Source organism: Vitis riparia, chromosome 7, assembly GCF_004353265.1.
Source record: "Vitis riparia cultivar Riparia Gloire de Montpellier isolate 1030 chromosome 7, EGFV_Vit.rip_1.0, whole genome shotgun sequence".
Lineage (NCBI taxonomy): Eukaryota > Viridiplantae > Streptophyta > Magnoliopsida > Vitales > Vitaceae > Vitis > Vitis riparia.
Genome location: NC_048437.1, coordinates 19,950,276 through 20,022,364, shown reverse-complemented (window position 1 = coordinate 20,022,364; position 72,089 = coordinate 19,950,276). Strand labels below are relative to the sequence as shown.

General features: G+C 34.4%; 1 protein-coding gene and 1 pseudogene across 1 annotated transcript; both read left to right on the top strand.

Moving 5' to 3' along the window:
- Nucleotides 1–17,439: 17,439 nt before the first annotated feature.
- Nucleotides 17,440–19,814, top strand: LOC117918143 (cytokinin dehydrogenase 3-like). The gene is made up of 5 exons (XM_034834663.1): nt 17,440–18,061; nt 18,299–18,426; nt 18,548–18,802; nt 18,922–19,190; nt 19,306–19,814. The coding sequence occupies exons 1-5, from the start codon at nt 17,440–17,442 to the stop codon at nt 19,598–19,600; spliced, it is 1,569 nt and encodes a 522-aa protein (XP_034690554.1). The 3' UTR covers nt 19,601–19,814.
- Nucleotides 19,815–24,695: 4,881 nt separating this feature from the next.
- Nucleotides 24,696–41,327, top strand: LOC117917485 (annotated as a pseudogene).
- Nucleotides 41,328–72,089: the final 30,762 nt, after the last annotated feature.

The following is a 72,089-nucleotide window of genomic DNA, read 5'->3' as shown; positions in this document are numbered from 1 at the left end:
TAAATAAGGGTTGATGACAATAGAATGTTGTGAATATGATAGGTAAGGCTTGGAATTAAAGACCAAGAAGAAAAAACCTACTAGAAACCTTTTTTCAGCTTGATACCATGTTGAAAAATAAAATCTTCTTCTTCTCCATTTGAAAAATTAGTACACACACACACACACACACACACACACACATATATATATATACAACTTTCAAACTTGTACAATCATTTGAAATAAAATAAGATTGTTGATCTACTCTTAAAATTCTTCCTATAAATCCTCTAAATTACAACTTAACCTAATTTACATAGTCAACTAATTTAAATGTGCAAACAAAATACAAAAAATAAGGAATAAATCAAATAAACTCCATGAAATCAAAAATAATTATTGGATTCCAACAAATGTTTATTCTAGAGAATGACAACCCAAATACTATAAGCCGTAGTGATCCTATCACTATTTTTTCTTGGTTGGTGTTGCTATGTATTTACACATCATTAATTGCAATAGAGATTTAATAGTCAAGAAAGTGGAATCGTTGTCAGGGTTTGATGTTGTTTAGTTGTCTTAAGTAAAAAAATATTTTTTTATTGTTAGATTAGCTTAGGTTTTCATTTTGGTTTTTACATTTTCTTTTATTGGATTTAACCTATTTTTTGTTCAAAGTTTCGTTGAAGTTAGGTTGCTAAAGCTTAAAATTTGAAGATTATAATAGATTTTCGTAGAAATGGCTACTCTGGCTAGCTATGCTATCCAAACTTACATCCTATTACAAGTGAGTGTCTAAACACTAAACCTCATAGGAGTAAAAATCAATGAGAGACTACTTAAGTCCCCCATTGATTCCTCTTCCAAGTCATTATGCTCCATTTATTGGCAATTTCATATCTCATTTTGACTTTACTACTTAATCAAGCTAATAAATTTTTTATCTTAACTCTAGGTATAATTATTTGCATAGGCCCCATTTGTATGGAAATGACTAGTTTATTTTAATCAATTTGAGAATGAAGGAATAGTGTGGGCTTGCATTTTTCACGTGCATCCCTCTCAATGGTGAAACTCATTTTTTAGTGAAATTTTGATTTTTGCAAAAATTAGCATCACCACTTATTTTCATTTATTTTTTAAAATGGAAAATAAAATTAAAAAATAAAACCCTAAAAAAATGATTCTTGTTTTGGAAAAACATGTCTTTGAAAACTTGAGTCTAAGTTCGGGAGTTAGGTCACCTATCAGGAGGGTACCATAAGGTAGCACCCCTTAAAACCCTAAATAAAAGGTGTAGACCCTCCATTTTGTCCTTTTAGCACATGTCTTAGGTTTCTTTCAATACTCTATAGCAGTTCCTTGGTGACCCATTGCTACTTATACAACCTATCTTTTTGAACCACCTTGGAGATTGGTTAAGGGATTTATTTGGCCCCTTATTGTGACCCTTGGCAGCCCTGAATTAGACTTAGGATTTTCCTTCATTTATTTAAGGATAGTTCTTTTAGGTACACATTTAGGATAGCATACTTAGGCATGTTTAGGTCACCTAGACGCTTTCTTGATTGCCATAGGTCACTTAGGCATTGTTCTAATCACCCTAGGTCACTTAGACGCCATTTAGGTTACCTGGTCCATTAGGCACCACCTAGGCCCACTTAGGCTAACCTAGGCCCATTTAGGCACACTTGGCCCATTAGGAATCACCTTAGGCCCATCTAGATTCACCTAGACCCATTTAGGTCACTTAGGCATTGTCCTAATCTTCCAAAGTCACTTAGACGCCTTTTAGGTCCACCTAGGCTCATTTAGACACCCTAGGCCCACTTAGGCTCACCTAGGCCCATTTAGGCACATTTGGCCCATTAGGCACCACCTTAGGCCCATTAGGCACCACCTTAGGCCTATTAGGCACCACCTTAAGCCCATTTAGGTTCACCTAGGCCCATTCAGGTCACTTAGGCACTGTTTTGATCACTCTAAGTCACTTAGATGCCTCTTAGGTCTATCTAGGCTCATTTAGACACCTTAGTGTCACAGGATGCTTCAAATGACCCTCCCCATGGGCTTATATAGGAGGAGGGAAGCTTCTAGAGACTCTTGGAGCCATCTACACTAAGCTATTGGTGGGAAGAGTGTGGAAGGTTCTAAAGATGTCTACACATCTCTACACTATGGTGGAAGGCATGAGAGGAGTCCAAGGCTTTCTAGAAGATTCTAAAGATCTCTTGCATATTCTTGTACATAGGGTTGTACATAGATTAGTGTAGGGAGTTCTAGAATATTCTTGATTTGTAAGGAACCCTCCGAGGTTCCAGAGAGTTCCATTGGTGCCTATAAATAGGCGAGGGCCTCATTTGGCTAAGGCACCACCCAAATCACTTCCTAACCAAACAAGTGAGCATCCAAACACTTGTAAAGGTTTTCTTGAGTTAGTAAAAGATTCCATTCTTTAAAGAGTTGCCTACTAAGCTTCTTAAGCTTTTGAGTCGCGAGTGTCTTAGCCTAGCAAGCTAAGCATTGGAGAGCAAGGCTGACTTGGCAAGATCAAGCGTTTTGACTTGCCTAAGTGCCGCACGAGCTTAGTGAATGACTAAGTCCATGAAAAGTGGTATCAGAGCGCGGTTATGAGGTGGGCATAGCAAAGGAAGCATGTCGGGCTCTAACATGGAGGAGACTAGCGAACAAACCCTTGGGAGGGAGATTGAGCTTACTGCACGGGGCAGGGGCAAGAAGGATAAATCTTGTGATGTAGTTTCCAACATGGAGGCAAGGTTAGCCAAGGTGGAGCTAGCCATGGCAGACACTCGGGAGAGATTGGACTTGATCGAGCAAGGCATGGAGAAGGGCATAGAGGATCTAAGGGAGCAGATCCAAGACCTTCGTGAGAGGGTGCCAGTCTCACAAGTTCAGCCAGTGTCGCCTGAGGAGTTTGTGTCCTTCCAAGGAAAGGTCTTGAGCATGCTTGCTAGCATGGAGGCAAGGATAGAGGCCTTGGCCACTCGAATAGAGCTCCAAGACCAGGAGGTTAGGCAGGAGTTGGCCATCTACAAGGCTGCTGTGTCGGCACGGGTCATGGCCACACATGAGGCCTCTAAGGTGGAGGTGCCAAAGCCACATGGGTTTAGTGGCAAGAGGGATGCCAAGGAATTGGACAACTTCTTATGGCATATGGAGCAATACTTCGAGGCTATCGTATTGACGGATGAGACGGCTAAGGTAAGAACTGCGACCCTCTACCTTACTAGCATAGCTACTCTATGGTGGTGTCGAAGGTTTGCCGATATGGAGAAAGACATTTGCACCATAAAGACGTGGGAGGACTTCAAGAGGGAGATCAAGAGGCAGTTCTACCCCGAGGACGTGGCTTACCTGGCTAGGAAAAACATGAGGCGTCTCAAGCACACAAGCTCAATACGCGACTATGTTAAGGAATTCTCTTCGCTCATGCTTGAGATTCCTAACATGACTGAGGAGGAGTTGTTATTCAACTTCATGGATAACCTGTAAGGGTGGGCCGAGCAGGAATTAAGGTGTCGAGGTGTTCAAGACTTAGCCACTGCCATGGTAGTAGCAGAGTCTTTAACGGATTATAAGAGGGGAGACTCCTCTAAGGATGAGCCTTTGGAGGATAGCCACGCCATGGGTGGGGGAGATGAGGTTCCAAGGGACCACAATGCTCCTAAAAAGGGATCAGGCAAGACGCCTAACGTCCAAGAAGGAAGGGGTAAGGCGAAAAGGAAGGAGTTCACGCTTAAAATCAAATGCTTCCTATGTGACGGTCCACATTGGGCACGAGATTGTCCAAAGAGGAAGGCGCTTAGTGCCATGATCGAGGAGAGGGAGCAGGAGGACGAAGCACATATGGGCTCAATGCAGCTACTAGGTGCCCTCCAATTCAACCCAAAGCCTAGTACGCCTAAGACCTCCTTACTAGCAGGGGTGCAAGTAAAGGAGGAAAAAGAGGAGCGAGTTGAGGTAACTCGCACACACGTGGAAGAGGTCACCAAGGGAAAAGTGAACTCAATGGGTAAGAGGAAACAACACTCTAAGCATCGAAAGTGCACGGGTTTGCATCCATTTGAAGCCTCACGGGATAAAGAGGTGAAGAATATCCTGGCTGAACGGGTCACCAGGAGACAAGGGGTCCCTCATGTGATAGAGTATCTAGTCCAATGGACAGGACTACCTAAGAGGCAGGCAAGCTGGGAAATGCGGATGCCTTGAGAAGGTTCTGGAAACACATCGAGAGGTTTCAGAAAGAGGCAACAACAAGGACGTCGACGACATAAGTGGGGGAGAGTGTCACGGGATGCTTCAAATGACCCTCCCCATGGGCTTATATAGGAGGAGGGAAGCTTCTAGAGACTCCTGGAGCCATCTACACTAAGCCATTGGTGGGAAGAGTGTGGAAGGTTCTAGAGATGTCCACACATCTCTACACTATGGTGGAAGGCATGAGAGGAGTCCAAGGCTTTCTAGAAGATTCTAAAGATCTCTTGCATATTCTTGTACATAGGGTTGTACATAGATTAGTGTAGGGAGTTCTACAATATTCTTGATTTGTAAGGACCCTCCAAGGTTCCAGAGAGTTCCATTGGTGCCTATAAATAGGTGAGGGCCTCATTTGGCCAAGGCACCACCCAAATCACTTCCTAACCAAGCAAGTGAGCATCCAAGCACTTGTAAAGGTTTCCTTGAGTTAGTAAAAGCTTCCATTCTTTAAAGAGTTGCCTACTAAGCTTCTTAAGCTTTTGAGTCGCGAGTGTCTTAGCCTAGCAAGCTAAGCATTGGGGAGCAAGGCTGACTTAGCAAGATCAAGCGTCTTGACTTGCCTAAGTGCCGCATGAGCTTAGTGAACGACTAAGTCCGTGACATTAGGCCCACTTAGGCTCACTTGGGCCCATTTAGGCACACTTGGCCCATTAAGCACCATCTTAGGCTCATGTAGATTCACATAAACCCATTTAGGTCACTTAGGCATTATCCTGATCACCCTAAGTCACTTAGGCAACTTTTAGGTCCACCTAAGCTCATTTAGACACCTTAGCTCACTTAGGCTCATCTAGACCCATTTAGGGAAACTTGGCCTATTAGGCACTACCTTAGGCCCATCTTATGACTATTTAGGCACCCCTAAGCCTTTTTAGGTCACCCGAGCCCCTTTAGGTCACTTAGCCCCACTTATGTACACTTGGCCCATTAGGCATTCTTAGTGTGACTTGTATGACTTGCATGGTTTCATGGCTTGTGTGGCTTAGTTTTTATTTATTTATATTATTATTATCAATCACTTGTTTATTTTTATTTTTTATCTTCCTTTTTATTTTATTTTTCTTATTTTTTAATTAACTTATTTATTTATTATTGTTTTATTGTTTTCTAATTTATTTACTTATTTATTTATTCATTCAATTATTTAATTTAATAAATTTGATGCTTTTGCAAGAAAACTTATCGTTGATAAGGAAAGTGAGACTCTCATTAGAAGACATTTTTGGGGAGTTTGAAATTCTAAGGATTTGTTTTGGTAAGAAAGATATGGAGATGTCATTGGAGTTTAAGGAAGGTGGGACTCTCCTTGGAAGACATTTTAGGGGAGTTTGAAATTTTGAGGATTTGTTTTGGTGAAGAAGATATGGAGATGGCATTGAAGTTTAAGGAAAGTGGGACTCTCCTTGGAAGACGTTTTGGGGGAGTTTAAAATTTTAAGGATTTGTTTTTGTGCGGAAGATATGGAGATGACATGGGTGTTAGATAAATATCTCTAATAATTACAAGTAATAAAATGAAAATCCAAGATCGTATCTCCAGCCATGGCAATCAGATTCACACAAAATAGGGATTAGTTGGCTAGTCCTTACAAGACCTTATGTCCATGCACCGATGGAACTCACAGAATTATTCTTGTAGACCAGAGACCCTTCTTCTCTCTTCTGGAATTAATCTTGTATCTCTCTATTTATTTTCTCTTCTTCCCATCAAAGAAGACTTCGGGTAGTTTTCAACCGAGTAATATGTCCCACGTCTGTAGACATGAGTGGTTACTCCATAAGAGATGTGCCCCCACATTTCATTTATTTTAGGGAAAATAATATTTAAATGGGCCACAATTTAAAACATTTTTTATTTTATTAAGAATACAAAATGGTTTCCAACAATGAGAGCTTAAGGAAAGTGAGACTTTTCTTGGAAGGCATTTTTGGGGAGTTTGAAATTCTAAGGATTTGTTTTGGTAAGGAAGATATGGATATTGGGAGTTTAAGGAGGATTGGACTCCTTGAGAATAATTGAGAGTCCATAACTACATGTATTTTTTAATATAAAAAGGATAATTTGAAATCAAATGAGACTTTGGATGGGAAAATTGGAGAAAAAAGGAAAAATGGGCGACTTTATTTTTAGAGAATGGATTCATGGATGAGGGGAATTCTTTTAGAGATTACATCATTAATGGAATTATGTGGGCTGCCATATAGGGGGGATGACCATTGGAAAGGGGGGATCTGCCACTTAAAATATACACACTAGAAATTCTTGAGGGCATAATAGACACACATCAAAAAAATTTTTTAGGGGAGATACACACCATTTTTTTTTTCCAGAGAAGATACATGCACCAAAAAATCGAGAAGAGGTTGCTACTTTGATACATTAAACACCAAAATTTGAAGGGAATCACACACTCATGGATAGGTAAGTTTTAGATGAAATTTTAATTTTTTTAGTTTGATAAATCTTATGTTATTTAGTTATATTTTGAAATTATGAAATATTAGTCTTGATGAATTTTATTTTAATTTATGTGTCTTAGAAATATTAATTTTCAGTTTGATAGTCTATGTTATTTAGATTTGTTTTGAAATTGTGAAATATTAGTAGTTTTGATTGATCTTTGATGATATTTACTTATTTGATTCTTAGGTTCTTAATGTTATTGATCCCAAGTTGGTATTCTTTAAAAATCCTAAGTGATAGTTTTGATTGATCTTGAAAGTTATATGTATTTATCTTCTTTGATTCTTAGGTTCTTAATGTTATTGATCCCAAGTTAGTAATCTTACAAAACCTCAGATGATATTTTTGATGGGTTAGTATTCTTTTAAATCTTATATGATGATTTCGATTGATCTTGATAATTGATATTTATTTCTTTGATTGTTTAGTTTCTAATGCTATTGATCCCAAGTTGGTACTCTTTAAAAATCTTAGATGACAGTGTTGATTGATCTTGAAAGTTGCCTTTTATCTCTTTGATTCTTTAGTTCTTAATGCTATTGATCCCAAGTTGGTACTCTTTAAAAATCGTAAGTGATAGTTTTGATTGATCTTGAAAATTGTTATTTATCTCTTTGATTCTTTAGTTCTTAATGTTATAGATCCCAAGTTAGTACTCTTTAAAAATCTTAGGTGATAGTTTTGATTGGCCTTGATGATTGTTGTTTATTTCTTTGATACTTTTGTTCTCAATGCTATTGATCCCTAGTTAGTATTTTATTTTATTTTTATAGAAAAAACAACCTTAGATGATAATTTGGATTGGTTTGTATTCATTAAAATCTTAGATGATAATTCTGATTGATCTTGATAGTTGATTTTAATTTCTTTGATTCTTTAGTTCTTAATGTTATTGACCCTAATTTAATATGCTTTCAAAAAACCTTAGATAATAACTTTAATCTTGATTGATTTTATCTTAGTTCATGTGTTCTTTAGAATTCTAATTATGAGTTCTTGATTGATATCATATTAGTTTGTTTGATCTAAAAATCATTAATTTGTTGTTTGGGTAGTCTTTTGTTAAGTTTAATTTTCAGAGGTCATTGAAAAATAATGAAGATTGACCTCTACTCTCACCATATGAGTTTTCTGGGATGTTGAAAATTTTACTTTGTGGTTTTGTTTTGTTTTGTTTTGTTTTGTTTGGTATTTTGTTCTTTTAAAATTAGTTTCTTTTATTTTAAAAGAAAATAATTTTCTCCAAAGATTCATTTGAAACTCTATTTTAAAAATTCATCTAGAATCCTTAGGATCAAAATCTTTATTTATTTATTTATTTTTAAATATGCAACTATATCTCATTCAGTTTGCACCATTTATTTTTTATAAGAATTTGGTTTTGAGTCAAATATGAATCCAACCTTGTAGTCCCAAATAGATGGGAATCCATAGGCTAGATTCCTTTAAAATTAGTTTCTTTCATTTGAAAAGAAAATGCTATTCTATAAAGGCTAGATTCCTTTAGATGGGAGAAAATACTTTTCTCCAAGTATTTTCATTCTAAAATGAAAATGTTTTTCATTTTAAAATTAGTTTCCGTTTTAAAATTAGTTTATTTCATTTTAAAAGAAGATGTTTTTCTCCAAAGATTGCTTTGAAAATCTATTTTAAAATTCATCTAGAATCCTTAGGATCAAAATCTTATTTTGTTTTTCCAAAAATATGCAACTATATCTCATTTAGTTTGCACCCTTTTATTTTTGATAAAAAATTGGTTTTGAGTCAAACATGAATCCAAGCTTGTAGTCCCAAATAGATGGGAATCCATAGGCTAGATTTAGGTATGTCAATTGGGGATTTGGTGGAACCCATCATTTTTCAAAAGCCTTTTATTGTTAACTTGTTCAATTTACTGCATCTCTAAAAAGAAAATTTGGTTTGATCTATTTATGATGTTTGTAAAATTTTCCTAATGATCATATGATAGTGTAGGAATCTTGAACATGAATTTAAAACTTTGTTTGAGTTAAAAAGAAATTTTGAAATGGAAGATATGAATGAGTCTTTTAGGTGGTTTTTTTTTCACCCAATTTTGGACACTTGAAATGTTTTTACGAAAATAAATTATTAGATGACTCTGTAAATTCACGACTTCTTGAAAATGAATTTTGACACCTAAAATATTGAAATATATGATTTATGGAGGGAGATATATTTTTTTAAAGTTGCATCTACTATATATAATTAATTTTTTTTACAGCTAATGAGTTTGAGTGTTTTAAAAATAGTTTTGGCTGCTCCTTGACCCTGGTTTTATTTTTCATGTAATTTAGACACTTTAAGTGACGTGTATGATTTTTTGTATGATTTTAGGAGACATCTGCATTTTTAAAAAATTAAATTTGGTATATGTATGTCATTGTTTTCTACTCAGTTCTGGACCTTTTGGAACTTTTAGGTGTTTTTGTTTAAATTTGTTATTTGAATGATTCCTTGGCCAAGTGGATGATAGACTAGACATGTAGTAGATGTCCTTTCGAATTTTTTTTTTTTTTCTGTGAAAACTCCTATTCTGATAGCATGTTGGAAATTCTGTATAGTGTTTAAATTATATTTTAACCTAATATTGTTTGGCATATTTGGACTTGGTTTTGGATTTTATTCTCTAATTTAGACATAATGAGGATGTTGTTTGATTTTTTTCATGAAAAAAATAATGTTTTTAGATATTTGTTTAGGATTTTTTAAGTGAATGCAACTATTCTGCTCCTTTATTGCATGTTTTTGTCTTAGTTATTGACTTTGATACTTATAGCTATCTAGAACATTATTTTAAATTTAACAATGAGTCTGTATGCACATCCTATGTGACAGTCGTTGTTTCTTTAGACTCATGCCATTTCATTTGAGTTGTATATATGCCATGTATATTAAGGTTTATTGTCCTAGTTATTGGTTATTACTTGTGAGCTAACCCTCTCTAGCCACATGCAAGTGCATTGTAAGTTATGCATGCTATCCAGGTACGTCCCATACACTTTTTATTTTTTTAATTCTGTAAATATGAAAACTTTCTTTGTGAATACTCTCATGTGTCTTGATTGCTTTGATTTATTGCTTGATTATTTAAATGGATTGAATGCATGAGGTATGTTGTATTATATTGTTAAGCTAACTTTGATGTCTTGTGATAGCGCCCAAGAAGCAATCCAGGTACACACCCTAACTCTTCTTTATGATTATGATTAGCTTTCTTGTTTGACACGTTAATTTTGAATCACCTTAGCTTATCTAGGTATCCATAATTAACTGATTAATTGTCATATTTCCCTTGAATTAGTTAGAAGAGACCTCTTTAGGGCTTAAAGGAGTGCTACCTCTTTGAGGTACCTTCCCGATAGGTAACCTGATCCCCAAACTTAGACTTGGGCTTTTCAAAGATATGCTTTTCCAAAACTATGGAGTCACTTTCTTTTTTAAGTTTTTTTTTTCTTGTTTTATTTTCTCTTTTAAAATAAAATAAAATAAGTGGCGACTTCGATTTTACTAAAACTAATTTTTCACCATTAAAAAGTGAGTCTCGCCGACAAGTGGGGGTGCATGAGAAAAATGCGGGTCCACAAAAGGTTTCTACTAATCTATTGAGGAAACTATGATAATTGATCAATAAATTAATGGACACCAAAGAACAAACTAAATAAACTAAGTAAGGGTGATAATCAAATGTAAACATATCAAGAAAATAATCTTACAAGATATGCATATAAATGAAAGCAAACAACTAGGAAGAGAAAGAAACATACCTTTAGCGAGTTAAATGCTTCCATAAAACAATAAGAATTAGTTCATCACATATCATATCATAAGTCCCATAACATACAACATGCACCCCATTCAAATCAAGAATCAAGGAAATAATAAAATGAAAACCATGCAAAGCAAGATAAATTAATCACGAGAATTTTTAAAAGCATGGAAGCAAGTAAGCAAAGAAGAGAAGAATCATACCTTGATAGCATAGAATGCTTTCATTAAAAAAAAAAAAGAGGTTAGTTCAACAAGAAATAGATAATATAAAAGAAAAAGTTAAGACAATAACCAAGCTTGAAGAAAAGTAATTATTATTACACCCTCAAAATGAATTCGAATGAAATATAAAAAAGAAAAATAAGACACAAAAGAAGACTCATTTATCATATATAATATATTTACAATATGAGTTAAGAATTAGAGAGGATCACAAATATTCACAAGGAGGTTGAAATCTTAAACACATGCAAAATATTCAACAACAGGGCAAAATAGGAACGTGTATAAGATAAATCCTAATAAAATATCTAGAAATGATAAAACATCAAAATGAAAAATTCACATCATTCTCAACATGTCTAAAACATAAAAAAATTCACATTCAAATTATTTTACTCGATTTTCAAGAACAAGTTAGAACAAAGGTGTGTACGAAATAATTTCAAGTAAAATAGTCAGGTAAGGTATTTCAAAAAAATAAAAAATCCACATATTCTTCTGTGAGTCTAAAACAAAATCCAATTGTCCAATTACCCAAACCATATCCTAATTAATACCATTAATTCAAAACACATTGGTAGAAAACATAATAGTTTTTTATAGCGCACAAAGGCCGGTTTTATTAACATATTTTGAGGCATGTTAAAATCCTACCAAAATTCACACAACTCATTCAAGATGTCTACTTTACAGGAAAAATAGCAGCATCATTACATTACACAATGAAGAATTTTAAATTGAGCCAAACCACCTCCGATTGCAGAATAGAGCCAATGTAGTAGGTGCATAAATAATTTTTTTTCTCCTACTTCGGTTATTGATTTTTAACAAGCAGGTTTCTAAACTTAACTTCAAGAAGTGTAGATTAAAGGAAAAATATCAATTTAAATTAAAGAAAATAGGAAACAATTTATTTCTGCAAATTTACTTCGGGTGTTTAAAATAGAGCCAGAATGGAACTTGTGTAAATATCAACCTAGTTCTCCTATTTAAAAAATGATTCTTGGTCAAGACAAAATTTAATTGACAAGTTGAAGAAGTTAGGAACATGTTCCAAGTACAATTTTGTTTTTTTTTTTTTTTAATAAAAAACCAAAGTAATTTGTTTCCTATTTTTCAAATCAGGGGTTAGAAATTCATTACACAATGGTATTAAGTTATTGAGAATTGAGGATATGTAGGATCCTCACCAAGTTCCTATTCACTATGCTTGGGTCTTGGAACATTGGACATGTTGAAGTCATGAGAAGGCTTTAACCTATGGGTGAGATCCTAAGGTAGTCTTATATTCCTTGTGAATTAGGTCACTATTGATAGAGGCTTGTGGCAATAGGTATTCTTGATAGAGGCACCACAATATCTCATGGAATTGAAATAGTATATCCCCTTGGGTAATCCTAAGAACTTGTGATCATGAAATCTATAGCACAACAATAATTCCTTTTGTGGAATTTGACATATATTATTCGTAAGTTAAAATATGTCATTTGATAACATCATAGGAGTCTTTATAAATTAAGGATTGGAGAGGTAATCTTAAGAGGTGGATAACACATACTTCATTAAATTACAGACAATAGTTCCTGGAGATCAAGTTTACATGTAGTAGATAGTAGGTTACTAACCTAAGTTCTATTTCAATTAAGATCATAGGATACTATAGTAAGTTGATTCTTTATAGTGGAATGTTGAATCAACTTCATAATTGAATTTTGAGAGATTGAGTGGTCCCATCTCGAATTCATATTCCCAAGTGGCATAGTATTTCAGGGTTTATTAAGCTATTTATTCACATGTGCGCATTAGGGTGTTTTGATAAAAACATAAGGTTGCATAGTAACTTGTGAATGTTATCTCTTGATTGAGCTAATTGATTAAATTGAGTTCAACAAGGCTAATTAATCAATTAGGACCTAAGTGGGTTTGATTAAGTGACTTAAGCCTAAGATGGGCTCAAGTCACTTAAGTTTATTGGAAGCTTATATAAACCCCATTAGGGGTTAGGGCTTTAATCTTCTTCTTCAATTTTTTAAAGAATCCAAAGTGAAGAACCCTGGTCTCCACCCTTCTAAGAGGATTCTACCATTCTTAAGTGCCTAGACCTAGGAAAGAAAGCCATTAGGTGGAAGATCTCTTAGTTTTCGAGATATGTACTAACTTTTTCACTAATTAGAATTGATCTGTGAAAATTTATATCATAGGTATGGTTTTTATAAACCTAGATCTACAGTTTTGATATGATACATGCTTCCATTACATAGATTTAAAGATCTCTAGGATACTTCTGCATATACCTTAACGACCCAAGACTTAGAATGGAGCAATCTAGATCTTCCATCAATATCTCACTCTTAGCCTTGGTTATCATAGTCATTATCACAACACATAAATATATATGATATTGGTCTTGTCCATAAAGAAATATATGCCAAGAGGTTCTAAGCCCCTAAAAATTAGAATGTGCCTTCTTTAAATTAGTAGACTTAGCTTTCTTAATATAATGAGGTAGACTTCTAAGAAATTACACCTCCAAGGTTAATGACATACCTACTAGTGGATTTCAACTATCTAAATCAAGATCCAATTAACATCATTATACCCTTCTAATACATTTGGAAATTCATTATAACATAGACCATAATCATTGGTTCTTCTTAGATACTTAAGTACTTTATAAATAAGATTTTAGTGATCTTAACATTAAGAGTACTGACTCAATCTGCTTATTATGTAAGCAATATTGGGTCTAATATGTTCAATTCGGTAAGTATATTAGGCCACCTATGATCTAAGCATATAACCTGATTAGGTTATACTATGTTTTTATTTTTCTTTAGCAAGAAGTTGGGATCATAAGGAATCAATATTGGTTTACAATCATAATTGTAGGGACCACCCCTAAGCGGACATGTGGCGGCCTCACAAGGCACTCCTCCGTTGGACACGTGGCATGTCCTGCCCTCTATCCGGATGATCACATGGACTGACACGTGGCATGCGATCCCCTATCCAGAAGTCCAGTTTGGACCCAGTAGCTGGCGTTCCAAACAAGATTCCTGACTGCATTTCGCGGGCAATCATTATTCATTTTGCCAAAAGTATACTCAATAGGACCTTCCTGAGTCTCTTCAGGCGACCTACCACGACTTGCCTTGCGCCGCCTGCAGAGTGAAAAGACAAGGGTGATAGTAAATCATCCCCCAGGAATCTCTGTCATTCGTTTACAGGATAATGATGGCTCTACCACCCTCTGAATACCATCATAACTGCAAAAGTCAAAGAGTCTTCCCACCTTTAGAGTGACGAGGCTCCAGGCACTATAAAAGGCCCTCGACGACCCAGTAGAGAGAGAGGTAAGCATTCCTAAGAAAAGGGCCCCAAAAATATCAATATCAATATGCTAGAGAGCAAAACTAACAAAGGCATCGGAGGGTGTGTCCGGACCCCCTATCCGGACGTCTTTTGTAGGGCAAAAGAAGGAAGCATCATCCTGAGTTGAGGAGGCGAGTACATCAAGAAATTGCAGTGACCATGGTAACCTCCGCCACCAACAATAATGTTTGAACTTCCTTATGATTTTCTCAATAGAATGTTCTTGAGAAAGTTTAAACCCACCAATGGGTACTCTAGTTGTTTTGATTCTAGAATCATGCCTCTCCTAGGTCATTTGCAAAAAAGTAAGACAATAGGAATTTTTTAGTCTCACAAACTTCTTGGTTAGTCCTAAAAATTAACATGTCATATATATATAGGGATGGGAGTACTAGTAAAGATAGCGAATTTAGAGGAAAGGTTTACTTGAGATTCCATTAGACAATGGATGAAGTTTGAAAGAAAGCGGCAAGGAAATAGAAATGTAGAACCAAAGTGATGTTGAATAGCTAGAATAGCAAGGAAAACTAGTGTTGGATTAGGAATGTTTTAGAAATTTTGTTTTATTCACACTTTCTTGTGGTTTTAGATAAGAAAAAAGAATTGGAAGGAGGAGGATTCATCTACCTAGCTACCAATGTGAATGATAAGGACTCAATGTCATTCTTAGACTATAAAATCAAATTATAATTAGGTGGCAAAGAGTTTTTCCTCCTATATTCAATATGCTCTTGATTTTTACAACTACTCATTAGTCATAGTATTCAAACTATTCCTTCATTAATCTTGATTATTACTAGCTAGATAACTAGAGGACTTAGAGTGCGTTTTGAAATATTTTTACTTAAAAGTGTTTTTAGTGTAATTCTTTTTTATAAAATGTTTTTAACATAGCCACCTATCAAATATTTCTTTAGAAAATATGAAAGTTATTTTTCAATATTATAAGTAGTTTTTCAAACTTTTAAAAATATTTCTTAAATTTTATCAAACACTTGATATTTTTTCAGAAACACTTTTTTTAATTAAAAATAATATCTAAAATTACTGTCAAATGAACTCTTAACAATAACAACATTCTTTGCCAATCTTGAATCTTTTAGCAATACATGTCAATTCACTTGGGTGTTCTCGTTGTTAGAATATTGAACTAATATATACATAATATTAAGTGGAAAAAAAAAGACAAAAGCATAAAAAATAACCTAGGTCATTGATTCGCACATGTTGGTGCCTATGGAAGTCCGATGAGGCCAAATCATTTTTATGAAGGTCAGAATTCTATTCAGGAAAAAGAAGCAATTTGATGAAATGATTAGAAATATTCTAACCAGTCCTTGCATTACAAATTCCAATTGTAAATAATGGGTTGGAAGGTATAATCCACACCAACGATAGTAATTAATTGAGTTATTTTAGTTCTAATTAATTAATGCTATTATTATTTTTAAATAAGTGACATGAATACTCAAAGGTCTTATCACAATTCCATGAGCTATAATCAAGTGATTAGGCCTAGCTCATTCAGCCACTGAAGGGTCAGAATGGGAATTTTCAACACCAACGCAAACATAACTTACAAATCATAAAATTAATGGGTTACATTAAGGTTGATTAATCTTTTCAGTATTGTTGACCTGCCCAATTCGTTTATTAACTCAAATGCAACATATTCTGATTTCTTTAATTTATTGCATTTGTTGATTTGATTATGGTCATGATTTGATATGAACAGATCCATTTTGCATTATAAATAAGGGATTCCTTACTTCGGACCGAAGAAGTAACGTTACTCCATCGTTATCAAACTGATTGTAATATTTTTACAAATCATATAAAAAAACAAATTAATCATAATATATTTAATTTAAAATTTTGAATGGATTAAATAAGTTATAATTGCATCAAATGGGAAATAATCACGTTTACATATGGGTGGTAATTTAATGATATTCGATCCAATTCAACATATAAATTATATAACTTAAAATTTATCTAATGATGAGTCAAACCAATCACCACCCTTAAACCAGTTGTGACGTCTTTGAAGCAACCCATGGCATGCATGTGGGCCATTTTAGTTGTTGATTTGTAATCACAAATAGTTGATTATTACCCTGAAAATATCTGTTTGATGTTGGACTACAAATATTTGCTTGGTCTGATGGTATTCTTTATTGTTGTATTGAAGGATTAAATTGGAGTGGTTCAACGTTGTTGATGATGACTTTGACTTTTCCATATCCCTTGTTGATTTATTTTTAAACACTTGTTTAATTCAACGTGAAATTATTTTTTTAAATTTGTGAGAAAATTAAGGTTCAAAAACATCTTCATCACTTGTTAGAAAACTTGAGATTTGAGGTGATGGTGACTCTATAAAACAATGTGGGGTTGCTGTGTGATCTTAGATTCCACACTGTTGATTTGCATGTATCTTTGGATGGATACAAACAATCTTTGAACGTAGAAAAATCTTGGTGATGTCTTCCCTCCTCTCAACTCACGTCCACAAACGTATGAATCTGTCATGAAAAAGTCCATATTACAGAATCTTCAAATGAAGAGAAAATCTGAAATTTTGAAAAATGACATCTGATTGAAACCATACATCGTAATGCCTTGATCAATTCTAGAAGAAAATCTCAGCAGATCCTTGTTTACCGTTACTGATTTTGACAACAAATAGAGTGCTAAAATGGAGAGAAGATAGAAGGAAGACAAAGCAAGTTGAATGACGTCGTTTGGGTTGGGCATGCACCACTAGGTTTTTTTTTTAACTTTTTTGGTTCAGTTCAGCAATCTAAATTTAGTCATATACGTCAGCACTTACATAACTAAAATTGGATATGATATTAAAATGTTACCATTGGAATTTCTTAATCAAAGCCGGCTCAAGTTGTGTTAATTTTAATAGAGTCTAATATAAAAAAAGTATTAAACATTAAATAATTATATGTAAATCTAAAATATATGTTAAAATCGGTTTTCACACTTTTCAAACTGAATTCAACTTTACGATAATTAAAATTCGATCGATCATATCGGTTTTTAGTTGGTTGAGATGGACTTTTTGGTTTTTCGGGTTTAGTTACATCCATAATGCGCCACAAGTCATGGTATTTTAATGAATGGGAACGGAATCCCAACGATCGTCATTGCGTATCTTTGAAAAAACATACATGCTAGGCCACGACTTCGTTTTCAAGCCAAATACCAAAGATCTTCTCTGCCAACCAAGATTTCATGCTAGTTTTCATTCAAATTCCTTCTCTATAAATACTACCTTTTCTGCTTCTCCCTCCACCAACTTCTTCTTAACGCCTTTCTAACATGGCTAAGAGTTGTCCAATCTCAACCTCTTTCATTATCATCAGTGTTTTAAGCCATTTTACATCAAGCATAGGGTTAAGACCATGGCCTGATGTGCTCCCATATGAACTCCAGTCCCTCGATATTGCGTCTCGACTCAGGGTGGATCCCGATGCCACTAGAATGGCCTCCAGGGATTTTGGTAGACTTGTTCATCCACCAAATCCAGCTGCAGTTCTTTATCCTTCTTCCATAGAAGATATTGCATCTCTAGTCAAGTTCTCTTATAATCATTCCTCTCCTTTTAGTATAGCCGCCAGGGGCCAAGGCCATTCCCTCCGCGGACAAGCCATGGCTTCTCATGGGGTTGTGGTGGAGATGAGATCGTTAAATAACTGCAGCTGTGGAAGTGGGATCAGGGTTACCAAGAATCCGATATGGGGTTCCTATGCTGATGTCGGGGGTGAGCAGGAATGGATTGATGTACTGCAAGCTACGCTCAAACATGGACTTGCACCAGTGTCGTGGACTGACTATTTGTACCTAACAATTGGTGGTACACTCTCTAATGCCGGAATTAGCGGCCAGACATTCCGCCATGGTCCTCAGATCAGCAACGTCTATGAAATGGATGTTCTTACTGGTATAATATTTACCCTTATCCTCCTTCTCATTCTCATTGTATGGATAGAAGATGTGCCTTAGGTACCATATGCCTTTAAAAATTATCACAAATTTTAATCAAATGGTTGCATGCAATTAGTTTCAAATGTGGGACAAAAATTTTCATTCAAGAGATCTCCTATTAATTACCTGCATGCATCAGATGTTTAGAGTTTGCTTCATTTTCCTGATGAAGTGAGCATTTTGTTTGATTCAGGTAAAGGGGAACTTGTGACTTGTTCCAAAGACACAAACTCCGAGCTGTTTTTTGCGGTTCTAGGAGGTCTCGGGCAGTTTGGGATTATAACAAGAGCAAGGATCGCTCTAGAACCCGCACCAAAAAGAGTAAGTGTGAAGCAAATGAACCCAGTAGATGATATATAACTGTAACAAGGCAAGAGCAGTACTTTGGAAAACCCTTTTACTTGTGTTCCTTACTTAATTAGTATGGCCAATTTGATTGCAGGTAAAATGGATACAGATGCTTTACGATGACTTCTCCACATTTTCTAGAGACCAGGAACATTTGATTTCAATCAATGGACTGGACTATTTGGAAGGTTCACTCTTCATGCAAAATAGTCCTCCTAATAGCTGGAGATCCTCTTTCTCACCCTCTGAATACCCGAGAATATCTTCACTAATATCTAAGAATGGCATCATCTACTGCCTTGAAGTGGTCAAGTATTACGATGAACTCACAAGCCATACAGTTGATGAGGTACATATATAGCTGATGAATTTCTGTTATTCCCATTACCTATACATGTATATTATGTCTGCTAGGTTAAGCATATATATACTAGGCCATACTTGACTTGAGAATTATTGTATTTATAGGAACTCCAGGAGCTGCTTAAAGGCTTGAATTTCCTTCCTGGTTTTGTTTTCACAAAAGATGTCTCCTTAGTAGATTTTCTAAACCGAGTTCATAGCGGAGAGCTAAATCTTCGAGCAAAAGGACTGTGGGATGTTCCTCATCCATGGCTGAATCTCTTTGTTCCGAGATCCAGTATCTCAGACTTCAACTCAGGTGTCTTCAGGGACATTCTCCCCAAAATAAACCAGACCACTGGACCATTCCTCGTCTACCCAATGATCCGGAACAAGTAAAAATTCTGAACCACCAAGTTATCTTGTTTAATGCCGAAATAGATTATTGATTATAACTTTTCTCTCAAATCTGAAAAACATATGTGATTGAAATTTTTATATACATGGCAGGTGGGATGATAGGACGTCTGCAGTTATACCAGATGAAGATATATTCTACACTGTAGGAGTGTTGCATTCAAGTGGGGCTGATGACTGGGAACCCTTGGAGAATCAAAACAAAGAAATACTGAAGTTTTGTGATAAAGCTGGTATCAAGATTAAGCGGTACCTTTCCCGCTACACAACCAAGGAAGATTGGATGAATCATTTCGGCCCGAAATGGAGGACTTTTGAAGACAGGAAAGCTCAGTTTGATCCAAAAATGATATTATCACCTGGACAGCAAATTTTCAATTCCGTTTAAGTTTTAGAACTGGACATTTGGGTTGAGGTTTTGAATAAGAAGAACAGAAGAAAATACAAATAAATATTTCCGTTCATGGAAAACCCAATATTAGTTAATTAGCTAGCACGCATATTTGTTTTTGTACTTTATGTTACAGGGTTGGAAGATCAAAAATGTACTTTAAGGGATTCCTGTATATTTCAAGCATTAATTGTTGTGTTAATTTTCTATACATTAAAAAGTGAATTTTCATTAGCTCAACTCTCATATATTATATGAGGGTTTATGATGAATTCGGTCAGTTGTCTTTTGAACCACTTCTTTTCTCTTTCGTATTGGCATATTCTTTTTGTTTTAAGTGGTGCACAGAGGTTGGCGCATCGCTTTGACTTTAGACCATCAAATTTCTTGCTAGTTTGTTGAAAACGGCTTGATGTGGCTTATTGGGTGCAGTCTGATGAGGTGTAAGCCGTACGTAATTGGCAACATTTGATGCTGGCCGGCCAGGTGGCCTTAATGGCTGGATTTTGTGCGTGAGACCGTCATGCATATGACTTTGATGGTCAGCTTATGTAGCCAGCAGAGGAGTTTGGTGTAGACATGGGTTCGGGGTATTCTTGATAGGGTTATCTAATTGGCCACACATGGCACAATTTTAATCAGTAATGCTAATCCTCACAATAATCAATAACATGGGGATGCATACACGTAACAAATTTGGCAAGGTTATTATGTATACTCTAAATTCAAATTCTTGGCAAGCAAGAGATACCAAAAGAAGCTGTTGTGTGTATATATATATGTATAATATTTTTATTATTATTAGGGCAAAATATACTGGATCCTAAATTATACGCCATTTTCCATCTATTCCACTATCTGTAAACCCTTTGAAAGGTGCTGTGATATGCCCCCCTAAATTTTTAATATCTTGACATTCCCCTTAACTAATCAGTGGCAAACTATTTCTTCATGTCTCTTCAGTTGTCCTCCAAAATCAATAATTACTGTACATCTTCTCTCAACTTCATCATCTTTTTCCCATTTCTTCATGTCTTTTGTTCAACTAAAATGCAAACTATTCATTGTCGCTATAGGAAAATTTGCCAACAGAACACCCTTTGGCCATATGCAAAAGGGAGGCCTGTGTTACAAATTTTACAATTTTCCTATCACACACATAAAAGCTTCTTAATTTTAATGTTGGTGCGCATTTGGGAGGAAAATTGAGTCAATTGTATTATTTGAAAGAAACCCTTACACGCCTCTATTTATATAAAAAGATTCTAAAGCTAATTAAAATAAGAAATTAACTCTTCTTAAAACCAAATTCTTATATTAGTGGGATTCTAACTCTTCTTAAAAACAAACTCCTATATCAGTGGGATTCCCCCAAACTATTATCCCATAATTTTGGGAATGTCAAATTCTGACACTCCTCCTCAGGTGGGCGAGTATACATCTTTCATTCCTAGCTTGGAGATAAGTCCTTAGAATACCGTATTGCTATGTTCTTTTGTGAGCACATCAATAAGTTGATTATTAGTTGAAATGTATGGAGTACAAATTAATCCACTATCCAACTTCTCCTTTATGAAATGTCTATCCACTTTAATGTGCTTCATTCTATTGTATTAAACAAGATTGCGAGCAATGTTATTGGCAGATTTATTGTCATAAAATAATCTCATTGGTCCTTCCCATCTGACCCTTGGGTCTTCCAAAATTATCTTGAGCTATAGTAATTCACACACTCCTTGAGCCATTGCTTGAACTTTGCCTCTACACTCGATCTAGCTACCACATTTTGCTTTTTACTCCTTCAAGTTACAAGTTTGCCTTTAGGGAAAGTACAATAACCTATAGCGGATAACCTATCAATGGGTGAGCCTGCATAATCTACATCACTGTATGCATCAAGAACAGTCTAGTGTTCTTTCTAAACAAAATACCCTTACCAAGATTAGCCTCTAGGTAACATAGTACCCTATAGATTGCTTATAGGTGAACCTCAATTGGGTTGTGTATAAATTGGCTAACCACACTTATGGCATATGCAATATTTGGACTTGTGTGTGCAAGATATATAAGCTTTCCAACCAATCTCTAGTACATTTACCTGTTTACAAGTGGATTGTCATTTCCCTCACTGAGTTTGTGGTTTCAATATTGTGGAAATTGGTTTACATGCTAACTTTCCCATCTCTTGTAGAAGATTGGTTACATATTTTTGCTGAGAAATAAAGATGCCTTCTATAGAATGAGCTACTTTAATTCCCAAAAATTACTTCAATATCCCAAGTTATTTTGTCTTAAATTCTTTAACTAGACATCTTCTCAAGGCTTCTTTCTCCTTCTCACCATTTCTTGTCACAATTATGTCATTGACATATACCAAAAAAGTCGTAACTCCCCCTGCATTTGAATGCTTTATAAAGAGTGTATGATCTCCATGGCTTTGTCTATATCCAATGGCAAACAGTACTTTGGAAAATCTTCTAAACCAAGCCCTTGGTGATTGCTTGAGACCATACAATGTTTTCTTTAATCTGCAAACTTTATTGCCTCTCATATTTCCCTTGAAGCTAGAAGGAATATCCATGTATATCTCCTCCAAATTATCGTGAAGAAAAGCATTTTTTTTTTTACATCAAATTGCTCCAAATACCAATCAAAGTTAGCTGCTAATGACAATAAAACTCTTACCATATTTATTTTAGCTACAAGAACAAATATCTCCTAATTGTCAACACCATAAGTTTGTGTATATCTTTTTCCACGAGTGTGGCCTTGTAACTCTCTAGAGAGCTATTTGACTTGCAGTTCATTGTAAACACCCATTTGCATCCCACAATTTTCTATTGTGGTGGTAAGTCAACAATTTACCACGTTTGATTCTACTCTAGTGCTTGGATCTCTTTTCTCATAGCATATTTCCATTTCTCATTAGATAATGTCTCAGATAATGTATTAGGAATGTGAATGGTGTTTAGACTGACTAGAAAGCTCCTATGTGAGGGAGAGAATGTTTTAAATGATACAAACTTCGCTAATGGGTACAATACCCTTATCTAGTGTTAAGGTCTAGGAGAAAACCATCAAGTAGAAGATTGTGACGTCTTTGAGATCCGCTTCATGAACAAGATTTGATTTGAGAACATTTAGATTAAAGGTAAATTTTTTAAGAACTAGAGTATTTATGTTTTAAATGTTTTTATTGCATTAGATCTACCATCAATCCCTAGGACTATAGGTGCATGTGCCCTTATGTTATTTTTTTTGTTAATTTAATATTATTCAATGCAAATCAACCTATGAATGGTAAGCAAACTATATAAATTAGACTCGATTAATTGTATGATAAATATAACTTAAATTTGACATGATTTGAGTCATGGTTATTAAATATGCTCTTGTTAAATGTGGATAAATAAGACAAAATAAAAATAAAAATAAAATTAAGAGTAAAAATAAGTTAACTATTTTAACTTGATATTTAAAGTAATTTTTAAATTTAAATTGTGATATTAAGTTATTTACCAAATGTCCTCTAAATGTTATACTTTTTTACCGTATGATGGGATTAACATGAGATGACACTAACCAATTACCACTTACAAACCAACTATGCTTTTGAAACACCTTATAATATAGAAAATATGTAACAAGTTGTCTCACAAGAGGGGTTAAGGGCTAAGCAAAGGAGTGGAGCTAGTTGCGCCCCCTTGAAAAATGTTAAGGTTGGGCTATTGGGTCAAAGTCCACATTCTTTATAATTGACAAAATTTATATATGCCTTAAAAGTTGTCACCCAAACTAAACTTCCGGCTCAACCATTGGCCAAGCATATAATAACTTTAGTGGTAGGCAGAAAATTAAACCTAACAATGACCATTTTATAAATGGTACCATTCATGGTGCCAAGGCATGTCAAATATGAGACCGCTAATTTATAAGTTGGAATAAAATATGAATGAATGGTATGCATGCCATCTGAGGCAGGCCCTACCCCTATATATAGCTTGAATATCTTTAGGTCAGATTATATTTTTGAATTGGCATTTAGTTAGTTGTTGATTTGTAATCCCAAATCTTTCATTGTCACCCTGAAAATAGCTGTTTGATCATGGACTACAAATATTTGGTTAGGTCTGATGGTCTTCTGTATTGATGTATTGAAGGACTTATTTGGAGTGGGGTTCAATGGGAATAATATTACTTTATTGAATTTCACGTTGACCATGCTCTTGTGGATTTATTTTAACCAAAATGAAAATAATAATAATAATAATAATAATAATAGAAAAGCATCCATCTTCATTCTTCCTTAACATGGCGAAACGGCCATAAGCTTCAAAACATCTCTACTACTTGTTAGAAAACTTTGAGATTTGAGAAGGTTATTTTAGTAAATTTTTAATCTTAGATTCCACGCTAGATATTTGCGTGTAGCCTTGGATGGATACAAACAAATCTTTGAAGGAAGAAAAATCTGGGTGATGTCTCCCTCCTCCCATCACACGTCCACAAAATTAATGAAGAGTTTTTTTCTATTTTATCAAGACCATCCGCAAAGTGAAAATTAATTAAAATAATTATCCATTTTAGTTTTTTAATACCTAGATTTTATTTTATTTTATTAATTATTTTTCTTATTTGTAGAATGTAAATATGATTATCAAATTACATTAAAATTTAGTGTATTTATGTGGATTACGTTATGTTTATATTTTTGAAAGCATTAATAAAACTTTTAATTAGCTGGCACATGAAAGTTTCTTTTTTGCTTTTTTATTTGTTTTTTTTTTTCTATTTTGATAAGAAGAACCACAAGTCATGAATTTTCCTTTTTGTTTTCTTTTTTCTTTCCTCAATTTTTGGTAACACGACAAAGTCATGATGCTGGAAAGAATGGAAACGGAATCGTCCTTGTGTATCTTTGAAAAAGCACGCTTGTCAGGCGACGACGTCGTTTTCAACCCAGATGCCAAAGATTTTTGCCCTGCCAGCTAATTTTTCATGCATAATGTTTTAAGGCAAATTCCTTCTCCATAAATACACCCCCTTTCTGCCCCCTCCTCTGCCACCAACCTGCTCGTAGCCTCTTTCTTCCATGGCTAAGAGTTGTCCAATCTCAACCTCTTTCATCATCATCAGTGTCTTTATAAGCCATTTTACATCGAGCATAGGGTTAAGCCCTTGGCTTCATAAACTCCCATTTGAACTCCAGAGTCTCGATATTGCGTCTCAAGTCAGGGTGGATCCCGATGCCACTACAATGCCTCTTGGGATATTGGTAATCTTGTTCACCCACAAAATCCAGCTGCAGTGCTTTATCCTTCTTCCATACGAGACTTTGCATCTCTAGTCAATTTCTCCTATAATCGTTCCTCTCCTTTTAGTATAGCCGCTAGGGGCCAAGGCCATTCCCTCCGCGGACAAGCCATGGCTCCTCATGGGGTTGTGGTGGAGATGAGATCGTTAAATAACCACAGCCGTCGAGGTGGAATCAGGGTTACCACGAATCCGACATTGGGTTCCTATGTTGATGTTGGGGATGAGCAGCTGTGGATTGATGTGCTGCAAGCTACGCTCAAACATGAATGGCTTCAGTGTCGTGGACCGATTATTTGTACCTAGCAGTTGGTGGTACACTCTCTAATGCTGGAATTAGCGGCCAGACATTCCCCATGGCCCTCAGATCAGCAATGTCTATGAAATGGATGTTTATAATGTTCATTCTCATTCTCATTCTTATTCTTATGTATTGTCAGTACTACTCTGAACCCCAGAACATGAGCTGTATATTGGAATATAATGTCATAATCAGATATTTAGGGTTTGATTTTCCTACTAAACCTTCATTTTGTTTGATTCAGGTAAAAGGGAACTTGTGGCTTATTCCAAAGACAAACCCCCAGCTGTTTTTCGCGGTTCTAGGAGGTCTCGGTCAGTTTGGGATTATAACAAGAGCGAGGATCGCCCTAGAACCAGTACAAAAAAGAGCAAGTGTGAAGCAAATGAACTCAGTCTAATATATATATGTCACGACCCAAATTCCGGGCGACCCAAAATTTGGCCCATGACCACAGGTCAAAGGTTCGACCTTAAGGGTTCCTCCTTATCCAAGCTATCAGTCAACCAGAACGCTCTGAATTTTTTTTTTCTAAATATAAATCACACTAGAGCTCCATTCAACTAATATTTCAATTTATCAATATACCAACCACTACTCAAGAGCAACAAGATATAATAATTATCATTAAAGTCTAGAAATAAGAGTTCATAGTTGAGCAATTTAATTAGAATAAAGTTACATTACAAATACATATTTTCAAAGTTTGCTAATACGGGTTCCAAAATAAACCAACATAACAAACACACTATAATCCACTAGGCTGCTCCAAAATCTCTTTGGGCATCTTGAAGCCCTCCTTGTCCCATATGTGCATCCTCAGGAGTCACATTTGTATTTAAAAAGATATAAGAAGGAAGGGGTGAGCATTCTACATTGCTCAGTAGGGTGTTTTACACTCAAGAGGTTAATTTAGGATTACTAAGGTTCAAGTGTATACAAAAAACAAACATTCTATCATAATTTAATCGACCCAGACATTTCAGTTTTTATAATCATAACAATTCAACAATTTTCAACAATTAATAAAATGCATGTAGATATTTAACACATAGTCATATAATGCACTGTCGTTCTCAGGATTTCACCGAAGGATATGCGTCCATACCTAAATACACTCCTCGTTCGGAGTCATCTCGGGGTAGATTTTTTGGTCTTTCACCCTAGAGATCTCACTCCCTTTTTAATTCTCCTCACATGGACCTTTAATTTTCATTACTATTGATTACTACTCAAAAAGTGCTATTTCATAGCTAGTAATTAACTCTTATAAACATTTTTGAGTAGTAGTTATCACCTTTTAACCCAATTAACATATTAAGGACCCTTACAATCAATTCTAATAAAATTGTGTTAAGTTTTGGTGTTTTGATAGCTTTTTGATCACCAAAGCAATCTAAGATTGAGGAGAGTTCTTTGGAATCCATGGCAAAGCAATGGAAAGCTTAGAAACATGAAGAACCGAAGCTTTGAAGTCCTTTGCCATAAGCAAATCTAGAATGCAAGGAGTAAAAGATGTCCGGACAGGGCGTTCGGACAGGATGGCGGCGGAAGTTAATGATCCGGACAACATATGCGGATAGGATATGCTATCGTCCGGGTGTGATGTTCACGAGTGTCGTGTGCTTCTCCCTGAGGGAGTCTGGATAGGAGAGCATGCCACATGTCCTCTTGGGGAATCCGGATGGAGTTGCTCCGGATAGCGACGCACGTCATAGCTCATTCCACCCGGGGAGGAATTCTATCCGGCTGACTTTCCACCTTCTCCGGATATTTCATATCCGGAATTCCATGCGCCGACATTTTACATCTGGATATCTCACAGCCGGATGAGAGAGGAGGACACTTCAACTTCTCCGGATAGACATATTTGGACCTTCTGATAACGCTTACCCGCAGAGCTTTTCTCTCGGTATACAGTGCAACGGTGTTCTCCTGAAGCTTCCTGATATTTCCGACCGACATCTTGGGATATTTTGCTTTAGATATTTGTTGTCTAAATCCCCAAACTCTCCTTGTAATCCACCTATCATAGGATTCCTTAGTCTTTAAGTAAGTACAAAGGGTGAATAACCTCATATATATAGTTTGTAATTTTCTTTACAAAGATATCATGTATGTAATCAGTGGAAGGAAGAAATATATTTTAGAGAGTACTTGCTCTGTTTTTCCTTCATATATTTGTTTTCTCGTTAGTTTTCTTTCTAGCCAAACAAGCTCTGAGGAAGTTTCCTCAGAGAATGAGTGGCTAGACTTTTAGTTCCTTGGAGTTAAGGTTGTCGGGAAAGGTTCCAAGTGCATGAATTAGTAGCTTTGTGGTTTCAATCATTAATGAAGAGAAAGTGTGATCCTTTAATGATTTCTATGTTTTTAGTTAACTTAAAACACCTTCAAGTCACTTGAGCCAACACTTGGTAAGGCATGTGATCTCCGTCCATGAAGATGCACTTGTTTATCTCTTGCGAGCTTTTGGGAAGTGACTTGGAGGTAGGATTTTCTAGAATTGCCAACACTTGGTAAGCTTTTGGACTCTAAGGAGACATCCATTAGTTATCTCTTGCGAGCTTGAGAAGGGAAGTCCAAAGTTAAAGATCACCTTGAATGGCAAATGCTAGGTGAGAGGCACGAGTCATTGCAAGTTGCATCAGTGAGAGGGAATTAGAGCTGAAATCCATTTAAAGGTTACATCTATACAACACCGGTTAGAGAATTGACTATATGTTAATTCTCTAATGCGAGGAAATGAACCAAATGACCAGAGTTTTTGTTTTTGCATAAGGAACCTCCCCTGTGAACCTAAACCTCCAAGGAATGTTTTTCTTCATAAGTAATTTCCATTACTTTCTTTTTAGTTAGCTTTAAACAAAACCTTATTTAAACAAAGTTTGTGTTTTATTTCTTAAGCTAACCTTGAAATGAAAAAGCACCAATTTACTTTAGTATTAGTTGTGAGTTGAAAACCCTTCCCAGTGAACGATCATAGAGCCACTATGCTATATTAGCTAAGCTATCCTAATGCATGGTGATATAAGTTATAAATTTTGTTGATTACTCTTTCAATCAAAGAGCACCAGCTGGACATGAATCAGCTGAGACACCAATTTGGGAACGAATCAAATGGCGTCGTTGCTGGGGAAGGTGCCAACTTCATAGTGATATTATGTCAGGTACTTGTGGTTTTCATCACAAGTTTGGTGAGTTTTCTCTCATTTTACTAACTCTTTTAGTTGTTTCTTTTACTTGTTTATATTCTAGCATAGCTTTTAATTTAATTTTAGTTACTCGAACTCTTTTTGGTAGTTTTTTTTTGTTTTCCTCTGTTTTTGTTTTTTTTTCTTTGTTACAGTTGATACTAGTTGTGTATGCCAAAGTGGATACGAGATTTTGGAGGAATGCTTGTTAAACTTGAAACACCTCATAACAAGGAGTTGGAAGTAATCTTGAACATCATGGAAACTACACCTGAGGATCAGCATAGTCACCATGATCATCAGGACAATCCCAATGAATTCAGATCAATGAGGGACTGTATGCATCCACCTCGTATGAGTGCACCATCATGTATAGTGCCCCCTACAGAGCAGCTAGTGATCAGACCCCATATTGTGCCACTTCTGCCAACTTTCCATGGAATGGAAAGTGAGAATCCTTATGCACATATCAAGGAATTTGAAGATGTTTGTAATACATTCCGAGAAGGAGGAGCTTCTATCGACCTGATGAGGCTTAAACTATTTCCTTTTACTTTAAAGGATAAGGCCAAGATTTGGCTTAATTCTTTAAGGCCAAGGAGTATCCGCACTTGGACTGATTTACAAGCTGAATTCCTCAAGAAGTTTTTTCCTACTCATAGAACAAATAGCTTGAAAAGGCAAATTTCTAACTTCTCAGCTAAAGAGAATGAGAAATTCTATGAGTGTTGGGAAAGATACATGGAAGCCATTAATGCTTGTCCTCACCATGGCTTTGATACATGGCTGTTGGTGAGTTATTTCTATGATGGGATGTCTTCCTCAATGAAGCAACTCCTCGAAACAATGTGTGGAGGGGATTTCATGAGTAAGAATCCTGAGGAAGCTATGGATTTCTTGAGTTATGTAGCTGAAGTCTCAGGGGATGGGATGAACCGCACAGAGGAGAAGTGGGAAAGATGAAGTCTCAACCAAATGCTCTTCATGCTAAGGCTGGGATGTACACCTTGAATGAGGATGTTGATATGAAAGCAAAATTTGCAGCTATGACAAGAAGAGTGGAAGAGCTAGAACTGAAAAAGATGCATGAAGTGCAAGCTGTTGCTGAAACACCAGTGCAAGTAAAGCCATGTTCTATTTGTCAATCTTATGAACACTTGGTGGAGGAGTGCCCTTCAATTCTAGTTGCTAGAGAAATGTATGAAGAACAAGCAAATGTCATTGGACAATTCAAGCCCAATAGCAATGCTTCGTATGGCAATACTTATAACTCAAGTTGGAGGAATCATCCAAATTTTTCATGGAAGCCAAGAGCACCTCAGTACCAACAGCCGGCTCAACCATCCCAACAAGCTTCAAGTCTTGAACAAGCAATAGTGAATCTCAGCAAGGTTGTGGGAGATTTTGTTAGAGAACAAAAATCCATCAATTCTCAACTCAGTCAAAGAATTGACAGTGTAGAGAATACTTTGAATAAAATGATTGATGGGCTGCAAAATGACTTATCTCAGAAGATAGACAATCTCCAATACTCAATCTCAAGGCTCACTAATTTGAACACAGTGCAAGAGAAGGGTAGATTTCCTTCTCAACCTCACCAAACCCCAAGGGTATCCACGAAGTGGAAACTCATGAGGGAGAATCTTCACAGGTGAGAGATGTTAAAGCCTGATCACTCTAAGGAGTGGTAAAAAGGTTGAGTCACCAAACCCAAGCCATATGTTGAAGAGAAGGAAGAAGAAGAGACAAAGAAGAGGGAGGAAATGAAAGGAAAGAAGAAAGATATTAGTGAAGGGAAGAAGGACCGTGATTCAACAGTGAATGCAAATCTGGAGAAAGAGCTTATTAAGGAAGAAACACACATCTCCTCCTTTTCCTCAAGCTTTGCATGGGAAAAGGGGATAAAAATGCATCAGAAATCCTTGAAGTATTGAGCCAAGTGAAGGTCAACATTCCATTGCTGGACATGATTAAGCAAGTTCCAACATATGCAAAGTTCCTAAAGGACCTCTGTACTATCAAACGAGGGTTGACTGTGAATAAGAAAGCCTTCTTGACTGAACAAGTAAGTGCCATCATACAATGCAAATCTCCTTTGAATACAAAGATCTGGGATGTCCTACCATTTCAGTTATGATTGGAGGAAAGGTAGTGGAAAAAGCTTTGTTAGATTTGGGAGCAAGTGTGAATTTGCTACCATACTCTGTTTATAAGCAATTGGGACTTGGTCAATTAAAGCCAACATCAATCACCCTGTCTTTAGCTGATAGGTCAGTGAAAATTCCAAGGGGGATAATTGAGGATGTTTTAGTTCAAGTTGATAATTTCTACTATCCAATAGATTTTGTTGTTCTTGATACTGATCCTTTAGTTAAGGAAGCTAATGGTGTTCCTATCATCCTTGGAAGGCCATTTCTTGCTACTTCAAATGCAATCATAAATTGTAGGAATGGACTTATGCAACTCACTTTTGGCAACATGACACTTGAGCTTAATATCTTTCATATGTCAAAGAAGCTGATTACTCCGGAAGAAGAAGAAGGTCCAGAAGAGGTATGCATTATTGACACTCTAGTGGAGGAGCATTGTGATCAGAATATGCAAGACAAGTTGAATGAAAGTCTTGAGGATCTTGAAGAAGGGTTGTCTAAACCCACTGATGTGCTTGCTACTCTACAAGGCTGGAAGAGGAAAGAAGAGATCCTACTTTTACTCAATAAAGAGGAAGGACAAGATGATGTTACAGAAGAATTCCCAAAGCTCAATTTGAAACCTCTGCCCATGGAGTTAAAATATACATACCTGGAAGAAAATAACCAATGTCCTGTTGTTATATCTTCATCTCTTACCGGTCATCAGGAGATTTCTCTACTTGAAGTTCTTAAGAGGTGCAAGAAAGCAATAGGATGGCAAATATCTGACTTGAAAGGAATCAGTCCTTTGGTTTGTACACATCACATATATATGGAGGAAGAAGCTAAACCCATTCGTCAACCTCAAAGAAGATTGAATCCTCATTTACAAGAAGTGGTTCGAACTGAGGTACTGAAGCTACTCCAAGCAGGTATTATTTATCCCATATCTGACAGCCCTTGGGTGAGTCCTACTCAAGTGGTACCAAAGAAGTCAGGTATTACTGTGGTTCAGAATGAAAAAGGTGAAAAAATTGCTACACGCCTCACTTCAGGTTGGAGGGTGTGTATTGACTACAGGAAATTGAATGCAGTGACAAGGAAATATCATTTTCCACTCCTGTTTATTGATCAGGTGCTGGAGAGAGTCTCTGGCCATCCTTTCTATTGTTTCTTGGACGGGTACTCAAGGTATTTCCAAATTGATAGTGATGTTGAAGATCAGGAGAAAACCACTTTCACATGCCCGTTTGGAACATACGCCTACAGAAGAATGCTGTTTGGTTTATGCAATGCACCTGCAACATTCCAAAGATGTATGCTTAGTATCTTTAGTGATATGGTGGAGCGAATTGTGGAGGTTTTCATGGATGATATCACCGTATATGGAGGTACATTTGAAGAATGCTTAGTAAATTTGGAAGCGGTTCTTAAAAGATGCATTGAAAAAGACTTGGTGCTCAACTGGGAGAAATGCCATTTTATGGTACGTCAAGGAATTGTCCTTGGCCATATCATTTCCAAGAAAGGAATTGAAGTTGATAAAGCAAAGGTGGAACTTATTGCCAAATTGCCATCCCCAACCACTGTAAAAGGAGTAAGGCAATTTCTTGGCCATGCAGGGTTCTACAGGAGGTTTATACAAGATTTCTCTAAGCTGTCAAGGCCTCTTTATGAACTTTTAGCTAAGGATGCTAAGTTTGTCTGGGATGAGAGATGTCAAAAGAGTTTTGATCAATTGAAGCAATTTTTGACAACCGCTCCAATAGTAAGGACTCCTAACTGGCAATTACCCTTTGAAGTAATGTGTGATGCCAGTGACTTTGCTATAGGAGCTGTACTTGGCCAAAGAGAAGATGGGAAGCCCTATGTGATCTACTATGCAAGCAAAACATTGAACGAGGCTCAAAGAAACTACACAACTACAGAGAAAGAATTGTTAACTGTGGTGTTTTCTTTAGACAAGTTTCGTGCTTATTTGGTAGGGTCTTTCATCATTGTTTTCACTGACCATTCAGCCTTGAAGTATTTATTGACGAAGCAAGATGCAAAAGCAAGGTTGATTAGATGGATTCTTTTGTTGCAAGAGTTTGATCTCCAAATCAGAGACAAGAAATGGGTGGAGAATGTGGTAGCTGACCACCTTTCAAGGTTGGTTATAGCACATAATTCCCATGTATTACCTATTAATGATGACTTTCCCGAGGAATCACTTATGTTGTTAGAGAAAGCTCCTTGGTATGCTCATATTGCTAACTATTTAGTTACTGGTGAAGTTCCAAGTGAGTGGAAAGCGCAACACAGGAAGCACTTCTTTACAAAAATTCATGCTTATTATTGGGAAGAGCCCTTCCTTTTCAAGTATTGTGCAGATCAGATCATAAAGAAGTGTGTCCTTGAAGAAGAGCAACAAGGGATCCTCAGCCATTGCCATGAGAATGCATGTGGAGGCCATTTTGCCTCTTAGAAAACAGCCATGAAGGTCTTGCAATCAAGGTTTACTTGGCCATCACTTTTCAAAGATTCCCACATCATGTGTAGGAGCTGTGATAGATGCCAAAGACTCGGGAAGCTTACAAAAAGAAACCAAATGCCCATGAACCCCATCCTTATAGTTGATCTTTTTTATGTTTAGGGTATTGACTTCATGGGACATTTCCCAATGTCTTTTGGTAACTCTTATATATTGGTGGGGGTGGACTATGTTTCCAAATGGGTGGAGGCAATCCCCTGTAAACATAATGATCACAGGGTGGTTCTCAAATTTCTTAAGGAGAACATATTCTCAAGATTTGGGGTGCCCAAGGCCATAATCAGTGATGGAGGTACTCATTTTTGCAACAAACCTTTTGAAGCCTTATTAGCCAAGTATGGAGTGAAGCATAAGGTAGCTACACCTTATCATCCTTAAACTTCTGTGCAAGTGGAGCTAGCAAACAGGGAAATAAAAAACATACTGATGAAAATGGTGATTACAAGCAGAAAATATTGGTCTATTAAGCTGCATGATTCATTATGGGCATATAGAATAGCTTATAAGACTATTCTTGGCATGTCCCCCTATTGTCTCGTCTATGGCAAAGCATGCCACCTCATTGTGGAAGTTGAATATAAGGCTTGGTGGGCAATCAAGAGGTTGAACACGGACTTGATCAGAGCTGGGGAAAAGAGGTGCTTAGACCTTAATGAGATGGAGGAATTAAGAAATGATGCTTACATCAATTCCAAAGTTGCAAAACAGAGGATGAAGAAGTGGCATGATCAACTAATCTCCAACAAAGAATTGAGGAGAGGACAAAGAGTCCTACTCTATGACTCAAGGCTCCATATTTTTCTAGGGAAGCTCAAGTCAAGGTGGATAGGTTCTTTCATTATTCACCAAGTACATCTCAATTGAGTGGTGGAATTACTAAATTCCAATGGCATAGACACCTTTAGAGTCAATGGTCATCACCTCAAGCCATTCATTGAGCCGTTCAAGCCAGAAAAGGAGGAAATCAACCTCCTTGACCCACAAAAATCCTGATCAGAGAAGGGTTAAATGGACTTGGTTTCACCAAAGTCCATAATTTTGTTAAATATGTTAATTTTTAAGTTTTGTAAATTATTTGATTATAATTTTGGCCTTAAATTATGTTAATTGTAACTAACTTTTTGAATGATTAAAATCAGGAGGAATTGCAAGAAAATCGAAAGAAGCTGCTCCCAGCTCATCAGAGCCATCGCAGGCTCCTCCTTTTGTTGATCAGCCTTTGCCTCATCAGGAGCCTCCTACAGGAGAGACAGCTGAGCCATTATTTTCACAGCATCACTTCATGTCTCTAAGGAGGTACCACTTCCTCCCTATTTTTCAATCGCTTTTGTCACATTGAGGACAATATTTAGCTTGGTTGGGGGGAGAGTTGAGGAAGGAAGTTTTTGTTATTAATGCTAAGTTATTTTGGTAATTTAGTTGCTTTTTGCTTAATTTTAATTTTTTTTTAAAGTTTTTATTCTACTTTCCATGGTTATTAAGGAAAAATTTTCAAAATGAAATGAGAGAAATTGAATTTTTGTCTTTTTACTTGACTTAGAGTTTGTATTATGCTTACTAAAGTTGATGAATTGTTGAAACTTCTATTGAATTCAACCTTAGTTCTTCCACTTTAAGCTATTCACACACTGTGCACAATAGGTTCCGATTATAAGATGAAAAACTATTTCCCTTTTGACTTAGGAAGATTTTAGACTTGGTACATTTGACCTCACTTAATAGTGTTGGGACACCTTGTAAAAGGCCAATGAGCTTTTGAGAAAAAAGAAAGAAAGAAAAAAAAAATGCTTGCTTGCCTTGAAACCCGAGCAAGGTTTGAGGGGTATATGGTGAAAATCTTTAAAACCTGGTGCCCTAAGCCTTCATTGGTTGGAAGTCACTGACCTCAATGCTCGTTACAAGGGTGGATAGGTGGAGTTTAACATACTGTAGGTACTTGGGTATTAAAATTCATTCTCAAAAGTCCGGGGTAAAATCCGAGGAGTTAGTGGTTGAAAAATCCTTAAAACTTGATGCCCTAAACCTTAATTGGTTGGGAGTCATCGATGGACCCCCATTACATGGACAATTTAGAAAAGAATACCTTTACCCTTGTACTCTTACAATGAAAAAAATTGTGAAAAAAGAGGCACGTTCTTAGCCTATTGGAGGTTGATCAGTTTGCTAAGCTTTGAAAAAGAACTAGGTTTGGGGGAGAGATTAGTTCAACATACTATATTCGGAAACTAATAAATAACACTTAGATTTTTATGGAAGAGTAAGGTTTGACCCTTTGGGAGTGGAAACTCTTTTAAAGCTTAAATTTGCATAATGTCTTCTCTTTAAGAATTGTGATTAGACAAGTTATTTGATAACTCTTGTTGAAGTTTGAGTTTTATTTCTTTAATGTTCCATGTGAGAGTTAGATCATCATGCCACTTGAAAATTGTTTTTTTTTTTTATCAGCATGATGTTGTGAATTATAGTACTTTTTAGTTTTATTTTTCTCTCCTTCATTGCTAAGGGACTAGCAATATGTCGGTTGGGGGGAGTGATTACTACTCAAAAAGTGTTATTTCATAGCTAGTAATTAACTCTTATAAACACTTTTGAGTAGTAGTTATCACCTTTTAACCCAATTAACATATTAAGGACCCTTGCAATCAATTCTAATCAAATTATGTTAAGTTTTGGTGTTTTGATAGCTTTTTGATCACCAAAGCAATCTGAGATTGAGGAGAGTTCTTTGGAATCCATGGCAAAGCAATGGAAAGCTTAGAAACATGAAGAACCGAAGCTTTGAAGTCCTTTTCCATAAGCAAATCTGGAATGCAAGGAGTAAAAGATGTCTGGACAGGGCGTCCGGGTAGGATGGCGGCGGAAGTCAATGATCCGGACAACATATCCGGATAGGATATGCTATCGTTCGAGTGTGATGTTCACGAGTGCCGTGTGCTTCTCCCTGAGGGAGTCTGGATAGGAGAGCGCGCCACATGTCCTCTTGGGGAATGCTGATGGAGATGCTCCGGATAGCGACGTGCGTCATAGCTCATTCCACCCGGGGAGGAATTCTATCCGACCGACTTTCCACCTTCTCCGGATATTTCATATCCGGAATTCCGTGCGCCGACATTTTGCATCCGGATATCTCACAGCCGGATGGGAGAGGAGGATGCTTCAACTTCTCCGGATAGACATATCCGGACTTTCTGATAACGCTTACTCGCAGAGCTTTTCTCTCAGTATACAGTGCAGCGGTGTTCTCCTGAAACTTCCTGATATTTCCGACCGACATCTTGGGATTTTTTTCTTTAGATATTTGTTGTCTAAATCCCCAAACTCTCCTTGTAATCCACCTATCATAGGATTCCTTAGTCTTTAAGTAAGTACAAAGGGTGAATAACCTCATATATATAGTTTGTAATTTTCTTTACAAAGATATCATGTATGTAATCAGTGGAAGGAAGAAATATATTTTAGAGAGTACTTGCTCTATTTTTCCTTCATATATTTGTTTTCTCGTTAGTTTTCTTTCTAGCCAAACAAGCTTTGAGGAAGTTTCCTTAGAGAAAGAGTGGCTAGACTTTTAGTTCCTTGGAATTAAGGTTGCCGGGAAAGGTTCCAAGTGCATGAATTAGTAGCTTTGTGGTTTCAATCATTAATGAAAAGAAAGTGTGATCCTTTAATGATTTCTATGTTTTTAGTTAACTTAAAACACCTTCAAGTCACTTGAGCCAACACTTGGTAAGGCATGTGATCTCTGTCCATGGAGATGCACTTGTTTATCTCTTGTGAGCTTTTGGGAAGTGACTTGGAGGTATGATTTTCTAGAATTGCCAACACTTGGTAAGCTTTCGGACTCCAAGGAGACATCCAGTAGTTATCTCTTGCGAGCTTGAGAAGGGAAGTCCAAAGTTAAAGATCACCTTGAATGGCAAATGCTAGGTGAGAAGCACGAGCCATTGCAAGTTGCATCAGTGAGAGGGAATTAGAGCTGAAATCCAGTTAAAGGTTACATCTGTACAACACCGGTTAGAGAATTGACTATATGTTAATTCTCTAATGCGAGGAAATGAACCAAATGACCAAAGTTCTGTTTTTGCATAAGAAACCTCCCTTGTGAACCTAAACCTCCAAGGAATGTTTTTCTTCATAAGTAATTTCCATTACTTTTTTTTAGTTAGCTTTAAACAAAACCTCATTTAAACAAAGTTTGTGTTTTATTTCTTAAGCTAACCTTGAAATGAAAAAGCACCAATTTACTTTGAATTGGTATCAGTTGTGAGTTGAAAACCCTTCCCAGTAAACGATCCTAGAGCCACTATGTTATATTAGCTAAGCTATCCTAATGCATGGTGATATAGGTTATAAATTTTGTTGATTACTCTCTCAATCAAAGAGCACCAGCTGGACATGAATCAACTGAGACACCAATTTGGGAACGAATCAACTATTTTATTTATTTATTTTTTCCATGCCATGCACTTTTCACAGTTTTTATTTTCCTTCACACAACCATGATGCAAATGAAATGCAATGGGGTTAATTATCCCCATTCACAAATATCAAATAAAATTCGAACAATCAAATATAATCATTTCTCCACAATAAAATTACCAAAAACAATCAAATAAATTTTCAATAATTCAAATATGAATTAAACATATTCAATACTAAAATTCCATAATTTTCCAACAACCCCAATAATCCCAACAATCAAATACAGTTAATTTTCATAATTAAATACTTCCATTATCACACAAAAATCCCAAGGAAAATTCCTAAATCATCCAATAAACTTTCTCATATTATAAATATCACCTATTTAACTTCCAACAATGAGATTTATAAAATTTTGAAGAAAAAAATGCATTAATTAAAAGTTTTAGGGTTAAGTTTCCCTACCATAGATCTAACAATCTAACCGTTGAAAACAAAATCAACCATCGTAAGAATGTTCCTTGCATTGAGTAGAACTTTCCCTCAAAATTTCACTTGAAAAGGAGCTCATTTGGCCATCGAAACAGCCCCCCAAAGGTGGATGACGTCTTCTTTTCTCTCCCAATCGCCGACTATCCTACCCTTCTGCCACTCTTCTCCATCTTCTCATTTTATTTCTTTTATTCATTTTCAAGGCCACCGCACAGTGCACTCACTTACCCATATAATTATTTAGTTTTTCTTTTCTCAATTCTTTTTTTTTTTCTTAATTCATTTTTTCATTCCATTTTTTTTTTTCGGAAAATTTCGATTTCTACAATCCTAAGGAATTTCCCACCATAAAGCTAACGTGGTACAAAAATTCAACTCGCTTGATTGACCAATAAAATCTTTCAAATTTATCAACCCAAAATTGACATGTGTTCTCCAATCACTTTTTAACTTTTCAACCACCACCAAAAAGAAATAATTTTCAACTTGAACATCCAACATGGATTAAAAATACCCGATCATTATAATATATATAATTGAAACAGGCAAAGAACACTACTTTTGAAAAACTTACTTGTGCTTTTCAATTTGGTTGCTTGCAGCTAAAGTGGACACATATGTTCTACGATAAGTTCTCGAAGTTTTCTAGAGACCAAAAACATTTGATCTCAATCAATGGACTGGACTACTTGGAAGGTTCACTCTTTGATCATGCAAAATAGTTTTCCTAATAACTGGAGATACTCCTTTCTCTCACCCTCTGACTACCTGTGTGAGTATATCTTCACTAATATCTAAGAATGGCATCATCTACTGTCTTGAAGTAGTCAAGTATTACGATGAATTCACAAGCCATACGGATGATGAGGTACGTATATAGCTGATGAATTGCCCTTATTAATAGTACCTATATTTATATATATAGGTACCTTATATATATTATGTAATGATCAGGTATTTTAGGTCACATTGGAAATTCTAGTTTGAAAAGTCTTTTTTTGAGTGGTGGTTGAAAAGTCAAAAAGAAAAGTGATTGGAGAACACGTGTTAATTTTGGATTGGTGAAATTCGATTTATTGTGTTGGTCAATTAGGCGAGTTGAAAATTTTGTGCCACGTCAACCTTATGGTAGAAAATTTCTTAGGATTTTAGAAATCGAAAATTTCTTGAAATGAAAAATGAAAACGAAAAATGAAAAGTGAATTAATTAAAATTAATTAGAATTAATTAAGTAAAATTAAATTAAATTTGATTATTAATAAAATTGAAAAAAATTAAATTTTTGGGTTGGTGGAAAAAAATTGTAAATCTTGTCATTATGAGTTAAGTAGGTAATATTGGTTTTGTAGGAATTTTTTTTGGATGATTTGGATTTTTTTTGGAATTTTTGGAATTTCTTTTTTGTTGATAAATAATTGTTTTGGGTTGTTAAAAATTATGGGAATTGTTGGAAATTTATGAAATTGTGGTATAATATCAAAATTTTTTATATGTGAATTTTTGGGAATTTGTTAGAGTGTTTTAGAAAATTTTAATGTGGAAAATTAATTATAATTGATTATTGGAAATTATTAGAATTGTTGGAAAATTCCGAAATTGTAGTATAATTTCAAGTTTATTGATATGTGAATTTTTAAAAATTTGGTGGGATATTTTTGAAAATTTTAATGTGGACAATTTATTTCATTGGATTATTGGGAATGTTGGAATTGTTGAAATTGTTGAAATTATTGGGAAATTTTGGAATTGTGGCATTCATTTGCATCATGGTTGTGTGAAGAAAGGATAAAAATTGTGAAAAATGTATGAAATGGAAAAAGAAAGGAAAAAAAAAATAAAATAGTGATGAAAAGTAAAAGCCCGTGTGAGGCCAATTAAGAAGGGAGAGAGATCCCTAAGGTGAAGGACCCAAAAATTTACCCCGGGAAGACTCCAAATGGGGAGTGTATTTGGGTGCGGACGCATATCCTTCAGTGAAAGCCCGAGAATGACAGTGCATTGCATGATTGTGTCATACGTTCATATGCATTTCATTTAATTGTTGAATATTGTGGAATTGTGTATAATTATAGAGATTAATTTATGTGGCTTGATCAATGTTGTTGAAATGCTTCTTTTGTGTTCTTTGGAAACTTAGTAATCCCCATTATCCCTTGGGTGTTAGGCACCCTACTGAGAAATGTGGAATGCTCACCCCTTTCTTTTTACATCTTTTATCACTCCTGAGGATCCACATGTAGAGCAAGGAAAACTTCAAGATGCTCCTGGAGCGGCCTAGTGGAGCGTGTCATTTTTATTGTGATTGTGGTATTGGGACTTGTTTTAGTAACTATGAACTATGGATTTGTAATGAGACCCTATTTTGATTAAGTTGTTTAATTGTGAACTTTTATTTTTGGATTGTAATGATAATTATTAAATCTTGTTGTTTTTGAGTAGTGTTTGGAATATTGTTAGTTGGTGAGAACTCTAGTAGAACATGTGTAGAAAAAAAAAAATTCAGAGTGTTTTGGTTGACTGCTAGCACAGAATAGGAGGAACCCTTAGGATCAAACCTTTGACCTGGGGTCATGGGCCAAATTTTGGGTCACCCGAAATTTGGGTCGTGACATATTAAGTTGAGCATTGAGGCATACCTGACTTGAGAATTATTCTTTGTAGGAAATACAGGAGCTACTTAAAGGCTTGAATTTCCTTCCTGGTTTTGTTTTCACAAAAGATGTCCCCTTAGTAGATTTTATAAGCTGAGTTCTTAGTGGAGAACTAGATCTTCGAGTAAAAGGACTACGGGATGTTCCTCATCCATGGCCGAATCTCTTTGTTTCAAGATCTCGTATTTGATTAGACTTCAACTCAGGTGTCTTCAGGGACATTATCCCCAAAATGAACCAGACCACTAGACCACTCCTCGTTTACCCAATGATCCGAAAAAAGTAGGAATTCTAAACCACTAAGTTTTGTTGTTTAATGTAAAAATAGATTATTAATTATAGCTTTGCTCTTAAATCTAAATACCATATACGATTGAAATTTTTGTATACATTGCTAGTGAGATGATAGGACGTCTGCATTTATACCAGATGAAGATATATTCTACACAATAGAATTGTTGCTTTCAAGTGAAGTTGATGATTGGGAACCCTTGGAGAATCAAAACAAAAAAATACTGCAATTTTGTGATAAAGCTAGTATCAAGATCAAAGGGTACCTTTCCCGCTACAGAACCATGGAAGATTGGATGAATCTTTTCAACCAGAAGTGGAAAACTTTTGAAGACAGGAAAGCTCAGTTTGATCTAAAAATGATATTATCCCCTGGACAACAAATTTTCTGTTCCATTTAAGTTTTAGAACTGGACATCTGGCTTGAGGTTTTGGATAACAGCAACAGAAGAACATATAAATAAATTTTTCCATGCATGGAAAATGCAGTTTCAGTTAATTAGTTAGTAGATGATATATATATGTTTTGCATTCATTGTGTTTAACAATGGATCTTCATTGGAGTCTCCATATAAGACCTTAAAAGTAACATAACCAACAATAACTGCCCCTATTAGTTTCTCTAACCATTATACTAGTCAATCAAGTTAAAAGAACAAATTTCTTAAATGGCTAATCAAATTGAAGTCCTCACAAGACCATGATTGAAAAATACGCTTAAATTGCTATGCTCATGGATAAAATCAAAATTATAGAAAATTCCATCCAAATTGCCATTGATCCAAACTATTTTACTTGCACTACTCACGTTAAAATAAGGTAAAGAAGAATATATAGTTGCAACTATTCTTTTAATGTTTTTGAAATTTTGCAATGAGTGTAATGTCCATGTAAAATATTTCTAAGGATTTTACTGGAGCTTAGCTTTCAAGCTCTAAGGATTTCAATAAAGTTAAGTGTAGAACGAGGATCAAGATGGGTTCATCAAGAGTCAAAGCATTGAAGACTTCTTAGGAACCTTATCATTTTTTGGGGAGGAAAAAAAAAAAGAAGAAATTTTGTAAATTTTCAAAAAAGGCATAATTGAATATTGCATATCAAATGTACACGAGAGAGAAAGAGATGAATGAGTTGATTTTCATATGAATTTGTACCCTTCCTTCTCCTGAAAATGAAAATTTTAAAATTATTAATTTAAATAATAAAGCTAAAGTTTTATTTGAAATAATTTTTATTTCAAATATATATATATATATATATATATATATATATTTGATTATTGTTGTCGTTAATATTTTCTTTATTTAATATTTTTCTTAGTAAATTTATAAGAAAAAATTAGAATTACATCATGATGTCAAATCATTATCATGTTCTAGTTTGATATGACTATTTCAACCAAAAAAACTCCTTAAGTTGGATTTGTGTTCTAAGCTTGATACGAGTATTTTAACAAAAGAAAAAAGCTCCTTTAAGTTGGATTTGTCACTTTATTTCAAATTTATATGGTTTTGAAATAAATTTTTTCATTGTAATATGAAAGATAACAATAGCATTATACTAATTTGTTGTTCATATAATTTTAACCTATATTTCAAATTATTTTTAGCATAAGGAAAGAAACTTTAAATATGTATCTCAAATTGAACTTATTAGAAAAAAGTGAAAACAACATTGGAAATCAGGTGTTGATTTCAAACATTAGAAAGGACTATCAATCAATGTTTTTCACCCTCTATGATATCTATCTCCATGATTTTCGCTTTCATGCTCTCTTTGTGATCATCTCTCTAAAACTATGGATATTTTTAGGGATATAAATATATATGTTCTACCTCTCTATCTCTCTTTTTCTTTTTTTTTCTTTTTTTTTATATTGTTTTGTAGTGGTTGTTTGTTTTGCATCTATGGTCAATCAATAGGTCTGCCAATCTATTCTTCTATGCAATAATTATTCTTTTTTTTTAAAACCACTACTCAATGTTGTGACTTCAATGATGGATGAGTTAAAAGATCTTCTATATATGTCCATAATCCAACCAAATTTCATGTTTTTTCTTGAAAGAATTGTGCTTTCAGGTCAAATGGGCCTGAAAATTGGTCTAACATCCTAGTAAATTTCATAATTAGGTGGAAGGATACAAAAAGTGAGGGGATAAAAATGCCTTAATGAGTTGCCTGTTGGAAAATTTTTTATATGGGCTAACATTAATTGAATAATTTGCATTTGCAAAAACGGGTAATTGGATAGTCTATTATATAATGAACCCAATTAACTAGTGATCACATTTTGGATTGGGTTTTGCATCTTTTGAGTAGAAGCTCAGTTGAGTGGCAAGTGTGGGCTATGGGTCTTATTGAAGCTTATTATGGGAGGGTCCAATGAGAATCCAATTTGAGTTATGCTAAGTCCCCTTTCTAATCTAGATAAAAAAGGGTTTTTCTGTTTTCCCATAGAGCCACCATAGTTGTTATCAAGATCATAGAGAGGAAGACTTGGTTGCAAAAATCAATCACGGTTTTTTATCATGGCTCAAATAGGTATGTTCTTTATAATGATTTCCTATTGTTAGTATCCTTTAATCATGTATGATTAATCTATGCGATTATGTAAATATTTTACATTGCCATATTGGATAACACATAAGTTGTTGACCTTGCAATCTATTCCATAAATTACAGGTCTAATCTTATTGACTTTTCCAAAACAACACTATTTGTATCTCTAAAAAGTGAGATCTTATTCTTCTTCATTTTTCTCTACAAAAAATTCCTCATTTCCAAGTAGAGATCATGTTTTTCTTCTCAAGATCTCACAACGTTGTTTCAACATCTCATTGAATCCATCTAGGGGTGGTTGAAGGCGGTTATGAGGGTGTTGGGGCTATGGTTGGCCACCTACATAGTAGAATCGCCACTTTATTGGCACATCACAAAGGGCATCACTATTGTCAATCACGACTCCTTCTCTTACCCTCAATGGCTTTGCAATTACTTTTCCCACCATTTTCTCTCCATCCTAGAAGGTACTCCAAACCCAACTTAAGATTCTTATGTTTAGTTTTTTTTTTTTTTTTTTAATTTATTTTTTATTTAAATGTATTGAATTAGTGTTTGGTTGTTGAGAAAGCGAGAAAATATATGAGAAAATTTGGGTTGGCGTGAACACCATTGAATTGGGAAGTTGCTATTGTGATTCTTCAGTTGAATTTGCAATGGAATGTTTTGGAAAACACCATGGAACAAAATCAAATGTATATGACCTCATATAGATTCTAACAATTTTTACATATGGGGGAATCTCATTTTTATATATGTATATAAACTACAACTACATGAATTTATCATGTTATTTAATTAATTATATAGTTTATATAGATAGATCATAGTTTTTATTTCACTTAAGAGCTCGTTTATGGCTAATATATACTTATTAACAAACTAATAGAAGCCTTATATCAAACATCTAACCTTTAATTAATATTTTGGGTGTGTTGTCAATTCTCATATTTCATGAATTGCTATCATTTCTAATGTTTTGCTTGATAGGTAACATTTTCCAATATCGTCTCCTTTACAAATGGCCAATTCAACTTTACACTAGAAATGATGAAGGTTTTCACATTACTATGGATTTTTTTGAATTTATTTCATGATTGATGTATTTCTTCATAATGATAAAAAATAAAATTTGGCTTTGCATTTGAAAACATCGTTAGGCAAATATCTTTTTGCTTATAATATCATTTACCATGGTTGTAATTTCTAATTTTGATATATATTGATCCTATGTTATGATAATGATTTAACCAATGAATTTTTGTTTTATAATCCCTTCATAGATTGATGCTGAAAGACCAATTGAAGAAGTGTTTGAGCAAGTAAAGATTGTGTTCTTCAAAGTTCAGTGGAGGATTTAATGGGAAAATTGATATATCTTGTTAATAGAAACATGGAATGTATTGCTTTTACATATCCAAGACCGTAATTTTCAAATGCTGTACATATTATTATAAAATAGGAAAATAAAAGGAATGTATGCTTTACCATATTGTAGACCCCCCCTAAGGACGGAGCTAGCCTTTTTCCATCATGATTTTTTTGCTGACCACCCAAGAAATGGGGCTGCTTTTGGGCGGCCAGATGGGATGGGTGGCAGAAAGAGGATGGCTTGCTGAGGAAGCTGGGAACAGAGAAAGAAAAGAAAGAAAAGAGGGAGCAGAGGCTTCGGCTAGGAGGAGGAGGAGGAGATTTGGTGGAAGAAAAAACCAGAGAGAAGGAGTTTCCTCGGGTGCGGTAAGTTCCCATTTCTGCATGCCTACTTCACCATTTGATAATATATTTCATTGTTTGCTGTGGACTTCGAGGGCCACAGGTTTGGTTTGGGTTGAACCCGTTTGTATGCACACTATGCTCTGTTCCCATTTTCATTTCTCTTTGGTGTCCATCTCTGTACATGTATGGCCGTTATCATTCTTATGATCCTTGTTTCGGTCTCTATACATGCCTTCATCGTCATGCTCCCTTAGTGCATCTCATTTTCCTTCTCTGAATTTCATGGGTCCTTCGCGTCAAAATACCCCCCCCCCCTCCCCCCCCCCCCCCCGCGCACCATTTCTCTCTCTACACCGCAGCCATGCCCATTCTCCCTCATTACTGCACTAGCCGCCATGGCAGCAACGTCGAAGACGCCGCCGCCACCCGCCCCCGCCACGCGCGCACCTGCACCAGCTGCCATGGCAGCAGCGTCGAAGACGCCGCCGCGGTAGCACCTCCTCACCACATCACCAGGCCGCCGCCACCCTCTCCGGCCACGCGCGCGCCTGCATCGACCACCATGGCAGCAGCGTCTTCTAGACTCCGCCACGGCTCCCCTCTTCATCGCGCTACCGGTGATGGAGGGCTCCCTTCGAGGTTGACGCACAGGTGGAGAGACGAACGGAGAAGAGAATGGCTGCTTGAGGTTTGCCCATGAGGACCTTGGGCTTGGATTGGGGCACTAGGCCCAAGTTTGGGGTGGTCTGGGCTTGGGATAAGGCAAGACCCAATTTTGTGTTGTTTGGTTTTTGGATTTGGGCTTGGGCTTAGGCTTAAGGGCTTGGGTTCACTATTATTATTATTATTATTATTATTAAGTCTTATCCTATTATTATTATTATTATTATTAACCATTATCCTATTATTACTATCACTATTATTATCATTATTATTGCTATTAATTCAACTTTCAAAATTTTGTTATCATTATTATTTCAAAACCTTATTAATTATTATTATTATTATAATTACTACTATTATTATTATTTCAAAATATTATTATATTATTATTATTATTATTATTTCAAAATCTTATTATTATTATTTCTTGTTAATTCAACTTTTAAAATATTATTCTTATTATTGCTATTAATGCAACGTTCAAAACCTTATTATTGTTATTATTGTTCTTATTAATATTATTATTATTATTTTAAAATCTTATTATTATTATTTCTTGTTAATTCAACTTTTAAAATATTGTTATTATTATTATTATAAATTTAACTTTTAAAATATTATTCGTATTATCGCTATTAATTCAAACTTTCAAAACCACTATTATTATTATTAATATTAATTCAACTTTTAAAACCTTATTATTATTATCATTATTTCAAAATCTTATCATTATTATTGTTATTATTATGATTATTAATGTTATTAACTTAACTTTCAAAATCACACTATTATTATTATCATTAACTCAACTTTTAAAAATCTTACTATTATTATTGTTATCAATTTAACTTTTAAAATATTACGATTATTATTATTATTATTTATTCAATTAAAATATTCTTATTATTATTCTTATTATTATTATTAACCCGAACTCTCAAAATCTTATTACTGTTAAAATATTATTATTATTATTATTATTAATCCAACTTTTAAAGTATTATCATTATCATTATTAACGGATTATTATCATTATTATAATTAACGAATATTATTATTATTATTGTTAGCGGATATTATTATTACCATCATTATTATTATTAACGGATATTATTATTATTATTATTATTATCATTATTAACGGATATTATTATTATTATTAATGGATATTATTATTATTAATGGACATTATTATTATTATTATTAACGGATCATTATTATTATCATTATTAACGAATATTATTATTATTATTGTTAGCGGATATTATTATTACCATCATTATTATTATTAACGGATATTATTATTATTATTATTATTATCATTATTAACGGATATTATTATTATTAATGGATATTATTATTATTAATGGACATTATTATTATTATTATTATTAACGGATTATTATTATTATTATTATTATTATTATTATCATTATTAACGGATATTATTATTATTAATGGATATTATTATTATTAATGGACATTATTATTATTATTATTAACGGCCATTATTATTGTTATTATTAGCGAATATTATTATTATTTTAATTCCTATTATTATTATTATCATTATTATTATTATTATTATTATTATTATTATTATTATTATTATTAACGGATATTATTATTATTATTTTAATTCCTAGTACTATTTACTACTATTATTATCGATATTGTTATTATTATAAGCAAAGCCTATTTCCCATCTCCTAAGCCCATGTCCGCCCTAGCCTGGACCCTAAAAACCCCTTTTAGAAAAACCTCCTAGCCCATTTCCAAACCTCAACCCATTTTCAAAGCCCAAGGCCCATTTCCTACCTTTAGCCCATTTTCAAAGCCTATTGTTATTATTATTAATGTTATTATCCTTATTATTATTATTATAAATTAAACTTTATTATTGTTGTATTTATTATTACTAATTCAATTTTTAAAATCTTACTATTATCATTATTTTTAATTCAACTTTCATAATCCCATTGTTATTATTACTATTATTATTATTATTATCATTATTAATTCAACTTTTTAAATCTTATTATTATTATCATTATTAAATCAACTTTTAAAATTTTATTATTATTATTATTATCATCAATTCAGCTTTTAAAATCTTATTATTATTATTGCCATTATTAATTCAATTTTTAAAATCTTATTATTATTATTACCATTATTAATTCAACTTTTAAAATCTTATTATTATTATTACCATTATCAATTCAACTTTTAAAATCTTATTATTATTATTATCATTATCAATTCAACTTTTAAAATCTTATTATATTTATTATTGTTATTATTAAAAATCTATATCCTCACCATTTAATTTCCTAAAGTTCATTTCTTATTATTATTAAAAATCTATATTCTAGCATTTCAATTTCCTGAAGTTCATTTATTATTATTATTATCACAATTAATATTATTGTTATCATTACTATTATTAAGAATCTATATTCTCGCAGTTCAATTTCCCGAAGTTCACTCCTTGTTATTATTATTATTACAAATTCAATTTTCAAAATCCATACCCTTGTAGTTTAATTCCCTAAAGTTCATTTCTTATTTTCTCTGGCAAATTTCATTTTAATTATCGAAGCTCTAATCTTTTAAATTTAATTCCCAAGACTCCAATTTTCCAATAAGCTCCAAGAATCCAATTTTCACTCGAATAGCTTTAATTCCATTTCGATTCCTAAATAATCCTCTGTTCTTCTTGATTTTACATAAGCAATAGTGAATTCTTCTTAATCCTAAAACATGGAATTTATGAGACTAGTCCATGAGTAATAAATTGGGCTTTGGTGGGGGCCCTATGTTCGATCTCTTTCGATTTGTCAACTGTGTGCTTAGTGTATTTTGCTTGAGCTTCGTTTTGCGCTCCGATATGCATGAGCTATATTTTGTATTCATTAATTGTGCGCTAATCCTGTTTCTTGATAACGCATTATGGCTTGTGGCCGAGGTATGCATCCATTCCCATCCTAGTCAATCTCTATTGCGTGTTTTGATTCTCATATTTTGCATGATTTAGGTGGGTATCCATTGACTTTCTCGTTGATTGCCACGTCAGTTTCATTGTATTAGTAGAGACCCGACTTTAGGGACTTAGAGGGGTGCTATGGTTTTCACCGTACCTTCCCGATAAGTAACCTGACCCCTGAACCTGATCCGGTTTTTCACAGACCACCTTTTTCGAAACAAGGAGTCACACTTAGGGTTTTTCTTTCTTATTTTGTTTACCCTTTTAAAAATAAAACAAAAATAAGTGGCGACTCCAAGTCATTTTTAATCAATAAAAATCATTTTTCAAACAAAAATCGAGCTCGCCATCGAGTGGGAAACGCATGAGCCGAAATGCGGGGTCCACACATATGTTATTAACTTGTACTTCTCTTAGATCTAAGTCACACTTTGTAATGGTCTTAGATCATAGTAATGGTGTAATATTGCCACCAATACTTTGTAAATGAAATTTGTTTCTCAAACCAATGTAAAAAATCACGTTTGAATAGGCTTCTTATTATTATTTTTTTTTTTTATGAACTTTTACTTATCAAAGCTAAACAAAGACAATTTTTAGTTTCTAAATCAAATCTAAATGTTTGGTCATTTATGTAAACATTATTTCATAGGTTTGGTGTGAGAAAAAACACAAAAGGTTAGCAAAATGAGTTAAAAATATTTCATAGGTTTGGAAACACGCATTCACTATTTTCTCATTCCAACCCATTGGAAATGTGATTAACACACTTATGGGCACATATTCAGTAGGAGGTATATTGAATTTGTGCCACTGTACAAGGCTACTGCACTAATTGTACAACACCAATGAACTAAGTGTAGAAGGTTGTTTGTTAATGATTTAATCGATTTTGAATGACTCATTTCCTTATATCCCTCACCCAAGGATAAGGAACTCTCATGACACACATTACTTCATCACACAATCATCTTGTGCTCTTAATTTAACTTGCTCATGGCAGTTTGGATATGTACCCCACTAATGATGTTTGGAAAAAAAAAATTGGATTTATGTATTCCAACATTTTCTTAACCAAACCATTAGAACATGGTTAACACACCTATCAGGATATATAACTTAGCATGTGTATGAAATTTGCACCACTGTACAAGACAAATGTGTTAATTTTACAAGGGGTGTACAGGACTACCCTTTATGGAGGATTTCAATTGATTTTGAGCCAATCAATTTTTTTCCTAGTTACCTAAAGACTACATACTCTTATGCTACACATTCAACCATCATATACCCATCTCATACACTTTATTTAACTCTCATATAACAATTGAATACTTACCCCATTCATGATGTTTGGGAAAAAATTTTATTTTTATGTCTTCCACTCTTTTCTAAACCAAACCATTGGAAATATAGTTCAGACATCTTATGTGGACATATAATTTATGCATGTGTATGAAATTTGTGCCACTGTACAAAGTATTTACACTAAGTGTACAAGGTAAATGTACTAACTGTACATATGATATATAAGGCTGGATTTTTTGAAGGATTTGAAGGGATTCTAAAAAACTCTCTTACTCATTTTCTTTGACCAAGAGTGAGGGACATTCCTCACCCACATTGGTTGATCACACACTCATCCCATGTAATTTATTTTACTCATACATATCCATGCAAATACCTACTCCACTAATGATGATTGAGAGATAAAATTTTGATACAATTATCCCCTTCTTCTGAATCAAACAAATTGAAACATGATTAATCCACCTATGAGCACACATTCACCAGATGGTCTATGAAATTTCATCATTATACAAGATATTTACATTAAATATACAAGACAAATGTAGTAGTTGTACAAGGGGTGTATAAAACTGCCTTTTTGAAGGACTTGAAGGAAATATGAAAAACTCCTTTGCTTTTTTCCCTTGGTCAAGCATGGGTGACATTCCTCACACACATTGTTTGATCACACACTCATCTCATCCACTTTATTTAAATCATAAATGGTCATTCGAATACCTACCCCACTCATGATGATTAGGGAACAAAATTTGGATTCTTTTTTTTTTTTTTTTTTTTTGAACCAAACCAATAGAAACATGGTTAACCCACCTATGAACATACATTCACTAGGAGGTGTATAGAGCTATACAAGGTATTTACACTAAGTGTTTCAAAGCAAATGTACTAATTGTATAAGAGGTGTACAAGGTTGCATTTTGTGAAGGATTTCAAGGGATTCTGAAAAACTCACTTACTTAATTCCCTCAATCAAGGATTGGGGATATTTCTTACACACATTACTTGGTCACACACTCATCTCATGTACTTTATTTAACTTGTACATGACCATTCAAATACCTACCCTACTTATGATGATTGAGGAGTAAAATTTGGATTTAATTTTTGCCCTGTTTCTAAACCAAACCAATGAAAACATGGTCAACCCACCTATGGGCACAAATTCACTAGGAGGTATATGGAATTTGTGCCACTGTATAAGGTATTCACACTAAGTGTACAAGACAAATGTACTAACTGTACAAGGCTTCATTTTTTTAAAGGATTTTAAGGAATTCTAGAAAACTTGCTTGCTTATTTCCCTTGGCCAAGGATGGGAGGCATTCCTCACATACTTTGCTTGATCAAACACTCATCCCATACACTTTATTTAACTCATACATGACCATTCAAATACCTACCCCACTTATGATGATTGAATAGCAAAATTTGGATTCAATTTTTCCCCTTCTTTGAACCAAACCAATAGAAACATGATTAACTTACCTATGGGCACACATTCACTAGGAGGTGTATAGAATTTGTGCCGCTATAAAGGTATTTACACTAAGTGTATAAGGCAAATGTACTAATTATACAAAAGGTGTACAAGATTGCATTTTTTGAAGGATTTCAAGGGATTATAAAAAACTCTGTGGACTCACGTTTTCACAATGCGTTCCCACTCGATTGGCGAGACTTGCTTTTGATTAAAGTGAAAAACTGATTTTCATAAAAAGTTAGAGTCGCCACTTACTTTTATTTATTTTAAAAAGGGAAAACAAGTAAAAACAAAACCACTAAAAGGACTCCTGATTTTTTGGAAAAGCTGTCTGCAAAAAACCTGAGTTTCAGTCCGGGGATCAGGTTACCTATTAGGAAGGTACCTCCAAAGAGGTAGCACCCCTCTGAGCCCTAACAAGGTCTCTACTAGCTTAGTTGAGGGAAATATGACAATTAATAAGTTGATTATGAATACCTAGATAAGTTAAGGTGATTTCAAAAACTCTACTAATTCTAACACGCCAAACAAGGATTCAAACCACTATCATAAAGAAAGGATAATATGCATACCTAGATCTATAACTTAAATGCTATCATAAAACACCAAAGTTAGTTCAAGTATTATATTACTCAACATGCATTTTATTAAAGGAAACCAAATGAACATCAAGGCACCCAAAGTCAATATCAAACAAGGGTATAGTTATTAATGACATACATATTCATGGAACTTTAAAATGGGAAGATAGAGGGCGTACTTGTGTAGCAAGCGTCAGTGATTCTATAAAAATGAGGTTAATTCATTAATAATAATGATGAGATTAAAGAATAATAAATAAATAAAAATAACTAAACCTATATATATACACTTAGCATGTCTCAAGTCAAGGAAAGTTTACAAGTATGATAAAAAATGACTAAATTATCAAAAGCCAAAGAAATGTCATTAAAAGGGTAGAATATCGGTTCACAAAATAAACTCCAAATAAATATCAAGAAAGGTTATCTCACCAAAATAAAAATTAGGTAACATCTTTAACATGTCTAGATAAACATCCAATAGGCCAAATTAATCAATTATATTCCAATCAATAACAAATTTATTCACAAAGGGGTTACTTCACGGAAAAAAAATAGCAAATGATTAGAATAGAAGACTGTACTAAATAAATCTAAAACAATTACCTAGAATTTAAGTTTTATCAATAAATAAACATATCTCAGCTTTGGAAGAGCACTCATGTAGTGGGTACAAGAATAAAAAATTATATTTTTTATTTTAGAAATTATTTATTAATATTTATACAACAAAAATTAAATTTAAGAAGTCTAGATTAATATAAAAATGTTCAAAGAAATTAAAAAGATCATTTATTAACTTAATTTTGAAAAAACAAGACTAAGTATAAAAAATAGAGTGAAAACTGAACCTTTTGAAAGATTGATTTATATCTTCCAATTGAAAAAAAAAAAACATATTTGACCCAAGTAAGGTTCTAAAATCAAGTTTAAGGAGTTTAGAATGTCATAGAATAGTTAGGAAAATTTCAAAGGGTCTCTAAGTTATCAGATTCCAATTTACAAATGTAGAAGTACAGTGAACTATCCACAATTTGAATGAAGAAATTTGTTTTAGAAAAACTTTGTATGTAGAGATCTATTAAACCCCATTTTAATTTTTACGAATTTATCCATAAATACTCCATTGATTGGAGCTATGAAATTTAATTCATGTATATTCAAAACCAAAATTCATTTTAAAATTTTTTCAAATATGCATACCAAATAAAATTGGTTGCATGAATTTTTGGAAAATTGAATTTTCATAACCTAATAATGTCTATGATGAATTTGAAAATTTGAAAATTAATTTTTAAAAGCTAAATTGATACGAATTTTGAAATTACTAAAAACACAAATAATCACATAAAATTACACAAGCAAAAGAAGAAAATTCCTAGGAAAACAAAGTGGTGTGTGCAGAAAATGAGTGAAACATGCTGAGTTGTGTGTGATGAGAGTGAAAGTATGGCGAATATGTGTGTGTTCCTAGTCGCAACATGGTGGTGTCCTTCTCTATTCAGCTGTGTATACCTTCTTCATCAGTTTGGCTAGTGTGTGTTCTCCAAAATTCAGCTGGTAGTGTTGCACTTCACAATCTTATGCAAATTCTCAAACTTCAGCAATTTGGTGGTTTCAAAATCTAATGGTATGATCATGTGGGTATTGTCTTTCTCCTCACAGCCATGCACTATCAACTTACCCCTACACCATTAATAATTGTACATAATCAGCTAGCCTCCCCAAAGTTCTGGGGAATTCTTTCTAAAAATTCTTATCATTCTTTTATTCCCACCAAAATTCAAATTTGTCCACCAACAGCCACTTCTCTAATACCTTCTGATCTTCTTCCCTTTAAGCTAAAACCATGCACTAAATCTATGTGACTCTCTAGAACATTCTGCCACTGTTTTTTTTCCCCACAAATCGTGCACCAAATAGTCTCCATTCTAAAAAAATCTGGTGCTCACACCAATCCTCACCGTGCCCATAATCAACTCAGGTGTTCCCATGTTCTGATGCTCTCCACTTTACAAATTCTAATTTTAATATTTCATTTCTCCACCAAGCTGAATCCGGTATCATCCCAACTAGAAAATTATCTCACCAAATACCCACACCTTTTAATCTAGTCATCTACTTCATATCTTTCCTTCAAACCAATGCACTCAATTTTAACCATTAAAAAAACGAATTCACACATTCATTCTTCCACAAAAAAAATAAAAATAAAAAATAAAAAATCACATGCCCCCTCCTTTCCAATCCATCATTCTGGTATTATTTTTCATACCTATATGCGTGCATGTGTGGTTGTTTGGTTATAGCCCATGAAGAAAAAAAAAAAAAAAAGATAAAATAAAAACCTGTGCGTGGAGTACTTTGGTGCGCACAACTTATTTAAAAAATTTTGGGGGTCTCTAAAAAAAGTGGACTCTGTGTGTGTTGAAACAATTTTTGATGGATGCAGTTGTGTTCCAAATAACCTTCCATACCACTAACAATTCTCTCTACCATGCATCAATATTGTTAAATGAGAGCAAGTGGAAGGACAGTTGTGACTGTGACCAAATCAAGTTGAATCCCTGCACCCAACAGCCTGGGAGTTCTTCTTGGCTCCTCAAAAGATCCCCGCAGATTTTCCTTTTCTCTTTCAAACAACCCTCTCTTCTTCTTTCTTCTCTTCTCAAAAGTGGTGCAGTTACACCCTTCTCCAAACCGAAATCTGGTTGCGTCCTCCTCAAACCAAAGTTATGATGGTGTCTTTTACCAAACCAAAATCACGTGATCTCTTCAACCTCCCTTCAGAAATTCTGGTACTAATCTCCACCCAGAAAATTCTAGTGTCACATCTTCCATCTTCCCAAGAAAATCTGGTTCTCCAATCTAATGCACGCAGTTATTCCCCCTACAAATCTGATGGCATTCTTTCACCTCTCATGGTGCTTGTTGATGCTTAGAAAATCCTCCAGATCGTTGCTCTCTTCATCGTCTAATCTCCTCCTCTCCCATGCAGCAACCCCTATTTTTGGTGGTGGTGTCTTTTACCAAATCAAAATCATGTGATCTCTTCAACCTCCCTTCAGAAAATCTGGTTCTCCAATATGATGCGCGCAATTATTCCCCCTACAAATCTGATGACATTCTTTCACCTCTCATGGTGCTTGTTGATGCTTCGAAAATCCTTCAGATCGTTGCCCTCTTCATCGTCTATTATCCTCCTCTCCCATGCAGCAACCCCTGTTTTTAATGGCGTCCCATCCCCACAACAAAATCTGCTCTCCCCTCAAAAGTTCCCAGAACGTCTCCTCTTATTTCTCTCTTTTCCCTGCTCTGCTCTCCCCAAAAACCTTTTGAATCTCCTCCATAATCCACCAGCCTCTCCTTCCCGATGATCCTGCTCCACTTCCTCACCAAAACTCTTTTTCAAAACGCCCTATCCCTTCCATTTTCAAAACATTTCCCTATGTGGCAGTTTGCACCTCTATCGTCGGTTCTTCAATTCTTCTCTTAATGCCTGTGTCAACCATTTCATTTTTATCATTTTAATTCAGCCAAAAAAAAAAATTACTATTTTATATATTATAATACATACCATTATATATATTATATTGACATTTAAAAAAAAAATGATAATAATAATAATAACTTACCAAAAATTTATTCATTTAAAAATTATATTGGAACATTTCAAAATTTTAATTTACCAAAATAATAATAATAAATAAATAAATAAAATAAAATAAAATAAAAAATTACCTTACCAAAATTCAAGTTAAAATGAATATGTATCTAAATTAACTAACTTGAAATGCACCTACAATGCAACCAAGTGGACTAAGTTAAAGTGTAACTAAGTGGATTGGAATGATCTGAAGTGTGACTAAGTGAGTTTGCGTAAAAGATGCCTAGGTGTGCCTAAGTGTGTCCAAATAGGTCAGGTGTGTCTGAATGAGTTAGGGTGCGTCTATGTGACCTAAACTAGGCATGAAGAGTAGCCGAGTTCATAGTGACGGTCCTGATGAGCCCCTTTACAAAAGGGTCCTCGAAGATGGCTTAGAAAAAGAAGTTGTATGAGTGTCAATGGGTTACCAAGGAACGATCACAAGGTAAAAAGGAAACACAAGGTAGAAACTAGCATTACATGTGCTAAGAGGACAAAATGGAGGGTTTACAAACTCGTTGGCTTATTTCCTTTGGTTAAGGATGGGGGATATTCCTCACACACATTGCTTGATCATACACTCATCCCCTGCACTTTATTTAACTCGTACATGGTCATTTGAATGCCTACACTACTAATGATGATGAAAGAACAAAATTTGAATTCAATTTTTTCCTTTCTTTTTTTTTTTAACCAAACCAGTGGAAACATGGTTAACCCACCTATGGGCACACATTCATTAGGAGGTGTATGGAATTTGCACCATTGTACAAGGTATTTACACTAAATTTACAAGGCAAACGTACTAATTGTACAAGAGGTGTACAAGGCTACCATTTGTTAAGGATTTCAAGTGATCCTGAAAAACTACTTTCTTCTTGTTACCCAAGGACTACACAATTTCCCTACACAAATTCCCTTGCCTAAGAATTGTTTGAACTTTTATTTTAAAATTTTATCATCCAAAAATTTTAAATGCATATTTTGTTTTTGTAAATGCACTTTGTCTAACTCGTAGATAGTCATTCAAATACCTACCCCACGAATGATGATTGTGGACCAAAATTGTACAATATTTTTTTCCTATTTTCTAAACAAAACCAATGCAAACATGGTTAACTGGCCTATGGATAGATATTCACATGGAAGTGTGTTGAATTTAGGCCATTGTACAAGGATGTTACACTAACTATACAAGGCAAAATTACTAATTGTATAAGGGGTGTACAAGCCTACCATTTGTTAAGGATTTAAAGTGATTTTAAAAAAACTCTCATTTTTTCTTGTCACCCAAGGACTACACAATTTTCCTACTCAAATTCCCATAACCAAGGATTATTTTATCTTAGTTTTAAATTTCATCATCAAAATTTTCTAACTGCATATTTTGTTTTTGTAGTTTTAGCAATGTTTTTTCTTGTCACAATTTCATCCCATAAGAAGGAGGATCAACCATGCTATTTAAATCTTCCACTATTTTTTTGTGAAATCAAAATAATGGAAATTCATAGCATACTAGTACCACTGCTTCAAACAAACGTAATAAAACTTCTAAATGATAATATTGAGCTACTAATTTTTATAGAAAATAAGAGAATGTGCAAAAGATAACACACTCACCACACTCAAACAGACCTGCAACAACTTTTGAATAACGAATATGGTTGTGAATGTTACAACACATCCAAGTAGAAAATAAACAAGGAAATTTGTTGTCTGGTCTCTGGTTCTCCTAATTACTTCATCATCATTAGGTTGCCCAATAAGTTGTTTAACCTCTTCATTTGAGGATGATTGTCTTGGTGTTTTAGGTTTTCTCCTTTGAAGGTAGTACATAACCCTTGCCAATACAACCTTTTAATGGGTTTTGTACGATATGTAAAAGTATAATCCAATTGAGATACCCATAGAGGCTATTTAAATACTATATAACTAAGATAATGATCAAAATAACAAAATTAAAAGATAAAATTAAGTTAGAAGACTCAGGATTTAACCATAATCAAGTCAAATTTTTTACTAGTACTAATATCACATTATTTAATTATTAGTAGTTAGGACATGATATAATGTCATAAGTGCAATCTATGCACATACTAGAATGTTATGTAATATCTCCATGATAAATTTAGCAAGCAAGAAGTTAGTAAAGGCCAATGAAATTGATTTTATCATTAAGTTCTATATACGAGTAAGAGTAATTTTAAAAATATAACTTTAAGTCAGAAATCAAATAAGAAATTTTCTCACTAAGAAAATGTATAATGATAAAGCAAAACTAGTATACAAGTGTTATAGGTTAGTCTTTCTATATTAATTTCTACCTAGGATAGGGTTCATTGGCAAGCCATACTTACATCACTATTTGTTGGCTCTGGAAGTGTTGCTTCCTCCGCTAAGTCCTCAACCATTTGTTCATAATTTTTTATTATATATAATTAATCATATTTTAATTAAATGTAAATGAACTAAACTCGATCCCCAACTAATAATAATTAGGCTTGTTAATTATCTACCTCTCCTTATCCAAAACATCCAAAGTCCCTCAACTTAGCTGCCACCTATTGCTTAATCAGGCCATCTTTCCAAGCGATGGCACTAGACCGTGGGACTTCAATAAAAGGGATTTTTAATTTCATGAGATAGAACAACTTCATAAAGTAATATAATATTACAACATATGAATTAGCTCTTAATATTAGAAAAAAAAAAAAAAAAAGGGAACAGTGAAATAAATGGAAAATGGGTAGAATATACCTATTAGGAGTAGGCATCCACGAACCCATGAAGTTTTTGAAACTATCTTTCTCTCAACTAGTTCATCCACCATGAATTACTCCTAATTGACATCGTTGCTGAAGGTGTCTTCATGTATTGTGTGCCATAGGTCTTGACATCCATCAATCCTGGATGTTGGTGTTAATAGTGTGGCACAAACATAAAATATGAAGGCCCTCTGAAACTCCCTTCCTATAGGTAGGGAGAGGAGTTGTTTCTCGAAGCTCTAAATGGTGTCAAATGGATGCTTGAATGTGGTGGAGCCTACGTGGAGTCTTTGACCACATGTGGGCTTGCCAAATAAGTCCCCAATGGTAGTTGTTGTCACCTCGATTTGCTTGTCATTGGTTATGTCCAACATTAAAATGTTGGATCAATCACAAGCAGACGTTATGGCGCAACTCATGGCATTGAATGGATAAGAGACCTTTAAATTTGAGGTCTCTTATGCCTTGTAGTTTATCATCTTGTTATTTTCTGCATAGTTTAAGAAATTTGGCTATTGAGCACCTAGTGGAGAAAGATTGTACTTTCATTCAATACACAAAAAATAGCTAAGTTAGTGACCATAAATTGTATTTATTGATACATGATTAGTTTTATATAGGATAAAGCTCCTTCAGGTCAATACAGGGTATAACATAACTCACAAGAGTGACTTCAAAATGCAGTTGATGAAGTATGAAAGGATGGGTTTTTTAAATTTTCAATTTGATTAAAGAAGAATCTTCAAAAAACTTTAGAACCAAATTCCACATTTAAGGTGCTGCCATCAAGCCATATAAGGGATCTCAACACTTTGTTCATCAAATTATGGTCAGGATTTTTCATTTCTATAGGCAAGACCGAGTTCAAATATAAACATACAATTCATTAAATTAAGATCAAGGCATGTCTTATTTCAGGTTTTAAGCATAGTAAATAAAGAACTACAAAACTAAACAAAGATAATCATGTCTAAAGATATATGTGAACATGAAATCTAATAAATAGTAAAGCTCAGAATCTTGGGGTGAAAACCCTCAAGTAGGATCTTGCAAACGAAAGAGATGTCACCAACAAAACGAAATTTATGCAATTTAGAGAACATGAATTAGAGGAATAATAGGAAATTTATGATAATGCTGATTAAATAACTAAATTTTTTAATTCATGACTATATGAATATCATTGTCTAGTATGAAGCGAAGGCTGCTCATTGATTTCAAAATTGATTCACCAAATGAGTCAAGGTGAGTTTTTCACTTTGAGTGAAACCAAGGTGACTTGGCTTGATTCAAAAATAGGATTAAAACCTTTTACCTTAAGGTTGTATTTGAATTCTACTTGAACACACATAGTGCATACACACTTGAGTACATTTAGATACTCGAGATAATTTAGTAATGAGTTTATGAGTTTGAACCATGAAAAGATGATTCTTAAGGGAAAAAAATGAAAATAAATTATTTAGGGCCATCTCCTCTTAATGCATACATTATGTGTGTTCAATAAAATGTTAGAAATAATCTTTAGGTATATCATCTCATGGGTGAATAATAAAAGAAGAGGCATGAGCTACTATGTCAGGGTAGGTTGTGTACTGTTACTGGGCCTCAAACTTCGCCACATGGTGAGATTAAATGTACAACGCAATAAAGATGATCAAAGACCCTACAAAATTAGACAAACATGTAAAATAATCTATACACATTATATGTTTTCTTAGCTTGAATAAAACTACTTAATTATTATGCCAATTCTTGATAAAAATTGTTACCTTATTAACAAATGAAACAAGGAGATTTTTAAGAAAAGTGATGAAGCAAGAAAAAATAAAAAGTCAAAACTAATGTAGTGTTTGTTTGCTTTTACTTAATTCTAAATAGAACTTAAAACTAAATAGTCTTTAATAGTGCTAAGTATTAAGTTATTTGTTTTTGTAATATTTTTTTTTATTAAACATTAAAAAGTAGAGAAAAACAAACATGTTACTTTTTTCATTTAGAAAAATCCAAAAATTTGGCTTTTTTTATTCAATAAAAAATTTATAATAAGTTATGAAAAAAATGGAAAAGCAAACAACGCAAAGTTTAAAAATAAATTACTTTTAACAAAAAGTTAAAAAAAAAAAAAAACGAACACTTTCTAACATTCATCAATCATCATGGACCAGTCTCTTAATGCTTACCTAGTAGAAATTCAGCATGACACTATTAGGTATGTATTTTGGTATCTTTAAGTTAGCATTCAAGTAAGTCCCTAAGGGGTCAAAACCATAACAACACTTTCGAATTGACAAAGAACCACACATTATGTGAATAATTTAAAGACAATGTAAAAAGGCTTTATTGATTTAATTATTTTTTTCAATTTCAAATCATTTTTTTCTATTAGTTCTAAATCCTTTAATATATAATGTTACAAAATATTAAGTAAACACAACATTACTATAATTATTATTTAATTTCATTCCATATATACATTTGAAGAGAAAGCCATTTGATAATTTTTTTTATGAGGAAATTAATTATGGTAACCATACTAAATGATTTTGGTAAAAAAAAAAAAAAAATTGTTTTTCTTCTAATTCCAAATTTATTTTTCTATTGCTTTACATGATTTTTTTTTTAAAAAAATAAAAAATACTTGGTACCATAACATTAAAATTAATTTCAAATCCTTATATAAAATATTTTATTTTATTTTCCTTTTTAAATTTCAATTTATTTTTTAAAATATTAGTCATAAGTCCTTAAATTTATAGAATATTTTAGTTTTTATATTTTATTTTCCAATATTTTTCAATACTTAAATGTGCATGAAAATACACTATAAGAAACTCACATAAATATGAAATTAATAGGTTTTTAATAATTTAATAAGGAGAATTATGATTTAGGGTATTATAATTTATATAATTGGTTAAAAGGATTTCTAATTTGTGGAAAGTATCATATATGTTTTATTCATTGGGCTAGTACGTGGGAATGAGGAGTGTGAATGACATCTCATTATTTTTCTCATTTATTCTCATGTTTGATAACTTAAATGATAATGGGAATGAAATTAAAAACAATTCCAATGGAAATGAAATCTCACTTAAGTGGGATTTCAATTCATCCCAAATTAGAAGGTGTTTTGATTGCCTAGTACAAGTTATTTTTAAAAATACATTTCAATCAAACATTTAAAAACACTTTTCAAAAATTTAAGAACTAAAGACTTTTTTAGTTTAAAAATAATTTTTTATTTTGATTTTGTAAAAAACACAAATTGTAAATTCAAATTATATAATGTAAACTCAATTTAGTTCACGTCTTATTAAAAATAAAATTAATTTTTAATTACAAATAAATTAAAAAATAAATAGTTTTTTACAAATATGAATATTAATAATATTATAAATCATAAATTTGTTATAAAATGTGAGATTGTGTAACATTATGGTAACTTATGGATGATTATCCATAATAATGTATATCTCTTTGTGACATCCTATAACAGGGGAGATCTCTAATGAAAATTTATTCAGTTTTCTTCTATCCTACTTTTTTTTTTAGGATTTTTGTTTATTCTCTCAATTTTTTCTTTTTTCATTATTTATTTTATAACACATTATCAGCACAAAATAGTCTCTACAAAGGAAATAGAAAGACTTTTTCTCTTATTTATGTTCTTTCTCATATGAAGCATATGTGTGGACCCCGCATTTCGGCTCATGCGTTTCCCACTCGATGACGAACTCGATTTTTATTTGAAAAATTGATTTTATTTATTGTTTGAAAAATGACTTGGAGTCGCCACTTATTTTTGTTTTATTTTTAAATGGTAAACAAAATAAGAAAGAAAAACCCTAAGTGTGACTCCTTGTTTTGGAAAAGGCGATCTGTGAAAAACTGGATCGGGTTCGGGGGTCAGGTTACTTATCGGGAAGGTACGGTAAAGACCGTAACATCCCTCTAAGTCCCTAAAGTCGGGTCTCTACTAATAAAATGAAGTTGATGTGGCAATGATGGGAAAATCAATGAATACTCTAAATGATCATGCACGTATGAAAATCTGAACAAGCATAAGGAGTGACCATGAGGCGAGTAAATACATACCTGGGTGGCGAACCAATATGCGCTATCAAGAGAGGGGGTTAGTGCACAATAATGATCACAACTATGTCATTTATGTCACCAAACAAGATAAAGAAAGCATCAATAGCACACATAGCCTTTCATTCAAATTCACACTTATTTTGACGAAAATTTATTTGATGTCGGGCCCCCACCATAGCCCGTTTATTTTGCATGAATCAATTCCATAAACTCTATCACTTGGAATTACGGAATTTAATTCTTACTTATTTTTAAAACATTTTAAAAACAAAGAAAATGCAAAAGTGGCTTGCCGAAAAGAAAATGACAACCAAATTTTATTGAAAATGAGTCTTGCGGAACCAAAGATTCTAAAGGATGAAAACTTTGAAGATTTGAAGTTATTTTAAAAAAAAAAACAGAATTTGGAATTACAAAATGAAGTCGGGAAGAATTATTTTCTAAACCGAAGAGGATTAGAGAAAAGGAAACTGACACGTGGCTCCTGAGTTGCATGCCAAAGGTGGCCATGCAAAACAGGCCGTGCTTGAGGAAAGAGAATGGGCCTGGGGTGCAAATGAACTGGCCACTAAACCACAGTATTACACACGCATCTGCTGGTGACCAACTTGTTGGCTGAGATAAGCCATCAATGTCAAAGGAGGAATTTCCATTGGAGTTCACATAGCTCAACATCCCCATCGAGCTCAGATTATTGAATACTGGGGCCTGCCTTGAGATAATGGACTTCCAGTGGTAAGATAGGAATTTCTTAGCATAGAAATCACCTGTAGAAGTGCTCATCATAGAGGATCCTCTGCCAAAGTTGATGCTCCACCCCGTGTTGCCTCCACCAACTATGTTTCCCATTGAACTTATAACCTGAGGACTTGCATTAATCCCAACGAATTTAGCGAAATCCAACATTTTTTTTGTCATTTCTGTTCCACAAGGACCTCAAAGTCTTCCTCATCCAAAACTTGGAAGTGTCAATGACAGTTACGGATTCATTCACGCTGCCAGCCTTGTCATCTTCAGCAGCTAGGGCTTTTGCTTAATTAACCAAGTTGTTCCTTCTATAAGGTCAGCAGCCTTCTTAGTCCCAGAAACAGTACCGGCGGAAGAACTAGAGAAGTGAGGAGTAGTGGAAGAAACATTGGAGAGCACGAAGGGAAGTCCTTAGCCGTCAGTATTGCTTGGGCTTCATGGGCTTCTTGGGCTTATTGATCATATCTAGTACCTCAAGAAAAGTCGAGCCCTTGCACCGGTCCAGACTGATGAGTTATTCAATCATATTGGCATTTTCGAAGTTTATCTTGTGACTCATTCCATGCAAACCTTATCAGTGGGTCAGATTCAACTCTTCCGTTAACTTCACTTGCCACATCTACATGGACTACCCTTGCGTGGCCTCTGCATGAACCCTTAGCTGGAAGATCTTATCTCCGCCTCTGCCACCTTCGCCCTAACTGACGCAGCATCTCTCACAATAGCTTCCCAGAAGGATGAAACATAGGCAAGGCCTGCCATAGAGAATATAGATACTGACCAGAATTTCGGTTCTGCATTATGCATAAATTGGCGCCCCTGAAGTTTCCTCTTCAATGAATGCAATGAATCCACATGACAGAAAACCAAGTTCTCATGACGCATGTTAGAAGAACCTTTGCACACCATTACCAATCCTTCTCCATGCTACTTATTTGGTAGCAACTAAACCATAACTATATTGCTTAATCATCTCTTCATTTGATCAATCATTCGGAACTTGCCCAGAAAACATTATCACATCCTTGTAGAAGAGGGTCTGGGCCTTTACTGGTATGATTTGCAAAATGGAAGCCTTATTGCCAAACTTCACGGCATGGACGCCATATGTCACATCAAAATACATTCTGCCAGGCTGAGGCTCACCTGCAACGTACCCAATAGTCCACTTCCTGCATGTCTACGCAACTTTAAAACATCGTGATGCCGCTCCTCATCTACTGCACTTTTCAACAAAGTCATGGATGCTATGTATCTTGTGCCTCAGGCATTTGTCAGCGCCATCACTACCAAAGTCATCTCAGAAACTTTCATTTGTATTGAATAATTCCGGTCAATGGTACCCATATTCTTCTTCGTTATGCACATAAGATCTGATACCTTCTGCCATATGTGACCATATCCCCATGCCCCAAGGCGACAGCTGAGATTGCAAGTGATGCTATGTTGCAAAGCTGGCCAGAAATCCCATTCAGGACAGTTATCTGTCGAGCTAAGGCAAGTTGTTTAGCCCCCATTGCTAGCCGTCGGACCTGGGCAGCAATAGCATCAGAATAATCAGCTTCGCCACATGATGAATCCTTTTTGAAACCCTTCAATTAGATCAGCTTGCCCCATACAGAAAAGTCGATCAATGACTTGAAGAGCGGTTCGCTTCTCATAGAGTGTCACGCGCCATTGAGGGAACACGCAGGGTGAGGGCCACTGGGGCTTGCTGAAACTGGATCCTATTTCAATTTGTTGACATAGAAGATGGGGAGTATCTAATGTACGTCTTCATTTGATGCTTCATTTCTGCTGGTATTTTCTCAAGAAAACCTTCAAACTCGGATCGGGCCTATGTCAAGCAATGGGCAATATTTGGTGGGAAAGAGTGTACTGAGCACTTGGAGTTTGTTTCCTCGATGGGTTTATGGATGGTCATGAAGATGATAGGCCATTTGAACTGCATCCAGATTGCTTTTTGGAATTGAAAGGATGGGAGCCACTGTAGGCATATTAATGCTTCACGGGACAGCAGTAATTGGAGTATCCCAGTCATTGATACCGAGACCACCAAGTGTTGTGGCTCAATAATCTGCTATTCCACAATCTGGAGTGACAATCATTTCGTTCCCTGCTTGTTCCTTAGAGTCTTCAGGCTTCTGATACATAATGGGCCACTCAATAGTGCCAACTAATCCACTACACAATGCCATGTGTCGAGCCATGGTTCTTGGTAATTCATTGGATGAGATCAGCAGACCGACCATCAGCTAGGACACCAAATTCAATGATTGGAAGGATCCATAGCACGACAGTAGTGGCTCCAAGGATTCATCTACCATTTCATAATGATCCTGAGGACCATGTTCGCAAAGAAGACCTTCAAGCAGAAGCTTCAACCTCCCTTGCGTTTTTATAATCTCGTCTTTTACATTTCCTGGAACAAAATCTGTGAAGAGCAATGCAGGGATAGGCCTGACTCCTGAGGCTTCTAGAACTGGACCCTCCCATTTGAGATTCTGAAAACAGTCTCCTCTGAGAAAGGAGTTAACCGGAGCTGAAGGAAATGGTTTGAGGTGTCTCGGCTGAGGGTTTCAGGTTTGAGGACTTTAGGCATTGATGGTACTCTCAAATTCTTTTGCATAATCAATTTCACGACTCTCTTCGTACGATTGCATAGCTACATAATCTCTGAGAAGCATAGATCTAAAGGGTGCACCAAACACTTTCATGCCTTGCAGGAAGGCCATGTATGAATCTTCAATACCCTGTGGCCTTGATGTGGCTGCTGATGAAATCCAATGAGTAATTTAGAGCTTCCCTCAACTTTGAGATGTTTTTATTGCCTGGAGCTACTATTTCGAACACCTTTTGCAGTTTGAGAGTGATGAAGAGAGCCATTCCCATTCGTATCTGGTAGACTGTTTCAAAGGGATTGATAACCTGTGAGATACAAAACGCTGATTTCAGATGTAATTTCCTCCAACTTCGAATAAAACTCCTTATGTTTCTCTGCACGTTCAGTGCATCTAAATGTGGGAGCTGTTCCAACCATTGTTAGAGATTAAATTGCTCATACAGATGCTGCAGCAGAGGATGCAACAAGCCAATCATCCTCTTCGTCCAGATGCTTTCTATTTTCATGTTGCAAAAGCTTCTTCACTGATAGAGGCGACATTTGCTTAGGCATTAAAAAGGCGATGCAGGCTTTTTATGGACAGTGGGTATGACAGATATCAAAGATATGATATGTGAGCGGTGTTGGATATGATGGGTGAAGATTGGGTTTAAAGATTACGATGGGCATAGACACGGGGTGTGGTGGAGTGTGAAGTGATAGGTTTAATGATGGGTGTATTGGTGTATGAAAGATGGGAAGATGATAGTGAGAGAAAAGGTACGTGGGGGGTATGATCAATGGGTTTAGAAAATGGTTGGGAAGAAATGATGCAGTGGGTATGAGTGAGGTTAAAGGTGGGAAGGAGGATTAGTCAAATGCAATCAACTGATGACTGTGCTCATATCACTGATCTAGCCTGTACAGCCTTGAACAAAGGCAATTTGGAATGGACTCAAGCTTGACTCTCTCTTTCCTCTAATGTACTGTTTCTATACCGGTCTTTGTTCCAGTCTCAAGCAACTTGCTCATTTGGCCATCATATTGTCAAGTATCCAGTTATCAATCTTCCGATGCCAAGCCGGCCATAGCTAAGAGTGAAAAGCAATAGGCGGATCAGGGCTTAGGCGGATCAGGGCTGGGTCGTCAAGCTGAGTTGGGCTCCAAGCCCAGAACCAAAATAGTGAGAGAAGTGGAGGCCATGCATGTCAACAAGCACCATACCTCCCAAGCATTTTCATTCTTTTCCCACCAGTCCACCACATCCAGAATCGTCATCTTTTTAGCACATGGGAACCTCCCAGTTAAGGATGCCACTGCTACAGATAATCACACCTCACATTATGGACATAGCTCCGGACCTCTGGTTGATTTGAGCTTATGAGTTCAGTAAGCAAGGTGAATGAAATAGCCGCGGAATCCCAGTTCAAATAGGAGATGCATCAACTGTCTCTAGTGTGAAGGTGAGGAAAGCTGTGAGGGCATGTATCCTTGCAGAACTTCAAAACTGAACCCCAAACCCTCTCTCTCACTCACAGCCCATGCATAGAGCACAATCCAGGAACAAAGAATAGGCACAACAAGGAAGAGATCATGGAAACAGAGCATGGAAGACAACAGATGAAAATATCCTCAAATGAGGCCTCACTTCATGGATCATAAGTGAGCCTTCCGATTAGGTGAGAATAAACATATCAAATACATCCATTGGCATGATTATGAAGGATTTCACAGTAGAAACATGGCATATTAAAATGGACAGCATCAAACATGAGTTCAGAATCATATCTCAACAAGCAACAAGTGGCCTTCATTATCCACCCCAAGCATACCATCAAACTCTCAAGCATAAGTAGGAAATATAGAGGAGTAATAAGAAACTAAATCAAACAATAAATCATTTACATTCATACCTGAAAGAGCCCTTTCCAGTGAGGTTCTGTTTAGCTAGAAATGCCTTCAATCCTCCTCCAATCCCTACAAAACTAGCGGGCTTACCTCTCTATAGTTCTCTCACTAGCAGCCTGGAAATCACCTCTCGGCAGCTATCTCCCCAAACTCAATCCTCCTTAAAGAAAATATCCCTCTGTCCTAGAAAACTCCTCACCCCAGCTTGCTTCCTCTCCCGCTCCAGCTAGCCCTAAAACACCTCCCAAAATCTCCATCAAAACAACCATGAAAAACCTCCTCCTCTGCAGCCTCAAACTTCTCCGTTCCCTCTCTCTGGTTATCTCCCTCATACACTCCACCTCTCTGCCAGAAAAAAACAACCAAAAGCACCACTCCCCCCACCTGCAGCTGGCCTGCTACTCCCCAACAGAAACGCACTCCTCTTTGAAGATCCCTCCCCAGGTGTCAACCATTCATTGGCTCCTTCAACTCCACTACCTGATTCACTGAAAGCCAATTACGAGGTGACACGTGGTTCCTTGAGATTGTGACACCTGTCAAAAATTAGCTGCAGAAAACGAGCCCCTAATGGGGGTCTACAATATGTCATAAACTTATATTATGATTTTCTATTTTATTTGTATATAATAAAATATGTGTAATCCTTATAACCAAAAGTTATAAGGTAAATTACAAAATTATAAATACATAGTCGGAAGCTATGCATATGATTCCTAATTATTTTTTAATTATACGATATAACTAAAAGTTATACAAAACAACATTGTATAGCTAGAAGATACAGAATGGATAGTTCATAGCTTGAAGCTATGTACAAATTTGCATATTTTTTGTTATGACAAAATAATCATAGCTCGAAGCTATGAAAGATATTAGCTTTTAATTTCTTTTAATTATATTGTATAATCGGAAGTTATACAAAATAAAATTTTATAGCAAGAAGCTATACAATGAATATTTCATAACTTGAAATTATGTACAAATTTACACATTTTTGTTATGATAAAATATGTAAAATAAAATGTATAGCAGAAACTATGCATAAAATGTTTTCATAGACAAAAGCTATATAAATCATATTTTTTGTACTTAAGGCAAAAACTTGAAAATATTGATCTTTTAATTTTGTATAGCAAGAAGCTATATATAGAATTTCTAACTATGGTATAACCAAAAGTTATACAAACTAAATGGTCAATTAATAATTTTATGGGATTTTATAGCTAGAAGCTATATAGAGAATATTTTATAGTTTGATGTTATGCAAAATTTTCATTTTATCCTAATAAATTATTTATGGCTAGAAATTCAAATAAATTTATTTTTTAGTTAATATTGTCTTATTAGTTTTTTGAGTTCATAATAATTATTTTACTTTATGATAATATGAAAGATATTTTTTATCATGATCGACCTATGTAGAGAAGGAAAGTAAATATTCCTATATATTCTTATAATTAGAAGTTATATAATAATTTGTATTTGATGGCTTGAAATTACATGAACAATAATTTGCATATTCTTATAGCCTGAAGCTATATGAAAAACTTCTACAAATTCTTATAGCCCAAAGCCCAAAGCTAAATGGAAATTTGTTGTATATATTTTTATATATTGAAAAAATATATAAAATATTTTCATAGCCTAAAGTTTTATAAAATAAAATATGTATTTCCTATAAATGAAAACTATAGAGATTATTATTTTATATGTTATTATAGCTGAAAGCTATATATACCAAAAAAAAGGTTAATATTATATAATTTCTCATAGCTAAGATCTATACCGAACAATTAATTTTATAATCTTCCATGGCTAGAAGCCATATAGAAAATTTATGACTTGAATTCATATATGTAAAACAAAATATATGTTATACATAAATAGAGATCATTATAAGCATTACGATATAAACATTATTGTTTCACTTACAGCCTAGAACTATAAGAACTTTACATATTGAAACAAAATATATTTTATACATAAATAAAGATTATTATAAGTGTTATGATATAAACATTGTTGTTTCACTTATAGCCTAGAGCTACAAGAACTTTTTATATTTTTATAGCCTGAAGTTATGAAATATGAATTTTTTTTAAAGAATTCAATTATTGAAATCCTTAATTTTCTATGATTTGGATTTGATTGTATCATTAATATTCTTTTTGTTAAATATGAAGGTTTAAATATCTAGAATTATAATTTTCATGCTTCATTTTTAAAATAGTTGTCATGTTTCATGAAAAGGCATAGTTAAATGTTTCACATTTATAAATTTATTTAAACATTTTTAGTGTTCTATTTAGCTTGTTATTACATGTAATTTCTATGTAATTAAAATATAATAGCCCTTTAATTCTTTAGAATAATATAAAAGAAAGATATGCCCACTAAAAGACTACGATCCTCTAAGTTCACGATAACTAGATGTAATTGTCAATAGTAAGTTTTTCACTAATAACCACAAATCTTATCTAATCAGATTGGAATTGTTCCCCAAAGTGAAAGTAACTGATTAGGAATACGATCATAGACTAGGATATGATCTAAATCTCATACACAATAACTTCTTAATCCATGAGGGTCATTGTTTTCCTAAGAAGAAGTTCAAACCCTACCACTAGAAGTGGTGAAAATAAATAAATAAATAAAAGGCTAGAATTACATAATAGACCTACCATAGTTGAATAGAAAATAACTGTTGATGCACACTAGTTGTATGACCAAACATTTCATTGAATTCTAACAAAATTAGAAGAAAAATTTTAGTAAATCGAAGGTTAACGTATCTAACCTAGATTATTATAACTTTCTTTAGAAATCCTAATGATAAAATTGGTTGATTGATTGGTGAAAAAAATGTTTATTGTTAAATTCTTATGTAGGATCTTTACTTTCTTAAGTTGTGTCTTTTTATTTAATATAGTACATATCATATTTGTTAATACATGTTTATGTTTTATTTACACATGACAATGATTGCTTAATAAGGATATTTTATGATGTTTGTCTCCTTAATTGTACAATATGTAATATTTGATGCCATTACCGCATATATCAATTTATGGAAACTTGGTTGAAAGCTCTAAAAGAGCTCATATTATGTCACTAGTTGATTGATGTCATCACTACATATATCAATTTATGAAAACTTGACTGAAATCTCTAAACAAGCTCATACTATGTCACTAGTGACATATGAATGATACTTGATCTTCTATCAAATCTAAAAGAATCTAAGATGACAAACTTGGCTCCTAGGGTGAACAATGATCCATCAACTCCTCAAAATGTCAAATGGATATTCATTAAAGAACCAGAAGTTTCTTCAACTAGTGACTAGTATATTTGAACCTTTGGAGGATATTATTACATGTTAAGAAAATTTCTAATTTAATGAGACAAATTTTCCACCATTAAGGGGAGAAGAGCTAGTTCCAGATGAATGACGTGAAGCATTAGCTTTGACTCATCTTGATCCTCGTACTAATCAATGTGAATTGGAAGTTCAAAAGATTATTCATTTGTAAGGACTTTCAAATCAACTACCTAATGCTTTCATTGATGTAAAGAAAGTGACAAAATCATTTTCACTAACCAAAAATATTCCAATACAAATTGATGTCCCTGAAGGACAATTAAATACTGAGTTGATGTCCGGAAAGGACAATTAAATAATGAGTCTAAGGCACGCTTGAAGTGTGGTAGACCCTAAAGAGCCAAACATATTCCTTAAAAGAGGAACACATAAGGAAAGATTTATGAAATGTGGCACTCTTGAAAAAGTTGCACATAAAATAGGTTATTAAAATGACTGATCAGTCTCAAGCAGCCCCCTGAAGAGACACAATTTAAACAAATGGCCCTAAGAGAGGCATATATTTTACAATTAGCTCCTGGATTGTAACAAGTACTTGATACTGATGAGATCTCAATTATCTACTTATATATGGAGAAAAATGGGATTGAAATATTCTTGTCAGTGACAATATATTTTCTTTCCAAGTGGCTATTGACATCATAAGAAATGATGAAGATCCCAAACCATAAACTAAGGATGAATACCAACATAGAAAAGATTTGCCAAAATAGAAA

What these genes read in the sequence shown, in the direction of transcription:
- LOC117918143 (XM_034834663.1), top strand. Translation starts at nt 17,440, where the DNA reads ATGGCTAAGAGTTGTCCAATCTCAACCTCTTTCATTATCATCAGTGTT. An exon ending in TAGAACCCGCACCAAAAAGA is followed by an intron (nt 18,427 to 18,547) that starts GTAAGTGTGAAG and finishes ATTTGATTGCAG; the next exon opens with GTAAAATGGATACAGATGCT. An exon ending in CAAGCCATACAGTTGATGAG is followed by an intron (nt 18,803 to 18,921) that starts GTACATATATAG and finishes TTGTATTTATAG; the next exon opens with GAACTCCAGGAGCTGCTTAA.